Below are 72089 nucleotides of genomic sequence, written 5' to 3'. Positions count from 1 at the left end.
AGGCCGATCGAGCCAAAAGCACAAAATCCTCCCACGAGAAATCTTGATCATTCTATAAGTTGCAAATATTGTTCTGGTGCCCCGGGGCACGACACGGAGAAATGCTGGCAATTGAAAATATCTATTCAAGAGCTTATTGATACAAATCGGATTGAAGTCCAAGCACCGGAGGCGCCCAATATCAACCAGAACTCATTGTCGGCCCATCATGAGACAAATATGATCGAGATAGTGCATAAGGAAGGGGAGCCTAAGAATCCTTCGCAGACCGTCATAATGATTCGGCCCAGAGAAGCCAGGCTGGGTGAAAAGTCAACAAGTGAGAAATCAGTGATCAGGTTGAGCGGGTCAAACAGTGAACCATCTGCGGTAGTAAAGAAAGGGTCTTCAAGTGGTATTGCAGTGAAATAGGAAAAAGCAAAAGTGGTGGTGCCAGGGGTGGCGAACAAGCCTGTCATAATTGTGGAGGGTGCTCGCACAGATCCTGTAATTATCAAACCTGTCACCCAATTACCAATAGTCAACAGCAAGGTTGTCCCGTAGAATTATGAACGAGTGACAGTGACTTACAAAAGGAAAGAGGTTAAAGAAGAAGTTAGTGAGACCCATGGTTTGACTCGATCGGGGAGATACTTTGCCCCCGAAGAGTTGAGAAAAGCTAAGATCTCCAAAGATAACCCCGTGTTGGTGAAGAAAGTTGTGACCAAGGAAGCAGCAGAGGAATTTTTGAGAAAGATGAAAGTGCAGGACTATTCCATTGTAGAGCAGTTGATGAAGACACCTACTTAGATTTCACTATTGTCATTATTGATCCATTCAGACGAGCACCGTCAGGCTTTGATGAAAATCCTGAACGAGGCCCACATTCCTGACAAAATCTTAGTAAACCACTTGGAAAAGATAGCCAACAAGATTTTTGAGGTGAATAGAGTCACTTTTTCTGATGATGAATTGCCTGTGGAGGGTACTGAGCACAATAGAGCCCTCTATCTTACGGTGAAATGCGAAGATTTTGTGGTTACTCGGGTGCTGGTCGACAATGGTTCTAGTGCGAACATTTTCCCTATCTCCACTCTGAACAAGTTTAAAGTGGATGATGAAATAATTCACAATAACGGTATCTACGTTCGAGGATTCGACGGTGAAGGGAAAGATTCAGTCGGTGACATAGTGCTCGAGCTGACAATCGGACCAGTTAAATTTACCATGGAATTCCAAGTGCTACATGTGGCTATTTCTTACAATCTGCTGTTGGGTCGACCCTGGATTCATGCTGCCAAAGCAGTCCCATCTACACTACATTAGATGGTAAAGTTTGAATGGGATAGACAGGAAATCGTTATGCACGGCGAGAATAATTTGTGTGCTCCCGGTGATGCCATTATTCTGTTCATTGAGGTTGAAGACGATAAGGGTCCTTGGGTCTACCAGCTTTTTGACACAGTGTCGGTAGAGAAAATTCCAGAAGGGAAGTGCGTCCCAATTCCGAGGGTAGCTGCTGCATCAGTCATGGTAGCCGTTGAAATGTTGAAAAATGGTTTTGTACCGGGCAAGGGTTTGGGTGCATCTCTGCAAGGTATCGTACAGCCAATGTCTCTCCCCAAAAACTTGGATACATTTGGTTTGGGGTTCAATCCCATAGTTGTGGACATAAAAAGAGCCAGAAAGATGAAACAGAGGGCATGAGTCCTCCCAAAGCCCATCACACGTCTCTCTAGATTATTTGCCAAGCCTGGAACCAAGAAACGTCCACTAACAACAGTTCTCAGTTCTGTGGTTGGTCCTGATAAAGAGTTGATTGAATAGTTCAAGAAGTTATTCGATGATGAGAACATGGTGGAAGCTAGAGAGGGTTCTAGCAAGGCGGATGTGCAATTTGTTGGGCCCAGTGCAAAGATTAACAATTGGGAAGCTACTCCTCTCCCCACCAGGAAGGAGTTTTGGTAGTTTGCTTTGATTTTCTTTCAGTTTATCTGGATTATTCCAGGGTTGTAATTCAGATTCTATGTTCCGTCTGTTTGGATGTATAAACCTTGTTATCTTTAATTCCAATGAAATGCAATTTCTCTTTTTCTTAAAAGCCAATCTAGTTCTAAAATAATAATTCAAGAAATAGAATGCGACGATGAATCAGAATATGATGAGGATGAGGCCCTTGAAGAGATTAGTAAAGAATTAAGCCATTTTGAAGAAAAATCCAAGCCTAACTGAGGGATACAGAAGCAATCAATTTAAGGGACCCCGATAATATCAGATAAACTAATATAAGTGTCCATCTTGAACTACAACTCAGGGAAGAGATAATCAAAGCATTACTTGAGTACAAAGACATCTTTGCATGGTCATATGACAACATGCCGGGTTTAAGCACTGACTTGGTGGTTCACAAATTGCCCACTGACCCGGCATTCCCTCCCGTCAAGCAGAAGTTGAGGAAGTTTAAAACAAACATGAGTGTAAAGATTAAAGAAGAAGTCACAAAGCAGTTTGAGGCAAAGATCATTCAGATCACTCGGTATCCCACTTAGTTAGCCAATGTAGTACATGTGCCAAAGAAGGATGGCAAGACCAGGCTGTATGTTGATTACCGTGATCTCAACAAGGCGAGTCCCAAGGATAACTTCCCACTGCCAAATATCCACATTTTGATTGACAATTGCACCAAACATAAGATTGGGTCTTTTGTGGATTGCTATATGGTCTATCATCATATCTTAATGGATGAGGAAGATGCAGAAAAGATGGCATTGATTACACCATGGGGTACGTACTGCTATCGGGTCATGCCATTCGGTTTGAAAAATGTTGGGGAAACTTACATGAGGGCGATGACGACCATATTTCATGACATGATACACAGGGAGATCGAGGTTTATGTGGACGATATGATCATAAAGTCCAAAAAGCAGTCTGACCACGCCAGAGATCTGAGGAAGTTCTTCCAAAGGCTCTGCAGGTACAATCTTAAGCTCAATCCTGCAAAGTACGCATTCGGTGTTCCGTCTGGAAAGTTGTTGGGATTCATAGTCAGCCGTCGAGGTATTGAATTGGACCCGTCAAAGATAAAAGCCATCCAAGAATTGCCACCCCCAAGGAACAAGACTAAGGTAATGAGTTTATTAGGGAGGTTGAACTACATTAGCAAGTTTATTGCTCAGCTTACGACAACTTGTGAGCCTATCTTCAAACTGCTGAAGAAGGATGTTGCGGTCAAATGGACAGATGAGTGTCAAGAAGCATTTGATAAGATAAAGGGGTACTTGTCAAACCCACCTGTATTGGTGCCACCAGAACCGGGGAGACCTTTGATTCTGTATTTGACGGTCTTAGACAATTCATTTGGTTGTGTGTTGGGTTAGCATGACATCACCGGCAGAAAGGAGCAGGCCATCTATTTTCTCAGCAAATAGTTCACATCTTATGAAGTTAAGTACACTCACCTGGAAAGGACTTGTTGCGCCCTAACTTGGGTAGCACAGAAGTTGAAGCATTATTTGTCATCTTACACTACTTACCTTATCTCTCATTTGGATCCACTAAAGTACATCTTTCAGAAGCCTATACCCATAGGAAGGCTCGCAAAGTGGAAGATTTTGCATATAGAATTTGACATCGTCTATATGACCCGGACTGCGATGAAAGCCCAGGCATTGGCCGACCATTTGGCCGAGAATCTGATGGATGAAGAATATGAGCCATTGAAGACTTACTTCCCTGATGAAGAGGTAATGCACATTGATGAGTTGGAACCAGTTCGAGATCCAGGTTGCAAACTTTTCTTTGACGGAGCTGCTAACATGAAAGGCGTCGGGATAGGGGATGTACTTATTTCTGAAATAGGGCATCACTACCCTGTTGCGGCTCAGCTTCGTTTCTATTGCACTAACAACATGGCTGAGTACGAGGCATGCATTTTGGGTTTGAGGTTGGCTGCAAACATGGGTGTCCAGGAAGTCTTGGTCTTGGGAGACTCGGACCTTCTGGTGCACCAGATTCAGGGAGAATGGGAGACACGGGATTTAAAACTTTTACCATATAGGCAATGTTTACATGATCTTTGTCAACGATTTTGGGCAGTAGAGTTCAAGCATATTCCAAGGATCCATAATGAGGTTGCTGATGCTTTAACTACCTTGGTGTCAATGTTACACCATCCAGATAAGGCCTATGTTGACCCGTTGCATATTCAGGTCCACGATCAGCATGTTTACTGCAATGTGGTAGAAGAAGAACTTGATGGTGAGCCTTGGTTTCACGATATCAAGGAATATATCAGGATGGGGGTATATCCGGTACAAGCCACAAGTGATCAAAAGAGAACAATTCGGCATTTGGCAAGCAGATTTTTCTTCAGTGGAGGAGTGTTATACAAAAGAACCCCAGATTTGGGATTGTTAAGATGCATAGATTCTAGAAAGGCCACGGCTATCATGACTGAAGTACATTCTGGAATCTGTGGGCCGCATATGAGTGGGTACGTTCTGGCAAAGAAGATTCTCCGGGCAGGTTATTATTTGCTCACTATAGAGCGGGATTGTATCAGTTTTGTGCGCAAGTGTCAGCAATGCCAAATACAAGGAGACTTGATCCATTCTCTGCCATCTGAATCACATACAATGTCTGCACCATGGCCCTTTGTTTCTTGGGGTATGGATGTCATTGGACCAATTGAACCAGTAGCATGGGCACAGGTTCATTCTGGTGGCTATTGATTATTTCACCAAGTGGGTTGAAGCTAAAACTTTCAAGTCCGTGACCAAGAAAGCAGTGGTCGATTTTGTGCACTCAAATATCATTTGCCGGTTCGGGATCCCGAAAGTAATCATCACAGATAATGGTGCTAATCTCAACAGTCATTTGATGAAAGAGGTATGTCAACAGTTTAAGATTACGCATCACAATTCCACCCCATATCGCCCCAAGGCGAATGGAGAAGTCGAGGCAGCCAACAAGAATATAAAGAAGATACTTCGGAAAATGGTGAAGGGTTCTAGACAGTGGCATGAAAAGTTACCTTTTGCATTGCTGGGTTATCGCACTACTATTCGTACTTCAGTAGGGGCGACTCCTTATTCGCTGGTGTATGGCAATGAAGCAGTAATACCCACAGAAGTTGAAATCTCGTCCTTTCGGATTGTCGCTGAGGCCGGAATTGAGGATGATGAGTGGGTCAAAACCCGCCTGGAACAACTGAGCCTGATCGATGAGAAAAGATTGGCAGCAGTGTGTCATGGATAGTTGTATCAATAGAGAATGGCAAGAGCATATAATAAAAAGGTGCGTCCTCGGAAGTTTGAAGTGGGTCATCAAGTATTGAGATGTATCCTTCCACATCAGGCTGAGGCCAAAGGCAAGTTCGCCCCAAATTGGCAAGGGTCTTTCATCATGACTAGAGTGCTGTCAAATGGTGCTTTGTATTTAACAGATATAGAAGGCAAGTGTGTAGAGATGGCCATCAATTCCGATGCGGTCAAGAGATACTATGTATGATTTTCTTTGGTTAAATTGTATTTGTTTGCACTTGGCATATTTTGAAGATTGGAATGACAAAGGCATTTTGTTCTGCTATCTAAACATTTTATCCTTTGTTGCCCCCTTTAAGCCTTATTTATTTCATTTCATATACCTCTTTTGGAATCAGTAGGAGAAATCAGAAACACAAGCGTAAAAGATAAGTAAAGGAAAAAGAGAGAAAAGAAAAGAATGAAAAAAAAAACAACAAAACAACGAAAGGGAAAGGAAAAGAGAGAAAGAAAAGAAAGAGATAAGAGAAAATCACAATAACAAAGTAATTTATATGGCATGCACTATGTTCGACCTGATTCTTTTTAAGGATATGTAGGCAGCCTTACGGTTTGGTCCCATCAAATAAAAATTCACAAGTCCCCAAGCAAAGAAACTGGGGCAGAAGTTGTGGTTAGAGATCTGATTCCAAAAGATGTAATTTTGAGCCCTTTTAAGCTATTTTTGAGCCTTTATCCTTTCTTCTAACCCCATCCAAAAGCCCGCATTACGGTCCAAAGAAAGACCTTCCGATCAATCTTTGAGTAGTGCCAAGTCAAGCGAGTTAGAGGTATGACTTACATCAGGGGCAACACTCTGTTCTGCACAAGAAAAACAAAAATGAGAGAGTCTTATCGGTGAAAACCTTCACAGGCACCATAAGGCGATGGTGAGTTGAGAAAAAGAACAAAATGAGAGAGGCGTGATGGTGAAAATCCTTCAGGCACCACAAGTCGAATAAGGATCGTGAATCAGATTGGATAATCGGAGCATTGAAGCCCAGTTTCACGCTTCAGAGGTACAGCAAGAGTTTAACATCAGACTTGTTTGACAGATTAGGCCACTTAATCAACATGTGCATGTAATGGTCATTAGAGTTGGTATCTACATCTGATAGGTTTCTACTTTGTAGTTTTTTTGTTAGGAATCATCTCTTTCCATTGTCCTTTACTTTGTTCCTTTTGTATTGTTTACTTCCTCTTCCTGAGTCTGTTTGGTCAGAACAAGTGAGAAATGACTTCAAAATTTGCCACCAGCTTTCCAATTGCACAAAACGGGATCTGGCTAGCACATCAAAGTGTCATAAGTCAGGAAAGAACAACAAGCGCACCGAGTTGGTAACAATCGACATGCTTTGGGATCCATGTGAAATACAAAGGTTTGGTATATATCAATTCATGAACAATGCAACAGATGGAGGGTGTTAGGTGAATGGATCAAAGGTATTTTCTGTGATAAGATTGACAAAGAAAGTGGTTAACCAGGGACAAGCAAGGTTTTCCAAGCAGAAATCAAAGTTATCATGGCAAGTGAAGGAGAAATAGACCTCAAGGCCAAGGCCAGTGGTTTAAGTCAAGAAAGAACAGCATACGCACTGAGTAGGTGGCAATTGACGTTCTTTGGGATTTATGTGAGACACAAAGGTTTGGTAAATGTCAGTTCATAAGCAGAGGGTATTGGGTCTGAACGGAGAAGAGGTATTTTCTGTGATAAGGGTGACAAAGAAAGTGGTTAGTCAATAAACAAGCAAGGTCTTCGAGTGGAAATCAAAGTTATCATGGGAAGTGAATGAGCAATCGCCCTCAAAGTCAAGGCCACAAACCAACCACCATATTTTTAAACTGACAAGATTTTTCTTTGATTTGAAACAGGGGCAGAAAATTTTGATTGTTTCGGAGGAACCCTCCTTAAGGAAAGGCAAGCACCAAACAGGTTTGAAGTAAATTCTCAGGACCCTCCTGGAAAATGGGACCTAATTTAAAATTCAAAACAATCATAAGTAGCAAGATCTAGCGTAAGTATACCCTAAAGGAATATAAGTTGGTTTCAAAGTTTGCATGTTTAAGATAGGATTCAATTAGGAGTTTTCAGGACCCTCCTGAATAATGGGATCCAGCTTTAAGATTTGTATTAGATAACAAGATTTAGCGTAAGTTCTGTTGTATGGTAGTATAATTCAGCCATAAAAATTGGCACTTTTAAGATAAGACTTGATTTTGATTTTCAGGACCCTCCTGGATAATGGGATGTAGTTTTAAGACCTTCTTAGATAACAAGATTTAGCGGAAGTCACACCTTTAGAAGATATAATTTAGATTTTAAAACCATCATTTAACTAGGAGTTTTTAGGACCCTCCTGGATAATGGGATTTAGCTTTCAAATTCATAGAGATATTTGGTAAGTTGATTCAATTAACACTCACAGATGCGCTGAACACCAAACTGGGGCAGGAAAATTTCTTTTGTTTTGTTCGTTTTGTTGTAATCAGGTTCAAAGGCAGTAATTTCAGAGGAGCAGTTTAAGTTCTGGCAATCAAGCGCCCACCTGGAGAGCACGGGAATACATTTCAAGTTCAGCAATCAGGCGCCCACCTGGAGAGCACGGGAATACATTTCAAGTTCAGTAATCAGGCGCCCACCTAGAGAGCATGGGAATACAATTCAAGTTCAGCAGTCAGGCGCCCACCTGGAGAGCACGGGAATACAATTCAAGTTCAGCAGTCAGGCGCCCACCTAGAGAGCACGGGAATACAATTCAAGTTCAGCAATCAAGCGCCCACCTGGAAAGCACAGGAATATAATTCAAGTTCAGCAATTAGGCGCCCACCTGGAGAGCACGGGAATACAATTCAAGTTCAGCAGTCAGGCGCCCACCTGGAGAGCACGGGAATACATTTCCAGCTCAGCAGTCAGGAGCCCACCTAGAGAGTACGGGAATACAATTCGAGTTCAGCAGTCAGGAGCCCACCTGGAGAGCACGGGAATACAATTCGAGTTCAACAGTCAGGAGCCCACCTGGAGAGCACGGGAATACAATTCAAGTTCAGCAATTTGGAGTCCAGCTGGAGAAAGGGAAAGCATCTCAGAGTACAATTCGAGTTCAGCAATCAGGAGTCCACCTGGAGAAAAAGGAAAGCATCTTAGATTACAATTCAAATCGACAACAAAGGGACTTCATCGGGAGAATACAAGTCAACAAGGCAACAAGAACCACAAGAGCAAGTTTGAAGATATAGATAAGATTTTTTTTGTAATGCATAGATTATAGTTTAGTCTAGCTTCTTTTATTTTGTCATGGTGTAATAAGCAAGTCAGTAAGCAGTAGCACCTGCAGCTAGCAAGCGTCAAGGTTCGAGTCCAAAGTCTGCATGAAGAACCAACCAAGACTCAAGATCAAGCTTCAGAAGACATATAGATAGGAATCTTGTAACTCGTAGTTGATAGGCTTAGCTAGTCTTTTTCATCTTTTGATTTTTTGATGTAATAACAGGACCGCGGAACGGCACCTCAACTGGCTCTCCACCTCGACATACTCCATCATCTCACTCACCTCTGAACTACACGTGGCCTGATTCCTTTATAGCCAAGGATATGTAGGCAGCTTAGATAACAGGGCTCGGTCACATCCCCATTTTCTCTTAGTTTTAGTCTCTCCCAATAAGGGTCGGGTCAAAAATCCTGTCTAGTCGTTCTTTGTCTGAAGATACTTCGTATTTTCAGTCAAAGAGGGGCAGTTGTAGACATGTGATTTTTTACCCTTCCCAAGATTTTACATATTTTAGCATGTAAATATTTAATTTAGGCCTAATATAGCTATTTCAACTCATTTTTACTCTTTTACTTTTATTTTATTACAAGAAAACAAAAATTACAAAAAAATAGGTTTATTAATATTTTGTAGTCATTTTTAATCTTGAAAAAATACCAAAAAAATAGTTTTGTTTTAATGGTCAGTCTTATTTTAATAATTATTTTTACTTAAGTAGAGCTAATTAATATTTTTGACAATACTTTTAGTTAATTAAGTTAATTTTAAACATAGCTAGTTATAAAGGCCCAAGTTTCTAGCCCATTCCTTAAGCTCAATATCCAATACCCATTAAGCTAATCTTAGGGATCCTTCTAGTCTCTTCTTTAGCACAAAATAAATAAAAAGACCCTAAGGACTTAATACAAAAGACCCAGGGGACGACTAGAGAGAGAAAGTGGCGATTTCAATGTTTAAAGGCTTTAATCCTTCATCTGATTAGTTTCTAACCTCAAGCTTAATCCCAAAAGGTCGTTCTTCCAATTGCAATTAGTTTCCTTCTATTTCTACATCCAATCGTACAATTTCTTGGTTCAAATTTTAATTTTTACTATTCATCAGCATTGTACCATTGAACTACAGTTCATCGGAATTGTTCCATCTCTGAAGATCTGGTTCTACGTCCTTCCTTCTTCGAGGTTCTGTTACAATTGTAGCTTTGAGTTGCTGAACTCTTTGTATTAATTGGGCTCAATCTCTTCTCCATCTCTGTATTACGAGTTGAAGATTAGTAAGAGAATTTTGCATTGTGGGTTTTCGATGGCCTCGCCGGCAGGCGTCCAGCCACCCTCAACGGCTGGGCTGCCTCCCCAACCCCCCCTAACATAATCCAATCTTCTACAACACCAAATAATACCCAGCCGCCACTTGATTTTTCAAAAATTATGAAGCCTGCTGTGATGAACAGCGTCAGGCACGCGAAGCCTTCAACAGTAGAACCAATTACTTTTCGTCGACCAGCTATTATTAATGGATATCCAGTTGTGAAATTTACGAAAGCTGAAGTTGAGAGGATGAATTATTGAAGAGCTTCAATTTGCCATGGTTGCAAAATTTTCATACGGATGGCCAGATATTAATGGAATTCGTCGAATCGTGCCGCTACAATGTGGAATTAAAGGTGAATGTAAAATTGGAGTTTTGAGGGACAGAAACATTCTAATACGGATGAATCTATGGCAAGACTTCGTTGATTACGCGTCGAAGGGAGCTCAGTATGTTACAGATAGGTCTGGGCAAAAATTTCAGCTTTGTCCCCTAATATACGATGTCAAATTCAAGGCAGACGAGGAGACCCCAAAGGCTATGGCATGGATTTCTTTCCCAGGTCTGTTGCCAACTTACTTTATGAAAGAATGTCTTTTTTCACTTGCCGCAGCTGTTGGAAGGCCAATGCATCTTGATTCTGCCACAGCAAACAAAACGTGACCTAGTTGCGCGAGGGTCAAAGTTCTTGTTGATTTGTTAGCGGACCATCCAAAGAAGGTAAAAATGGATATCTTTAATGAATCTACTGGTGAAACAAGGGAAGAATGGGTTAATATCAAATACGAAATGCTACCTAAATACTGTAAGGAGTGCAAATTACAGGGCCACGACTTGTTTGAATGTTGGAGGTTACATCCAGAACTTTATTTTGAAAAGGAGGATGCCAATCAAGAATCAACATGCAAGGATAAAACTATTGCTAATGTGCAGCATGCAGTGTTGCCTTCTATTGGTAAGGATCTTGGCAAGTCAAATGGTAATCCAAAGTAACAATGGAAAGAAGTACGAGACAATCGAGTAAGGAAAAATGGGAATCAACATGTTACAAGCAAGGAAATAGTGCTAGTAAATCAAGCTAATGATCAATAGGTGCAAGGTAAAGGCTTTGGGCAACAGATGCAGGGGAATGGTGATAAGAAGGTTGTGGTACAAGAACAAACGGGCAAGGAAATTGTTCCTGTAGATACTAATATTGGGCAGCAGAGTCAAGGAAATCTTGGTTGTCAACAGACCCATAGTGCTGTAGGAAAAGAAATTGTTCCAGTGACGACCAATGATCAGCAATCACCTGGTAATGCAGTGGAAAAAGGAGATTATGAGGATGTGGTTCATAATCAGCAAATCCAAACAACTAACATGTTTGCAGCATTAGAAGATCAAGATGGTGAAGAGCAAGATAAAAACCAGATGGTCGAGGTGGATAACAGTGTTGTAAACAGCCCTGCAGGTGTTACAGTTAAGAGACTTAATCCTAAGGCAGTTGCTTTCTCTCCTAAAACTGGAGATGGAAGTACTTTAAAGAGAAGGAAGGATACTAGTGCAAAACAGAAGGAAAAAGGAAAGGAGGGTTTTCAAAAAGACTCAACAGCAAACTGGGTGAATAGAGCCTTTGAGGAGAAGTTTGGTGGACTTCCTGTGTCGCTAAATGAGATAAATGATTTTAGGCATTGCATAAACACCTGTAACTTGACTGATTTGGGTTTCAAAGGTAGTGTGTATACATGGTGGAATGGGAGAGGTGAAGATGACTGTATATTCAAAAGATTGGACAGATGTTTAGGCAATTTGGAGTTACAACAGAAATGGCCTAATATAGAGGTGACTCACTTGTCCAAAACAGGCTCGGATCATAGTCCAATGATTCTGAACTTTAATCCTGATGTGGCACCTATCAAAAAAGCTTTCAAATTTTTGAACTTTTGGTGCAAGCATATAACTTTCAAGGAGGTGGTTATACAAAACTGGATAGCAGACTTCATAGGTGATCCATTTTATATGTTCAATCATAAACTTAAAAAACTGAAAAAAGCACTATTAATATGGAGTAGGGCAATGTATGGAGACATATTCCAAAAGATTGCTAGTCTTGAAGAGGTGGTTCTTGTACATGAAGCACAGTTTGAAAGGTTTCCTACATATCAAAATAGAGAGAGGTTACAAAAGGTGCAAGCAGAGCTTATTTGATATCTGGCATTGGAGGAAGAATTTTGGAGGCAAAAGTCGGGAATGGCATGGTTCCAGGATGGTGATAGAAATACGAAGTTCTTTCATGCTCAGGTCAATGGCAGGAGAAGAAGATTATAGCTAAAACAAATACAAGATACTAATGGCAATTGGTTAGAGGGTAATAATGACATGGCAGATGACGCAGATAGGTTCTTCAAAGAACAGCTCCAGGAAGAAACAACTACTATGTCCTTTGATATTCTTGAACATGTACCAACACTGGAAGATTATGCCCAGAATGTTGAGCTAATTAAGCAGCCAACGAAGGAAGAGGTCATACATGCAGTTTTTGGATTAAATGGTGATAGTGCAGGGGGTCCGGATGGCTTTACTGGGTGCTTCTTTCATACCTGTTGGGACATAATTGCGGAAGATATGGTAAAAATGGTACATGCCTTTTTCAATGGACATGAGTTGCCCAGATATATAACTCATACAAATCTAGTGCTTCTGCCAAAAAAGAAAGAGGTGGTCACCTTTTCAGATATGCGACCTATTAGCCTTAGCAATTTTGTTAACAAGATATTTTCTAGAGTCGTTCATGAAAGGCTAGCAGTGTTACTTCCCAACATAGTCTCTGAGGAGCATGCTGGCTTTGTAAAGGGTAGGAGCATTGTTGAAAATGTTTTATTAACCCAGGAGATCATCACAGATATAAGGTTGAGGACAAAAGCTGGGCCAAACGTTGTGATCAAATTAGATATGGCCAAGGCATACGATCGTTTGTCATGGTTGTTTCTAACTAAGGTGTTTAGGAAAATGGGATTTGGGGAAAGATTTATTGGTTTGGTGTATGGAATTGTAGCAAACAACTGGTACTCTGTGTTGTTAAATGGGCAGCCTTATGGTTTCTTTAAGTCGACAAGAGGGGTGAAACAAGGGGATCCTATTTCACCAACTCTATTTATCTTGGCTGCAGAAGCTCTGTCAAGAGGGCTGAATGCACTTCACAAAAATTTACACTTCTGTGGCTTTGGCTTGCCCAAGTGGAGCCCAAAGATTAACCACCTTTCATACGCAGATGACATTATCATTTTTTCATCTTCTGATGCAATATCGCTGACACTGATTATGAAGGTTTTAGCAGGTTATGAGGCAGCTTCTGGGCAACTTATTAACAAGAGTAAAAGTGCAATCTATCTTCATCATTCAGCAGGAGAGGAAGTAGTGGATAAGGTGCAGAGAATAATAGGTTTTAACAAACAGGAGTTCCCTTTTACTTACCTTGGTTGTCCAATTTTCTATGCAAGAAGAAGAATGGATTATTACCAAGACCTCATGACTAAAGTGCTGGATAAACTACAAGATTGGAAAGGTAAGATGTTATCTATAGGAGGAAGGGTTGTATTGATTTCTCATGTGCTTCAGACCATGCCAATTCATCTATTGGCATCAGTGAATCCACCTCCTTACGTGATTAACAAATTACACAAAATATTTGCTCAATTCTTCTGGAGCAACACTATAGGGGTCTCAAACAGACATTGGGCATCGTGAAATAATTTATGCTTACCTTGTGAGGAAGGGGGTGTTGGTTTTAGATCCTTCCATGCAGTATCCAGTGCTTTGTTCTGCAAGTTATGGTAGAATTTTAGAACAAAGCCTAGCTTATGGAGTTCTTTTATGAGTCAAAAATATTGCAAGAAATTGAACCCTCTGATTGTTCCTTGGAGAGATGGTTCACATGTATGGAGGAAGATGTTAGAGTGTAGGGACCTCATTGAACATCAAATTTTGTGGAAGCCTAATATGGGATCTACACTCTTTTGGTTTGAAAACTGGACAGGAATCGGTGCATTATATTTTGTTACTACACCTGACTTTGTATGTGACGAATCCATTCAGAACATATATGATGTTGTAGTCAATGATCAATGGGATGAGGTCAAGATCAGGGAAATATTACCAGAACAATTGGCAAATCACATTCTGCTGCATATAAAGCCTCCAGTCGTACATGATGCTCTTGATAAACCACTGTGGATGTTGGAATCAAGAGGGGAATTTACTGTGAAATCATCTTGGGATTATGTGAGGATAAGAAATCAGCCAAGTAATGCATACAGATTCATTTGGGTGCAGGGGCTACCTTTCAAAATTTCCTTCTTTATGTGGAAGTTGTGGAAAAATAAACTACCTTTGGACAATTTTCTCAGAAAAATAGGGTACCTTATGGCTTCAAAATGTTGGTGTCGTTCTGAACCACATGAGGAGACAATGCAACATCTTTTCTACAGTTCATATGCAGCCACTAAGGTATGGAAATATTTTCTAGGTCATGCAGGAATAAATGTTGATGGAATCACACTTCATCAAGCTATAACCAAGTGTTGGACTGTAGAAGTGATTCCCAGATTGAAGCCTACACTACAAGCATTACCAGCTGTGATTGTTTGGGAATTATGGAAGCGAAGGAACAGTTATAAACATGGGGAACCTGTGACTATTAATAGAGTTATTAACCATATATCTACCTCTATGCAGTCATTAGTCAAATTCAGAAAGCCATCAATACAAAGAGTCCCACACAGATGGCCAGATTTGTTAAATAAAATGGAGTCCTATCTGCCCAAACTGAAGTATACTAAGGTGATGTGGGACTGTCCTAGCCCAGGTTGGATCAAGGTGAATACAGATGGAGCGTCTAGGGGAAATCCTGGTAGAAGTGAAATTGGCTATGTATTAAGGAATGAGGAGGGTGACATAACATATGGCTATGGGAGAGAAGTGCAGGAAGGGACAAATTCTGAAGCTGAAGCACAAGCAATCTTGGAAGCAATGAGGTTCTGTATTGATAATGACTACATACTTATAGAACTTCATACTGACTCCATGATGTTGAAGAATGTACTAAATGGAGAATGAAAAATACCTTGGAGTATATATACACAGGTGGAGGAGATAAGACAACTGATGGCAAAAGCTAATGTCACTGTGGTGCACACATTTAGAGAGGGGAATTGTTTGGCTGATCACTTAGCCAATTATGCACTGGATATGGGACCTATGGTGGCACATAGTTTCTGGGAATTGGACATACAAGGTAGAAGGATAGTGAATAATGATAAAGTACAATGTCCATATTTAAGAGTAAAAGTAGCAAGGAATTAGAAGGTGAGGAGGTTACAAGGTGGAATTGCAGTGTGCTAAGGATAGGTTGACATCCAGATATGAAGCAGGATGTTAGTATGATGGAATGCTCAATTGTTAAAGAACTGAGACTGATGGAAATATTCCAGGAAGGAACAGCAACAGTGAGCAGGCAGTATAATTTGATGCAGATGGGAATAAAGCGGAAGAAACAAGAGAGCATGGGTGGTTTTGACCAAAGCCGTATGGAGGAGATCAAAACAATCAGTTTTTACACTAATTTTTTTGCCTTTTTTGCAGGAAAACAGTCAGGATTAATGATATATCAAGAATTTAAATTTCAAAGGGTGGTATTAGTATTTTATACTCATTCCCTTGAAGGAGAAATCATGATATGTATTAGTAGACAACCTTGCAACAGAATTACAGTGCTAGCCAGTTCAATTAATGAAGAAAAGAAAGTGTTTGCAGGTCTACAAACTCTTTATGAATTCAAGGGATCACATTGTCTTGAAGAAGAAATGGTGGCTTGCAACAACATTGCAGCAGACTGCTGGACAATAATGTCTATGCATGCGAAAATCTGGTGTTGGCATCAAAACATTCATTTCTAGAGATCGCCACCAACAATGCAGTTATGCGAAAATCTGGTTTTGGACATACTAATTTACATATACAAAATTGTAACAGGGGAAGTATTCTGCAGGGCATGGCACTCTTCAAACTTTGGCATCAATATAATGAGGTACTGGGCAGTTGAAATGCTGGACAGTGGGATGGATAGAGCTTATTTCTTATCGAGCAAAACATACAAGAATGGGCGTGACAAAGAAGAAACAGTGCTCAATGTAACTGCTATGCAACTAATCATTCTGCACAGAAGGATATCGAGGAAAGATAAGATTTTGAAAGGAAATATGTACTGGTGCATACACATGGATCAATATGAAGTAGTAGCGGATAGATTTAATTGAAAGTATATTGGCAATTACACCGCAGAGGCAGTACCAACAATACATAAATTCATGGGTTATCATAAACTATTTACTATAATTAGTTTTCATATTGTGATATCATTGTTGAGCTATCAACTCAACTTTGATAATAGGTCATATGTAATTCTCAAATTTTATGCCTTTCATTTCATTAAACATCCGGACAAACTAATTGTATTGGTTTTATTGTTTTACTTATATATAAAAAAACAGTCCTAGGCGCTCAGTCTAGTGGATTTACCAAAAAAAGACTTAGGGACTAATTGGTAAAATACACAAAATGTAAACCTAGACTCTAGACCTATAAGACCCTGGAGCTAAAAAATACACAAAAAAAGAACACCTGGGGAAAGGCTGACAAGCAGCGCCGCAATAGAGGATCCCATACGACCCCCTATATTCTCGTCTTCTTCATCCCCTCCCCAAGTCAATCTTCATCTTCACGAAAGAACCTACAAAATACTCCAACTCCAAAGATTCAAAGCAGCAGCGGCGACGACCCCACCTCACTGGTCTTCTTCTTCGTCCCCACGTCCACCAACGACCACTCTCACGTCGGCCTGAACCAAACAGCCATCTCCACCTTTCTCCTTCAACCATAACACACCCAAAGCTCCAATAACGAACCCACATCTCTCCGAACCCCTATCTCTGACAATACTAGCAACTAGCTGCAAAAGGAAAGAAGAAAAGGAGTTCGAAAAAACAGTAATGAAAACAGGGGAGCAAGCAGAAACGTCTGAAGTTGTGTTGAGTGGAGGTTTCCGGTGCCGGTTCGAGTTCCATCCAGAGGTCATCGGTTGTTGTTCGAGATTTGAGTTTTCCAGCAGAATTTGAGGGTGTCGTCGTTAGGTTTGTTGATTTCACATTTCTATTTCAAATCTGCTTCTTGTAGCTTTTACAGTTTTTTGATTCTCTTTCGAATATTGCTCTGTAGTTTTTTTGGAATTGTTCTTTTTTGTGAATATTCTTGTTTGGATGAACATGTGAAATGTCCTCTAATATTCTGACTCCCTATGTGCCCTCGCAGAACAGGACGCTCATTTAGTTATAATCAATGTTATTTAGCGTAATGAGAGTCTACTTATTTGAAAAATGCTATTATACATTACCATTTTGAAATGCTAGTTTGTTTACATTCTTATTTTAATTTTACATTGTCCTTGTTTGGAAATTGGAAATAGAAGATACTGGAAAATAATTTGAACAAATGATCCAAATGTTAGTCGAAAAGGGCGTAAGAGGAAAGTTGGTCTTAGTAATTGTTCTTCCAATTCGACTATGTTGAAGTTGGATAATGCTAAGTTCTTGACTTATCTTCCGGAATTGTTTGAGCAGATTTTTTTCTGCTGGTATTTCTGCGTGTAGGTTTAACTGTCTTGTTAAAGATGAAAATGTTCCATTAAGGGGGTTATGATTCTAACTGGTTGTAACGCGTTTGAAAATGTTAGAATGCTTTAGTCTTGCTCTTAGCTAATCAATTCACCGTGATTGTGTACATGTTCACATGACATAATTACGATCCTTTAAGGATAAATTGAGATGTGCCATGACAAATAAAATCTCAAACTCATGGCCCTCATTTAATTATTTTTAATCCTTTAGAAATCGAGGTGTGACATTAGCGAAGTTTTCATGGCCCTTGCAAACTTGAAGTGCATAGGTGCTTTAGGCGCGTGATTTAAATTAATTTCCTAAACTCGGGTGCGCATTTATGTGATCCAAATCCAAATCTCAACGTTAGATAAAATGTGTTGCAGACTGCGGGTGCATTTATGTGACGTGGTTGGAGACATATTTTAAATGACGTTGCAATCTTCCTTTAAAAATGAATAGAAGTGGTTAAAAAGTTAAAATTGCACATAGGATTAAACATGTTTAAAATCAGATAATTAGGCCAATAATAACAATTGAGCGACCGTGCTAGAACCACGGAACTCGGGAATGCCTAACACCTTCTCCAGGGTTAACAGAATTCCTTACCTGGATTTCTGATTCACGGACTGTAATATAGAGTCAACCTTTTCCTCGACTCGGGATTTGAACCGGTGACTTGGGATACCATAAATTATCCCAAGTGGCGACTCTGAATCATTAATTAAATAAATCTCGTTTCGATTGTCACTTTAAGTTGGAAAAAACTCCCTTTATACCCCTTCGGGGGTATAGGTAAAAAGGAGGTGTGACACTCCCAGCCTGGGCCCTCGTACTTCTACAGGGAAGAAATAAAGAGTTACGTAGATGCGCAGAAGAGTCAGAAAGAGTCTCATGAGAAGATAGCAGCATCAGTGACTAGACTTGAGACAGCCTACGGCAACTTGGCCAAGGCGCATGCAAATCTCCAATCAGACTTCAAGAAGGAGAAGGAGAGGAACAATAAGAAGAGCAAGTTTATGATAAAAATGTGGAGAGGAATAAAGTTCATCTTCAAATGGGGAAACCCAAGAAAGAAAATACCAGTGGGGGACAAAAATGATAGCGAGGAGTATTCCTTCATGTCAGAAGCTGTTGGTGATGATGATGATGATGAGGCTACGAGTTCAGCACAACATTGATAAGCCGTCCTCCCACAGTCTGTTAGTCTGATGCAGACCTCAGGGAGACCCTCAAACTATTTATGCTTTATATTTGATATTGTGCAGTGAGGACACTACAATGTTTTTAGTTGGGGTGGCTGTAAGAGTATACTGTATTCATGTTATGATATTGTGTGCCCTTGCCGGGCTTATTTTGTTGATATGGATATTGTGTACCCTTGGCGGGCTTATTGTGTTGTTATGGATATTGTGTGCCCTTGTCGGGCCATTTTGTGTAGCAGGTGCTCTTGCTGAGCTTGTTGTGATTAGTCTATTTTTAGCTTTCTTTCGTTATTTATTTTCTTTAGTAGCTTGTTGTTATTTGTATTAGGCCCTTTTTATTTTAGTATCCTTTTTAGTAGTTTTGTTCTTTGAGTTTTTTTATTATTTTCTTGGGTTTTCTTAATGCTACGGTTCTTTCCCAAGGAATATTTTTTTGAAGTGAACCGGGTGGCTTTTCCCTATGATAGATGGCGTGACAACGTTATTAAGGGAATTAGTCTTGTTTTGATAGGAGGAGACTTTTGGATTATTTGGTACTAATAAAATTAGTCTCTTGTATGTGAAATGTGAATTAAGAATACCCCTCCGAATTTTGGTTTTGAACTAAAACAAGTAAGTTGCATGGTGAAGAAATTTTTGTGATAAATTTTTGGCTCTTTTAGTGACTCTTTGCCCACTAGTTTGAATAATATTGCTCTAGATGCTCTTATTAGAAAATTAAATTGATCCATCTTGATTAATTCATGTGCCATGTGTGTTAGTGTTTGTACAAATAAATCTTGTGTTTACTTCTATCATCTAGAATTTGCCCGGTTGGTCTTTCAACGCTAATGATAGTATGTTCGGTTGGAAGGATGATCTTAGGCATTCTTTGTGTTATTTGCAAAACCACTTTAGCCTTTCAAGCCTACCATTGCATAAATAATATCACTTGTACCCTATTTGAGCCTTTAACCTTTCTTTGGCCACCTCATTACAAACCTTTCTCCTTTTGTAAAATAATTCCCTATTTTGAACCCGTCCCTCCTTGAACATTGAGAATGAGGCTAAAAGCCTAAGTTGGGGGTGTGGTGTCAAAGTGAAAATTGGTAAGGTTGTACATTGAGTGTAGGAGCATATACCTCAAAGTGTTCACATTAAATTATTCAAGCTCCAAAAGAAAAATATGTATATAAAAAAAGAGAAATATATGTATGTATATAAATATGGAGCCTTGAAGAAAATTAGAGAGGTATTTAAGGTGGTTCTATGTTGGTACTAGATGCCAATGAGGCTATGTGGTTTGAAAAGAAACAAAGTGCAAAAGGAAAGACAAATGTGAGTAGTGTTCAAGGAGGGTAAAGTCACTTGTATCCAAATGCTTATCCGACCCTTCCCTAAACCTACATTACAAGCTTATGAAGTCCTTATGGGATCTCCAACCGAATGTTCTTGAATATGCGATGAATTAAAATAAGGGCAAGCTTATGGTATGAGATGTTGTAACACTTGAAATCTTTGTGAGAGTGAGTATCTTTGTAAATTGGTCCCTTATGTTGTATTGTAAATATAGTGATTTTGGGACTTTCTTTCTTGTGAGGGCACATGAATTAGGAAGCATTGGTGAAATTGAGTAAGTTGAGCATATGTAGTGGTCTAGTGCTTTTGAGTCACTTTTTTAGGCTTACTCATGTCACTTGATTATTTTGAAACTCCCTTGCACATTCTTGAAGTTGTTTTTAAATGAGGGAGTTATTCGGGTAAGATGCACATACTTGAGCCTAATTGTTAGTACCAACCAAATCCATAAGTATGGTGCTTAATTGGAGAATGTGATTTGTAAAAAAAATAGCAATACTACTTGTGTTTTAAATGGTAAAGCCTCATTGAAGTGTTGGTTTTGATATGCTTGAGGACAAGCAAAAGCTTTAAGTTGGGGGTGTTGATAAGTGGTGATTTTACCACTCATTCTAGTCTCTTTTCTTTAGCTTTTATGTCCTTTAACTATAATATGAGGTCTTTTATGGTGTGTATTATTAGATTTTTAGGTAAATGATGCCATAAAGTGATTTGAATTTAATTGGAGTAGAATTGAGCAAAAAAGGGTGAAAACCATGTAAAACTCCCCTGTGATTCCACATCTGCGTAAGGTTGGTCGCAGAAGCAACTCCGTTTCTGTGTGAGAAGTCCCACATCTGCGAAAATGGGTGACCTTGTAAGATACCGCATCTACGGTTGGATTACCGCTTTTGCGGTTGCGCATCTGTGCTAGGAAGACCGCATCTGCGATGGAAAAGATTATTTGACATTTCGCTTCTGCGATAGGCTCTCCACATCTGCGGAACCGCACTAGCGAGTATTCTTCCATAGGTGCGGTCAACGGGCATCAGACCTGGGCAAATTAGGAATTTCACATGTTCTCATTTCCAAACCCACAAATACTCGACCTAGCTAATTCTTTGGGAGATCTTTTGGCTTATTTTTAGTTCTTAGAACTAGAGAGAACAAGTTTTGGAAGCTAGGGTTTGCACACATACTTTGGTCTTGAAGATTTGAAGCTTGTGGTTAAGGATTTCTTACCCATTTATGTTTATTTCTTCATTTCCTTGTTTTGTATTGTATATCTAAGTATGTAGTATTTTATCCAACACTTAAATCTTGTTTATTGAAATATTTTTGTTGAAAGTGTGGATTAAATACCTTGTTGTGCTTATGTATTGAATGATTTTTATCTTTTTATGAAGTGAATTATTGTTTCTTTAATTATTCTTGTTCTTTAATGTTTCCAAAGGGATTAGCTAACCCTAGGACTCGCCCATTAACCCTGAATTAATTTTGGAAAAGATAATTTGGGGTTGGAAAAGATTTATTAAAAAGAACTTGAGGCGTTAACCCTCATTTTATAGATTCTACCTAGGGATAGGATTGAACTACTTGTAGCCATTCCGGGTGTGGTAATCTCTTGATTGTTTTAGGGATAATTCAATTAGGAAGTCTTGTTAGTCTTCCAAAGAACCTAATTAAGAATTATTATCCCTGCCTAATTAACATAAACTCGCTCATATTTGTAAAATCATGAAATACATTGGATCGTTACTTGAGTGTAATTCCCGATGCAACCATACTTGCAGCCATTGATCATTTTACTCGCTTTCTAGGTTAGTTTACATTTCCGCATTTAGATAAAACATTTTCTAAACCAACATCTAAGTGTTTGGCATTGTGCGATAAGTGATAATTCTCTTACATTCCTAATCGCCAACATATTGTTTTCTGTGGGATTCGACCCCGACTCATAGTTGGTAAATTATATTGCATGCGACCGTGTCTATTTACTTTTTAGTAGTGGATTTGGACGTCATCAATACCGCACCTAGACCGATTCCAGCGGATGCGGTTTTGCAAGATGTACAGCGGGTCGACAAAACCTCACGCACCAACGGAAGCATACAACATGGAGACCAATAGGAAGCCCAAAAGACCCCCGCCCGAGAAAAACAAGAAGTTAGTCTTCATATTATTTTTGAAATGTTGCAGGCACAACAGTTGGTCATCGCTCGGCTACAAAGCCATCCGAAGACTCCTAGAACAGCAGCGCCGGAAATAGATCTCCCCGCCAAGCAAGTACCCGAGAGATCAAGCAATAACGGATCGGTAGCTGACCTTGTATAGCAAAGATGCTTGGGGATCTATCCAAAAGGATCGAATCAGGTTCATGGAAGTTCGTGCAACGGCTGTTCCCCGAGGAAGCGGCCCCGGAACCTATTTTTAAAAAGTCCAGAATGCTAGAACTCCCTAAGTACAATGGGACCTCAGATCTCAACGAACACATCACCGCCTATACGTGCGCGGGAAAAGGCAATGATCCAAAAGATGATGAGATCGAGCCCGTCTTATTGAAGAGGTTTGGGGAAACACTCTCGAAAGGAACCATGATGTGGCGTTATAACCTAGCTCCTGACCCCATAAACCCGCTTACCATACCGGCAGGTTTCTCCATAAAGACACACACTGATGCCATCGAAGCAACGATGAGAGAGCCCGACACATCCAGGGCTGAACAAAGGGAGAATGAAACGCCAGGGGAATTCGCACCTCATTCCCTAATGGAACGAATGAGATTACCCCCGGTCTCAGATGACTGGGCAATACAGGCCTTCACTCAAAGCCTAAACAAACCAAGCCCGATGATTTCTGGGAAGTTCAAACAAAACTTGATCAGGTACCCAGCCGAGACCTGGTCGGATGCCCGTACCTAGAATCAGTCGCAAATCAGGGTCATGGATGACCATCCAGGAGACTCCTCGGGCTCAGCTTACCCAAACAGGCTCCTGGCAAAGAAACCAATGCCAAACAAAGGGAGGTACCGCCCGTGCGCTGCAAATAAGAGGAACGCCCCGAGATGCAATCTACCTCGCAACGATTGGAGAATAGCTCAAGGACAATATCCTCAAGGAATCATTAACAAAGCTAGATTCGACAAGGATGCATGGCCGGCAAGGGCACCTCACCCATCAGAGTACAATTTCCACATCGCTATATCAAACATTGTGTTCGCCGTAGGCGAAACCAGGGACATCAAATGGCTCGGACCAATTCGGTCAAATTCCACTCAAAGGAATCACAGCCTGGCGCAGGAACTACATAGCAAGTGCGGCCGCAGGGCTGAAGATAGCCACCAGCTCTGAAGGAAAAACGCCAAGCCGCTCGACAAAAATCACCGCCGAGAACTGACAAGCGACCGAATTCAAGTTCAGTCCCCAGTATGGAAGGCGGCCAGGAGGAATGAAGCAAATGGGCCGCAGCGCATTACCATGATAATGGAGGAGCGACGACCCTTTCCAAGAACTTGTAAAAGGGAGAGCAAATTTCTCGTCACCGGAGAAAGGCGGACCTGGGGATATACCCCCAAGGACACCCTTACATTCAGCAAAGAGGGTACCGAGACCTCGTCTCGACCTCATAATGACGCACTGGTAACCTTCTTCCTCACTCGATCCATTTTAAATAAAACATGTGCACATGAGTGTAGGTGGCTCTATTAGCACTGTCAGGCCAAGGATGATGGGGCGGCTCGGACTACCGGGTCAAAACACAACCACCTCTCGAATCTTTGACAGATTCCAAATGGTGATCGCTAGGACAAGGACAAAGACCATTCTCTTAGTACAGCATGACTGGCCCAGACCAGAACGCCGAGTTCCATTTGATCAAAGGAGGCGTAAGGCATGGATGCCTTATTCAGACAACTACGGGTGCATCGCCCGAAGACAGGGCCGCTCCCACTTCGCCAAAAGGATGAAATTCCACGCAAGGGACGGAATTAAAACCATCAGCAGGAAGCAATGCACGACAAGGGGAAATTCCGCATCACGTGACACATCACCGACACCAATATCTCCACTCTCGAAAGAGTCAAAGGGTAAGCAAACCACATCTTCGGCCAAGCCTGATTAAACACAACAGAGGGCTGTACTAAAGTCCACACCCCAAAACAGCAGGAACGTACCAAACCTTGGAATATCGCCTACACATCCCGCGGTAAAGAAAAACTATCTCCCTCCTTCGTTATTTTTCACTAACCTGTATGCAGACACCCAGCCAGGGCGTTCGAAAGTTCTAACTCTACCCGGAGACCCCAATGCCTTAACAGAACCCGTCGCGCTCTTTCCCATCGGTCGGACTTCCGCCCCGAAGAGGGTCTCGCCAGCAAGGTTCTTAGTGGAGCAACATACCCCCTAAGGAGGATCGGATAAGATCACAGGCCTTCTTCTGCAATCAAACGATGAAGGACACCCCCCTCCCCTTTGAACGCGCCATCCGCTCGGAAGGGTCGGGGAATGGAAGACTAAGTTTCAATAGGGAATCATGTACCAAACCAAACGGTCTAAGAAGCCATGCCTGCGCGGGCTGAGCTCACAACAATGAAACGATATGTATTTACGCCAAGCAACAAAAGAATGTCTTTCAGCATCTCATACTCCAAAAAAGGAAATTTTAGCATACTCTCGGCAGGGATCCCTCCACCAAATGCGTCCCAAAATACTCGAAGACTTAGCGTCAATAATTTGGCACCCGCACGACCCCAGGGTCACTCATAAAGCCCCAACAAGGTAACTCCGAGCTCACGAATAACGGCCTTCGAGACTAAGCAAACTCGATGACTCGGAGACTGTCGCCAATCGTCGTACACTAGAAAACCCGAGGCCGTAAGACCCCGTGCGGGCAGACTCGGTATAACTAGATCTATTCTATATAGCAACAAAAATAGTAAGACCTCAACAGGCATGACAAACTATAATACCTCAACAGGCATGACAAACTATAAGACCTCAACAGGCATGAAAATTTTGTAAGACCTGACTACAGGCATAAAACTCAATCCCAAAGTTTAGGCCATACATCGCATTTGTAAGAATCCCAAAAGGGCATACCCTCGGTGTAGACACCTAAACTATCACTCAGGATAAAACATGGCTCCGACCAAACACATATGACTATGGTAAAAACGGTTGCACTAGCCAAATTAACGCGACTCGGGGACGCCCGAATGTCGCTAACAAAATCGTAGGCCATTACTTCGAATATACTTCGAAAAGAAATGGTTAAAACAGGCTTCCCTCGAAAGGCAAACGAGCTTCGACCATGCCAGCTCCAAATCACAAGGCTTCGAGCTACTCAGCCTAAGAGCTAAAAACCTTCCGAGGTGCTCGAACGTTGCCGCTAACGACTTCAAATAGAGGTTCTTCCCTAACCAACGACGGCTCAGGCAAAATCATTTCAAAAAGACCTTAACGAGAGGAAAACAAAGCCTATAAAATGCCCATGGGAAAAAGCATAAGAGCCATTATTGCCAGCCAAACAAGCCTCCAGGCCGCACACTAAAAGGTCTCAACGACCAAAAAACGTAAAAACCATTATCGCCAGCTTGAAAATTGAAAACTTGTGGATTAAAATGAGCTCGAGTGGTAACCCAATTCGGAGACCGGATCCAAAATGGTTAACTACACATGCCTAAGGGCACAGTGTAAGTGCCATTGTCGCCAACCAAACAAGCCTCCCAGCCACACACTTAAAAGGTCGCTTCGACCCGAAGCGCAAGAGCCATTGTCATCCGTCCATGCAGGCACGAAAAACCTTGAGGGTCAATTAAAGCTCGAGTCACAACGCGACTCGGAGACTGAACCCAAAATTGTTGAAACACAAATGCCCAAGGGCAAGGAATAAGAACAATCATCATCTACCCATGCATGCACGGGAGATTGGAGGTCAGGTAAGCTCGAGTCAAAGCCTGACTCGGAGACTAGGCCTAAACAGCTGGGCAAAGAACAAAGGCCCTAACGCCTACTCACGTTAAAATTCGCACTTAAGAGCCTCCGGGTCTATTTAGTGAGCTCCGGATCCACAGGGCTCCTGCCAGACACCGAAACCAGCCCGCCTGGTCAAAAGCAATGCAGAAAGAGATACACAAAAGATAAAGCTTCAAGTTTTCTCTTATTTACATACACAAAAGGTGCACTCTCCATCTACAAACATGCTCTACAAAATTCAAATACAAAATGGCAAAATATACGCTTACGCTCCAGAAGGCTACAGTCTACCAGCCCCAAATTCGCTCTTCATGACATCAACGAGAAGTGATCGAGCATCGCGTTCGTCCACCCTTGCTCGAGCCAACTCCTTTGAGAGAACGAAGCCCCTAGCACCGATCTCTTCGAGTACCTCCCTTCGGGATCTGCAATGAACATATTCCTCAATCCTATTCTCACGATCGAGGGCCCGCTTCAACTCGGCTTGAGCATCAGTAGTGTCCTTCATATGAATCGCCATCTTCTGATCAGCCTTGGTCCGACTTAATGCTGCTTCAGCCCGGGCATCGATTATCTCAGCCCTGACCTTCGAGAGATCGGACTCGAGCTTCGTGATCATATCCGCTTGAATTGTAGCATTGTCACAAGCCAAGCAGAGTTGGGCCTCGAAGGCGGGAACCTTGTCCAAGGCGCCCCTTTCCTCTAAATCTTGAGCCTGCACCTGAGCCCTCAGTTCACCGCAAGCATTCCTGACTCGATCGGCTTCTCCCTTAAGGTACTACAAAGCCTCCGTCTATTTCTACAGCTAAGATAGGCAAAGGGATTAACCTTAAAGGTTATAAAGAGTGAAATGCATACTACGAAAGGTTACCTGCTCCATCAAATAGCTCTCGTAATTCGAGCTCCGATATGCCTCATATCGCCAGTGCATCAACTCAACCTCCTTCTCCTCGCTAAGGAGCCTAAGGGACTCACCCTCATCCAGAGCATTCCAAAGCCTAGACCCATGACGGAGCAGCTCAGACCTGAGCCTATCAAAGGCCTGTAAAAGCGAAACTCGATAAAGAAATAAAGATGCAAAATATAGAAGGACTGCGCCGAAACTCACCATGAAGTGAAGCCGGCAGACTTCCTAGAAGGCAGAGCACACTCCTGTTGGTCCTGCCCCTTCGGCCTTGGAAGAACTAACCTCGGGCAAAGCATATTCACTCGGAGGAACCACCGTTCTGGAATCGAACACTCTGGGAAATGCAGGCTCGGGCGACATCCTCTCCTCAAAGACACGGACCCGTTGAGCCCCATTAAAAGCTCCACCATATTGCGGTGCAAATCCTGTTTATTGCTACATCCCTCAGCTTGGAGGCGATGACTCATTCCCATCCCCAGAAGAGCACAGCCTCGCCCCAAGGAACCTCCCAACACCTACAACGACAAAGACGGTATAAAAGAAAGAGGAAAATGTCATCTCAAATATATGAAGACCAAGGTAGGAGTAGCGTACGTGCATACCCTGGTATTTTGCTTCCCATCTGTCACGGGACACAGCTCGCCACCTATGCTCATCGCAAGCCAAATGGGTCGCCAACTTCCGGACCCAACCGGGCAGATCGAGAACTTCCCCCGGCGTCCATGAAGTTGCTGCAAAAAGGGAGGAGACACAATTACCCTACTGGTTTTCACTATAAGCAAATCTAAGGAAGCACAAGACACTCCACTCACGCGCGTAATTCCATCCCTCGAGAAATGGCATGAACTCCACGGGGATAATGTCAGTCGTCCGGACCCAGACAAATCGACTGACCCACTCTTGATCCCCATCTTCTTCATCATCGACAAAAGGCGTGGATGAACGGCACCGCAAGGTTAACATGCCTCGATGATGAAAGGGCCGGTACAGCCTGATGAGGTGGTTGAGCATGAATTCAAGCCCAGCCTTCTCCGCAAAGAACTTCATCATCAGTACCACTCACCAGAACGACGGATATATCTGAGCCAAAGTAACCTGATACTTCAAGCAGAAATCAAGCACGGCCCTATCAAAGGGGCCAAATGTGAAAGGGTATAGGTATACGTTCAAGAATCCATCAGCAGAGTCCGTAATACTCTTATCCGGGGAAAGCACCTGCAGCGTTATCCCCTCGCTCCATTCGCAGTATCTCCTCACCATCTCTAGATGTTCCTCTCTTATCAAAGACACAGTATTTAGAGTGAACTCCCACGGATCCTGAACACTGGGAGTGGAACTCTCCCCTCCCTGTCGGGCCGGCCCCGAAGTAGCTGCCATGGCTAAAGTAGAATTGACACACTAAAGCAAGGACGTGTGCCAATACTCTTTGCGCCTGAAGAGATGAAGGACCTGATGCCAAGGCGAAGGGATAGCTATCCAAAATAATGAGATCTTCCAAAGAAGCAAAAGCCACCCCACATATATGTGGGAAACAACAATGATTCACCTATATAGAGTAAGCCCCAGGAGGCCAATGGCCTCGGTACAGATCCCGAGGTGGTACCCGACCCCAGAGGAATCCATCAACAAGAAGTTAGGACTCAAAGAGTCAACTGTATCATCTCCATCCTCGAGGTAGTGCCCGACCTCGAGGATCTTCGCCAAAAAAGAAGTCAGGCTTCGGGAAGCCTTCAACGCCATCATAGAACTCAAGGCGGTACCCGATCTCATGGTTTCCTTTTCTAAAAAGAAAAATAAGCACGTGAATCTCCAATCATGAAGGCTCTAGGAAGGCTCGAGGCATCGCCTAATTATAGGCAACCCTCAACGGAAGTCTATCCACTACGCTTTAAGAGGCTATCTGCATCAAGTTCAAAGCAGACCCCTAGGTACCCGAAGCTGACCTTCACTCAAGATACCACTCTCGAAAGCTCCAAAACTCAGCATACTATCTCCATACAACTCGAAGGGCCTGACAGCCCGAGTCTATCAGATCAATTCAGGCTTGGTCTGAGGTACGATGATGGACTCGGAAAAGAGCCATGTCAATCGGCAGAGGATCGGAAAGAACGCTCGCATCCAAGTTAGATGTCAGAGGTCAACAATAGAGAAAACATTCAAAGGCCTTGAAGTGCACGAGAACATACAGTAATAGGGTAAAAGTCGAAAACAGAAATCAAGGAAATATCTTTGTATTCATAAATATCCATGTACAATAGCCCTCGAAGGGTCCTTACATACAATTACAAAAGCCTACAGAGGATCTCTACATAAAAATGGACGAACGGAAGGATGTACATATGATAAAACCCGAGAGCCCGGTCCATTCTCAAAGTTCTATCTCCAGTATCAGCATCCTTGAGCGCCACCCCCTCGAGCTCACATCCTCGAGGACGATTCCTTCGACCGCCATCTCCTCTAGTTCCCAGCTCAATCCCGCGGAAGGTCACCGCTGAGGGAAAAGATAAAGAAGAGGAAAAGGAGGGGATGTAGAGAAGGCAGAGAAAAGAGACATGGCCCGCCAAAGCCAAAGGTTGAAGATTCAGCGGGCCCCAGCCTCAACGGCTGGTAGTGCCATTTTATCCCTTGGGAAAGGAAAACCCCCAGGGATGAAGTTCCACACCAGGCCTAGGTAGGAGAGTGAGCAGTGGTGCATAGTCTGAATGACTGTCTACAAAAGGGGAGAATCGATTCCCTATCTATCACTGTCTCGGGCCAACGACAACAGCAATAGCAGATGTAACAACAACCACAGTAGCGATGAGACAGCACGGTCGTGCTCGACAAAGGGAAGCTCCGGCAAAAGGCCACAACACAACCTACAGGAGCTCTGCCGAATGGGCTTGAGGCCGTGAGCCCCAAACATAATGTTCAAGGATAGAGGAAGATGATAAGAAGAAATGGGCAAATGAGCCAATGAAGGTACTTGGATAGAAAAAACAATGCCAAAGCACCCCCATTTATAGGGGGTGACGACACGGTCATCGAGGCTTTGGAAGATTGACCAGCGGACGCAATTACTGCGTTTGAAGAATCGAATTGACGACGAAGCATCCATCTTGGAGAATGGGAATCGACAATGCATTGAATGATGTCAAATATACAAGTCCATGGGACACCCCGGTTGCCGCAAAAGCTCGTGCCACAGGTTGCATCATTGGTATGACGTCACTGTAAGAAGCTCGTGGAGTCAAGTGTCAGAATCATTTCCCATCACTTCATTCTAGGAAACGCGGAGACTATCTGTACGCGGTGAAATCGGAGGACTTAATTTCTCGCTATAAAGCCACTTCGAAAGAATACCTCGAGGCCCCGAGGACGTGGAGTTGTGATCGAGTCCCCTCCCTCGAGGCTCATCGAAGCCCGACTCAAAGAAGACAAAGGTCGAGGCTAGAGCAGAAGGGGAAGTTCCCAAGGCACACGGCTAAGTCTGACAAAGCCGGCCTATCCAGAGTCTATGCTGAAGCGTCACATCCAGTCATCCCATCTCCATACTTTACAATTAATGCATGGTGTACTATAACCAGGTTCCCCTCCTATATAAAGGGAACCCAGACTACTTTGTAAAGGGCTGATGTTGCTCCAACTATTCTCCAACAAGATCAATAACATCTCTGTCTTTTTCTTCTCTCTAACTTGCTCGTTCCTACTAGCTCGAGGCCACCCTTAGCATTTATTTCTTTCATACTTGTTCTTCATTCATTGCCTGGTATTGGCCATAAAGAGCCTAGTTTGATCATATCTTAACTGTTATCCCATCCCCGATAGCTCGAGATCGAGTCGGATACAGGCCCCGAGGCTCATTCATCGACTAGTCCGAGGCTCGGGCGGCAAGCCCCTGGGTTTGATTACTTCCCCATTTTATCTTGGATCTCTTCATTAAACTTCCTACTCTTAGCATCAACTGCTCTAACAACTAGCATAAAAATAGATCACGTATTTTTAGAATCCCATTTACAAATTTAATTGTTGTTACCATTTTCACGGTAAACACTCGCTCTGGATCATTCCAACCGTCCCGAGCCTTAACCGCTCATCGTAGCCGCTTCCACATCTCGTGTCCGTTCTTACAATAATTACATCGGCATACTCCGTAGGCGAATCCAGAACTACACATGGCCTGATTTCTGTAAAACCAGTGATATGTAGGCAACTCAAAAACCGGAGCTCGGCCTCTATCTTTCAAAGCATCCCATCCGGTCAAAATTGGCCATCATTTCTTTACCCGAGAACTCTTTCATCCTTCCCGGGTAAAGAGGGGCAGCTGTTGATACCCAATTTTTTTCTATATATTTTAAATATGAATAAATACCTTCAAAATAGAATATATATATGCATATATAAGCATGCACAAGGTTTTTATAATTTTTTACATAATTTTAAGTGTTTAAATTGATTTATTTTCTCCCCTTTTATTCATAAAATTCCCAATAATTATTTCTAAAATTATTTTTATAATAATTTATTTATTTGATTTCTATACTTATGCCAAAATATGGCTAATATAATTTTATGCATTTTTGTAATTACATTTAGTATTTTTAAGCTAAATTGCATATAATTGCAATGTTAGCCCATTTTAAGGTATAATTATATTTTATATGCGTAAAATTGGTCCCTATATTTTTAAAATGATAATTATGTATTTTAAATCATTTTGTAACATTAAATTATTTTCCAAAAATTACATATTATTTATTATAAATTAAAGTAGGGAAAATTGGCTATTTAATTTATAGCCAGATTTGGCTTTCGATTTTAGCCAAATAGAACCCACTTCTTAGCCCAATTTCCTACCCAATTAACCCGACCCAGACCCTATAAACTCCTACCCAAACCCGGAACCCATTTACCCGGTTAAATCCTGACCATTGATCTCCTAGATCAATGGTCCAAATGACCCCTTTCCTTTTTAATTCCAAATGACCCCTTACCCTATCTCATTTCAGTTACTCCGCCTCCCTCAAACTCTCTCATCTCCTTTCTTCTCTCTCAACCCAACCCTAATCCCTTTCAATCGTCGCCTCATTCTCCGGTCATCTTCAGCGACTGCCTTTCAACCCCAAGCCTCCAATGGGTCCTCCACCGCCGTGCTCGTCATATCTGAGGCCTTCAAGGGTCATGACCCATGCTGATTTGGATCTATGATTTCTGTTTCTGTTGTTCATGGATTCTCTAGTGTGATTTTGGGCAAAATCACACCATATACGTTACGATCTGTGAAGTTTACAACAGGTTCTTTCGTTTCTATTTGGGTTTCCTTTGAAACCCTAACTCTCATTTGAATTTCTTAAATCTGTGCTATTTTTAACGCTTTAAGTCTGTTTCTTCCTATGTTTTGCACTATTCTCTAACTTCTTCTGAAAGATCCTCAACTTTAAACCGTTTTACTTTCTTTAAAATTAGGGTTTCTCGGAGTTTCTTCTACACTTGTTTAACCGATTTTTTCTTTATGTTTAAACCTCTTTCCTCGCATATCTTGACTAATTTCATGTTCTTAATTTTTTTCGACTTGACTCTGTTAAAAGCCCTAATTTCTTAGATCTTCTTTGCTTTGTTCTGTGTGTTAGCATAACTACTTAATTTTTTTAAAGTTTCTGTTGGTTACCATGCTTCGAATGGGTTTTCTACTGAGTCTTTAGCTTATTTGTATCACCTCCGTGTGATTGTTATTCATCTTGATTTGTTCATCTCTTGCTTCTTTCTGTCGATATGGCTGACCTTACATGTTTGCTACGTCTGTTTGTTCTTCTCTATTTATATATTGCAATATAGAATCATGACCCTCTCTTGATTTGATTCTGATTTCCTTATTTGGTGGTTCGATTGAAAGGTTTTCTTTTAAAACCCTAAAATTCTACTCGTCTGTTTAAATTGATTGATTTCATTGCCTTATCTGCTATGGTACTTTATTTTACTGAATCATTCCTTAATTGGGGTTTTTCTAAACCTAGTCCTGAATTGACGACCCTATGCTTACTGAACCTTGATTCTTTCCTTATTAGTCCTGTACTGGTTTTCTTTTTCTTGCCTTATATGCTATTGTTTCTTACCATTTGAATTAACTCCCTTAACTTAAGGGAATTCTTCCTTGATTTTCTAATTGATTGATTCTGAGTTTCTCAATTATTATTCTACTATGATTCTTACCTTATTTTACTCCCTATTTTTCAACTATAAATACTCTAAGTCTTTCATTAACACAGACACGAACACTTGGGTTCAAAAACTACCTCTCTTACTAACTCTCTCTTTCTTGTACTATTTGCTACTGTTAGCCGGCTGTAAGCCAAGGATAATCATTTGTGTTCTCTTGTTCTCTCATTCTGTTTACTTTTCTCTTTATGGGTATGTCCTAGTTTTAATTCAAAGTTCTAACAACAACATGTTTCTCTTATTGTTTCAGTTTTTCTTATTTCTAGTTTGCTTCTACTTGTGGTTCTGTTGTGAAACTTATAGTTAAGTTACATTATCAGCATATTATTGTCTTTCCCCTTCCTTTAGATTGGTACACTCCCCTTATGAGCATGCCTTACCATTTACATTTTACTTGTTGTGTACTTACCATTCTATATCCTATGAATCCCCAAATCCCTATCACCCCTCTATATGTTTGTGTTCTTCCTGACTGGTTTGTGACTATGCCAGTGTCAACTGTTTCTGAGCATGTCTAAACCAGTCTTAAGACCCTCGTTGGGTTATGTGTTTGCAGCGAAATGTCTATATGTCCCAAACCCCTTGACCCATGTATGACTACTGAATTCATTTGGATTCTGTAAACTAGCTGTGTGTGATTTTATCTTAAGGTGTTTGAGCTTTGTTTACTACTCCAACCTCTTTTTCAAACAATCTCTCTTGTTTTACTAATTACTTTCAAAACAAACTTTCTAATACAGTCTTTAACAAACTCTTTTCAACTTGTGTCCGGCACTTTCACTTTACTCTTAGTCAATAATTCTGCCCCCTCTAGTATGTGTACTGCCTTGGGATCCTCTTGAGAGCCCTCTGAACTCTGGCATACTGAGGCTGGCCTTTCCATACTGCACTACTTCAATTCTTGGTTTCTAAGTCTAGGTGTAAGCATTGCTGGGGGTTCTTGAGACCCTTAGGGAACTTTGATGCACCTAGACTCTGATTTGTCTATGGAATTGAGGCTTATAAGACCATTGAAGGCTTTGGGAAACTTGCGCCTAATTGCACGCTCCCTATAGAATAGCTTCTTGATTTTCTATTTTACTTATGTAATTCATTCATTGGCCTATAATAATTTGTGAACAGATATTTGGGGTATTTAGTAAAAAAGGGTGGGTAGATGCATACTTTAAAGGGTAATACGGGTAGAAATCCTTCTCTTAGGACCTTATTTTTAAAGTCTAATTGTTTGCCTAAATAGAAAATATGCTCATAGGTTTGCTCTTTTGAATCTGATTGCTTTGCCTAAATAGAAATCATGCCAATAGGGTTTCACTTTTAAGTTTGGTTGCATCAGGTAGAAATCATGTTCATAAGGTTCTGCATTTTGTCACGTTAGAAACCATGTTTATAGGTTCCAAACAATCATGTCTTAAATCAATTTAATAATAGATACCGTGCCTATAGGACTCAACTCCGATTCAGTTGTAATAAGTTTTTCTGTATGTTGCTTAAAATTAGTAATACACCTAGATATCATGCCTATAGGGATCTCTACTTGCAATTCTGTCTGATAATTTAATTTAGCCTAATAAATCAATTTCATTACACCTAGTTCATTTTTAAAACTGGTCTTATTAAGTGTTAAACATTTTCTGAAACAAGTTCTTTCAAAATTGCCTCAATCTCATTAGATATCATGCATATAGGTATTAAAGGTGTCTATTTCAAAAACCTGTTTGTTTTTGCATTAACATAGACACCAATATTCTGCATATAGGCAAGCCTTAGGGCATTTTCAAAAAACTACATTTCCCTGAAGTTGTCTCTGTCGCTTAACATTTCTGATTCTAACAGGCTTTTAAAAAAAAGAGTCCCTATGCGATTATAACTTCTGAGTATAAAAGGTTTTGTCTGTTTCTGCATATTCACTTAGATATCCCGCTTTAGGACATTGATTAATAAGACCTTAACTGTGTTTGAGTCGTGCTGCTTTGTATGTTTATTTGAGAAGGAACTTTGAGCCTCTTAATTGCTCCCATTATGTGTGAAAGTCCTAAATATTTTGACTGTCACCTTAAAGTTTTCGCCTTTCTAAACCTTAGGGGTACGTCTAGAACTACCTATAGGTAGAGGTCCTAACTCCCTCCGGGACCATTAAGAAGGGACGGGTAGCAGCACGCAATAGGAATCATTGACCAAACACTCGCTTTGCATGACCAATAAGGGGATGGGAAGGGTAGATATGGGATATGATGACTACGTGTAAATATCACGTGTAGCCCCTCATTGAGGAGTGTTTATCGGACATTGCGTGGGGTGATCCTATAGTATAAACAACCTAGGACCCCTTTTTACCAAAACCTCTCTCTTTATTTAAACTTGTTCAAACCTTTATCTTGTCACTCGAGTTATCTAACGTGCTTTACTTGAAACTTATTTGATTCAACTATTTATATGGACTAATTTGTAAATATAAGTTCGGTCGGGACCCACAATTGTGGACCAAGAGGGGTGCCTAACACCTTTCCCTCGAGGTTACCCCGAGCCCTTACCCTAATCTCTGGTAATGCAAACCAACCCAAGAGTTAATCACTCTAGGTGCCCTAACGCATCATAATCTGTTAGGGGGCGACTCTTCAAATACCCAATTCCCAAAAGGAAATGAGTTATTACACCCCGTGAATGTCGAAACTCGGACCTCTTCCCCCATCAAAAAGGGGAGGGAAAAAGGGGGCGTGACAGTTAGGCAGTACATCAACAATCTCACAGCTCATTAATGCTTAAAATAGTGCAACTAAGGAGATTCGAAGGTTGAAGACTAGGAATGCTATCCTGGAAGGTCAGCAGGCCCAAGAGGCTCTGGAGTCAAATGAGGAAGTGGCTCGTTTGACAAAAGAAAATGCTGATCTCAGGGCACAAGTGGAGAACCTAAAAGTAGAACTACTCAATGAGCAAAAGTCGGCCAATGCCCGAATAGACCTAGTTCTCCAAACTCTTGTTGCAGCTTCAAAGCCCTCTACTCCTAGTGCCCCTAAGTAACCCCTTCAGTGACCAGTTTCTGGATTATCTCTTTTAGTTTTTTATGACTTGGCAGATATTTTTTTGTTTCTTTTGTTTTGATGTGGTTGGGATGTATCAGTACTGCTCCCGTTTTCAACAATCCAATTCTGCCTTTGCTTTTTAACCAAAGGCATATGTTTTATATATAAAATCTATCCTATTTTATTATCTCATTGGTTGTATTCTCCGTTTCTCTTCGCTATCATATTGTGTGCACATATGTGGCATGTATAGCTAGGCTAGACTTTTTTATGTTGTTTGTCTGCTTGTGTATTTTTAATGATGCCAAAAGGGGGAAGTATAATTGAAACATGGATCTGATTAAGGGGGAAGCATAAAATCAGGGGGAACTTGTGAAGTTCCTGTTACTTCATCTGGTTATCTTTGCTCTAAATACATGTTATCAATGTCTAAGTTTATCATCAACAAAAAGGGGGAAATTGATGGATTTTCAATGTCTTTACCTTACATTTTGATGATCTAACAAACTTACATTCAAGAACAAGATAGGGAACCTGACACACTTGGTACACATTACAAATGAACGGGTTCCAGCCTAGACTTCAGCTAATGTGAACTGTTGAAAGTGTAGAAAATATAAAAACAAGACAAGGACCTGATCCCTTGTGTTTCCCTGACAGCAGTACGAAAGTTAACTGTGTATATCTAGAAAGTGACTGCCACAGAAACAGTGCACACAGTGCAGCAAATTTGCAGTCACTTACCTTTGACCTACCAAATGCTTACATCATTCAAGTGATGTCATCAAGGGTGTATTAACAAGAGCATTATAATAAAACATCACTTGAACACTTGAGAAATCACTTTAAGCATTCAAGTCTTCTGCAAACAGTGAACTTAATTCTCAACAACTTGAAGAATAAAGTTAAAACGCTATAAATATGTGATTTTTGACCCTCCCCAAGAATTTTTATATTTTAGCATGTAAATGTCTAGTTTAGGCTTAATATCGCTATTTCAATTAGCTTTGACTCTTTTACTTTATTTTATCAAAAAAATAAAAATTATAAAAATATTTCTTCTTTTTTTATTTGCTTTTAGTTTATTACTTTTCGTAAAACTAAAAAATACAAAAAATAATACCTTATTTTTATTTTAATATGATATTTGAAAATACCAAAAAAAATAGGTTTGTTTTAACGATTAGTCTTATTTAATAGTTATTTTACTTAAGTAGGATTAATTGGTAAATAAGGTCGTATTTTTAGTCTCGTTCGCGGAGAAAGAATAAAATTTGGGTCCAAACAACCCATTTTCAGCCTAGTTTTCGGACCTAGCCCATAATTCCCAAGCCCATAATTCCTAGGCACATACCCCCTAACCTAAAAAACCCTATAAAACAAACAAGACCCTAGACTCTAAGACCTAGACCCCTAGAGCTAACAGCCATTTTACACATGGACAGACCCCCCCCCCCATGACACCCATCGTCTTCCTCATGAAAAAAACCCTAGAGGACCCTTACAGGCACAAACCAGTCGTAGCAGCCTAAACCTAAGGACAGACCTCCCCCCCCCCCCCCGGCGATCGTCCTCTTCAACAACGAGAACACAAAACGACCCTCCGTTCTTCATCTTCTTTAGGGACACATAGAGACCTCAACTTCCATGGCTGCTCCTTAACCAAAACGAGACCCAAAACCTCAGAAGACCACCCTCCCAACGCTAACTCCTTCTTCTTCTAACAACCGGAATCAGCGACCATTTCTACCACAGCTAGAGCTTATTACATGAGACATCCTTGTACCCTTACTTGTTGTATTTCACCTCTGTATCGAAGAGGTATCAGATGCTGGCCGTTTTAGTTTAAAACTACCAAGTCTCTGCCAAAGCTGGTCGAATGGGTGAAGTCCGGCGAGAGATCTGGCGAGTTTCGAGGTCTGGTCGTAGTTCTGTTGAGGTTTCCGGTGAAGCTCTGGTCCTACAGTTCAAGGATGTCATCTGTCAGTGTTTTCAGGAATTGTGCGATTGTAAATGTTCGATCTTCTTTCAGATTATATGTAAGTTCTTGGATTCTTAATTCGTTGTTTTGGTCGGAATTGTTTACATGTTTTGATTAGTTATTTCATTACTACTTCTTTTTCGGTTTTGTTTAGCGAGTTCTTTCATGAGATACATGTTTTATGGTGCTATTTGGTTCATTTTAATCCGTTGGTATTTAGTTTGGTTCACTAATATGAATATCAGGTGATAGATTAATGAAATAAATTGCATATCTTTGGGTGAAGTTATTGGAGTCACTATTTGATCTACTAGTTGAGACTTTACTTCACACCAATTTAGTGATTTCGAAGGGATTTAGATGGGATAAAAAAGGTCATGGCTTTAGATGAAGGTAATTGGGTTGTATGGGTCCAAACAGACTTTAGTTTTATTCGGTTAGGCGCCGGGTTTTGTTGGCGAATTGAAATTAAAAGAATTGGGCTGAAAGAGAAATTGGCCATGCCCGATGATTTTAATATGTACTCTTCCTACAATTTATTTTCCATAATTTATGACCTTAAAAATAAATCTCAAATTAGCTTTAGGGTAATAATTCATAAACATCGTAGTTTGCTTTAAGCATGTTCAATATACAATTGTGATTGTGTACACGTTCGCGTGACATGATTACGATTCTAAAAACCAATTCGGAGTATGCGTTCGCACAACTTCGAACAAACTTTCTTAATAATAAAATTGGTTTTCATAGGCTACTAATAGTCTGGGGTATGCCATCCACGATTTAACCATACGTGGCCCTCGTATTAATTTCTTATGACTTAGATATAAAAATGACAAATGCTCGTAGTTTCTCTAGGCCCGTTTAAGATATCATTGTGATTGTGGACACGTTCGCGTGACATGATTACGATTTTAAAAATAAAACCGGAGTTTGCGTTCGTTCAACTTTGGAAAAACTTTTCTTAATAACAATAAAGCGTTGTTAATTGTGGACATGTTCGCGTGACATGATTTTTGATGTGCCAAACAAATGGGTACACCTATGCGTGACCCGTTTCAAGATAATTTCTTAATTAAAACAGGCAAATGCACATAGGTTCTAAAATCAGTAATAGACAATTTGATTAAGCCAAGTATGATCAAAGTGACCGTGCTAGAACCATGGAACTCGGGAATGCCTAACACCTTCTCCCAAGTTAACAAAACTCCTTACCCAGATTTCTGTGTTTGCAGACCGTAAATAAGAGTCAATTTCCTCGATTCGGGATTCTAAACTGGTGACTTGGGACACCATAAATTATCCCAAGTGGCGACTCTAATTTTAATATAAATAATCCCATCTCGATTGTCACTTAAATTGGAAAAAACTCCCTTATACCCTCTAGGGGGTAGTAAAAAGGAGGTGTGACAAACGCTACTATGGACCAGTTCCTAAATCTTGTATTTTATTATCCTTAGTTGAGTTGTAACTTTTGAGTTGTAACTTTGTGATTGTTCTTATTGTAATTCCTAAATTGCTTAGCTAGAAGCGTTGCTTATGAACCCCTTTGTAAAACCATAAACTTTCTGAATTTGTGTTGTGACTAGAGTTAGTCATAAATTAAAGTCTTTGTAACTAGTGAGTGACAAAGTGGCTTGTGGTAAGTGTATCACAAGTTAGTTGAGTTGAAGTCTTTGTAATAGAGTCATTACAAAGCTGCTTGTAATAGAGTGTTTACAAGTTAGTGAAGTTTAAAGACTACAAGTGTAGGTCGTGATTTTTGTCCGCTTGAGTGGGATTTTTCCACGTAAAAATCTCATGTCTCATTTACTTACTGTTTCATTAGTATTCTCAGTGGAAACTCATAGAGGACTAGGTACTTTATAGTTTGGTGGACTCATATAAACTAACAAGAACTAAAGATGTAGTTTCAGTATAAGTACTTTGGAGAAGCAGCAATGTGGAAAAAATGACTTGGATGGCCGAGGAGGACATGAAGTCTAGTTATCCCTATTTATTTCCTCCTCCAGAAAAGGGTCCGACTGAGACGTCATAACTTTAAAGTACGTATATGGACTCTGGTGTCAGTTATTGTCGTTGGTCGTGTGAGGCTATTGTCGTTATGGATGATTGTGGTCCTATGTGGCGTTGAATTATTAAGTTTCTACAGGAAGAGTTGGTAGTAGTATTGTTACAAAGGTGACTCTGCCAAGGTTATATAGATCCCGAAGAGTTAAACCTTCAAAGATGAATGTTTCTAAAGTGGGAAGGATGTTACATCTCGCATTTTCGTACGTTAAAGTTTTGTCTTCAGTTAATCAACGTAGACTCGGGGCTGAGATTATCTTGAGGTTAACGTATTTATGCTATTTATAACAAGCGAAAAGTAAGTGTTATGAAGGATAAAAGATACACGAATTAAAGAAAATGAGTTTCGTTGAAGGTGGCCGATTTGGGATAAAATACGGGTCAAGCGATAATGCTCGATATTTATGGACTAGTGTCACACAAGGTACCATATGACCACGATAGTATGACGTATAAAGCATATTAAAAATGAATAGTATTTTAAGTAGTTGAGATAATTTTTAAATATACGGGTAATTGATTAATTATCGGGTACCGAAACACTAGCTAATTAATTAATGAATTAAATAATAAGATCAACCCCCCCCCCAAAGTAACGTGGCAGCCATGCCACTTCCAAACAATGACTCTTAGTCATTTTTGGGTTAGGTTGCATAATGTCACATTTCACACTTTTTTTAAAGATCTTCCATATTCACTAAGACTAACCCATTAGAATGAACATCATTCTTACATAAAAGCTCCCTTTAACCATAATCCAAAACGTTAGCCATTGATTACAGAACATCTTCAACCAAGATTTTTAAATACAGAACTTTAGCAAGCTTCAACAAAACATTTTACAACCAACAATCCAACGAGAAATTATTGGAAGCTTAACAACGTGCAATCTTTTTCAAGAATATTATATGGATTTTTTTCCTACTCCAGGTATCTTAAGGCTATCCCTTCTTTATTTTTGGCATGATCCAAGTTATACAGAAGAAACGAGCAAATGCACAGTTTTCATAAATGACTCTATTCATAGAAATACTAGGGGTCTATGTTCTTGATTCCCCATGTGACATATTATTATATCTTCTGTTCATGGATCTCAGAATAATACGCAGTTAAAAAAGTTTATCCGAAAGAAATATTGAAATTTATTACATATTTTTCATGAATATTCTTCATTTATACATGTACATTGACCCATGACCAGATGGTGTTATATACGCGTATTTATATGTGTGTGTATATATATATATATATATATATATATGTGTGTGTGTGTGTGTGTGTATGTGTGTGTGGGGGGGGATATGGAAAAAGGTTACGGCGTTATATACGCACCACTACGTGATCAATTGGTATATGTTGATGATATTGCCCACAGTGGCCGAGATGATATAATGGGATGCCCTCAGCGGCTTGATGATGTTATGTACACATATACCCATGCATGACACGACATTTATATACACGTGCATAACATTATAAATGTTTTAGAATTTACAAAATTATTCAGATTTACAGATGGATTTCTTTATTCCATGTTTCATCTATGCCTTTTACGTACAGATTTTCATGCCTTACATACTCAGTATATTTTTCGTACTGACGCCCTATTTCACGGGCCAGGCGTTTCATGCCCGCAGGTATAGGTAGGCAAGCTGACGGTCCCCCTTCTTAGGATCCTTGATCAGCGAGAGTTGGCGTGCTCCACTTGATCTGGAGCTGCTTTTGATCTTGGTACGATATGTTTGTATATATATGTATGGGTATGATGTGGCTCAATTCCGTCTTTGTACAGTTATATTTCTATTAGAGGTTTACAGGCAGTACGTCTAGTTGGATAGCATGTGGCCTTGTCGGCTTCTAGTTTTGAGGTATATAGTTGTCTATAGCAGCCTTGTCGGCTCGCCCTACATATGTTGCACGTATATGTATGTATGCTTTTTTGGGCATGTTTTCTTCATGTATATTATTCTCGTAATTCAGCAAATATTATTCAGGTTTATATCTTAGACGCATGCTTAGGGATGTTTGACAGGTAGGACTCGAGCACTCATCGCGACTCATCGGTTTGGGTCGTGACAAGATTATCTCCTATGATATCGATTTCATACTAGACTAAATAGTCTTTTAATTATTTTTCTAATATTTAGAAATAGAAATTTAGGTATATTTTAGTATTCTATACTTTAAAATCTACTCAAGTTTGTGTATTAAATTCTTTCTTATTGGAACTATATAATATAAATATTTTTCAAATAAATAAAGAAAATAACACATGAAAATCACATTAAAAATTTCTCTCACGTTCAATTTCTTTTAGGTTTGGGAGTCTTTTATTTTCCTAAAATAATTAATAAATGCTAGGTGTTAGGTCAACTGGAATCCATTAAAAAATTATATGTTATCTTGCGTAGATCGAGAAAGCACGTCCATGGGTGATAATTTTGATGCCATTTTTCAAATATATAGATATAGAAAGGATGATAAATAAGTAAACATTGAATGGAGTTAATAAATTTATAAATGTACAATGAATTAATTCTTTAGAAGTTCAATTAGATATTTTTAAATATAAATTAATTAACAAACAACTTTCCATATTTATCTCTTTCTTACATCTATAATAACTATACTATTTTAAAAATATTGTGATGACCCAAAAGGTCATCACTTTTTTTAGAAATAAATTCTGAGTTTCGAGGCCTTAAAAATCTCTTTCTGTCTCATCTCGATTTGTGTGCGTAGTCTGGGCGCGTATCCGAAAAGCCATTATATGAAAATCTGTGAAAAATGGTAAACTTTGCTTTTAAAATGAATTTAAGTAGACTTCAGTCAACATTTTGGGTAAACGGACCCGGACCCGTGATTTGACGGTCCCGGAGGGTCTGTAGGAAAATATGGGACTTGGGCGTATGCCCGGAATCGAATTTCGAAGTCCAAACCCGAGAAATGAATTTTTAAAGAAAAATTATTTTCTGGAATATATATGAGTTTTTGGAAATGAAATATGTCTGAATTTGATGGTATCGGGCCCGTATTTTGGTTCCGGAGCCCGGTATAGGTCTTATATGTAATTTATGTTGAGCCCGTAAAATTTGGTAAGAAACGGAGGTCATATGAATTGATTCGAAACCTTAGTTGTAAAATTTGGAACTTTGAAAGTTCTTGAGATTTACTTTGATGCTAAATTCATAATTATTGATGTTATTTTGATGATTTGGTTGCACGAGCAAGTCCGTATGGTATTTGTGGGTTAATATGTATATTTGGTTTGGAGCCCCGGGGGCTCGGGTGAGTTTTGGATAGTCTACAGAATGAAATTTAGACTTAGGAATTGCTGGTATGTTGCAGGTCTGCAAGCTTCGCATTTGCAAAGCCTAGCTCGCAAATGCGAGGAAATATCGCAAATGCAAAAAATCGACCTGGGCTGCCTTGGTCGCAAATGCGACTTTTGTACCGCAAATACGATTTCGTATTTGCGACGGGACCCTCGCAAATGCGAAGGTGACCAGAACTGCATTGAGTCGCAAATGCGACAAAATCTTCGCATTTGCGAAGTTAGCAGGTTTCGAAGGGGTTCGCAATTGGAAACCCTGGTCGCAATTGCGACATTTGCAACCTGCAAATTCATAACTTAGCCGAAAATCTTTCATTTTTCAAACTCTTTAAAAACATAAACCCTCTTGGGCAATTTTCCAAAGAAAAGTTCTCCTCCAAATCGATTGTAAGTCATTTCTAGCTCGTTTTCTTCAGTCTTTAACATCTTTTCACATGATTTCAACTCAAAATCAAGGGTTTTCATGGGGGAAATTGGGTATTTTAGGTAGAACCTAGGTTTTTTCAAATTTTGGGGATTTGGACCTCGATTTGAGGTCCGATTTCAAAACAAATTATATATTTGGGTTCGTGGGAGAATGGGTAATCGGGTTTCGGTTCGAACCTCAGGTTTTGACCATGTGGGCCTGGGGTCGATTTTTGACTTTTTGGGAAAAACTTTAGAAAACTTATTTCCATGCATTAGAATTGATTCATTTAGCATTTATTGATATAATTAAGTAACTTGTGACTAGATACGAGCGAATTGGTGGTAGAATCAAGAGGTAAAGCGGTAGTTGAGACTTGAATTGTATTTGTGGCATCGAGGTAAGTGTTTGGTCTAACCTTAGTTTGAGAGATTAGGAGTCGTATCTTATTTGTTATGTGTTAATTGTTGAATACGACGTATAGGCATGGTGACGAGTATCTATACATTGGTGTTAAGTATGCCCATGGGTCTTATACTATGATCTATACATTGTATTGTTTATATTCCAGAAAAATTATTTTCTGGAATATATATGAGTTTTTGGAAATGAAATATGTCTGAATTTGATGGTATCGGGCCCGTATTTTGGTTCCGGAGCCCGGTATAGGTCTTATATGTAATTTATGTTGAGCCCGTAAAATTTGGTAAGAAATGGAGGTCATATGAATTGATTCGAAACCTTAGTTGTAAAATTTGGAACTTTGAAAGTTCTTGAGATTTACTTTGATGCTAAATTCATAATTATTGATGTTATTTTGATGATTTGGTTGCACGAGCAAGTCCGTATGGTATTTGTGGGTTAATATGTATATTTGGTTTGGAGCCCCGGGGGCTCGGGTGAGTTTTGGATAGTCTACAGAATGAAATTTAGACTTAAGAATTGCCGGTATGTTGCAGGTCTGCAAGCTTCGCATTTGCAAAGCCTAGCTCGCAAATGCGAGGAAATATCGCAAATGCAAAATTTCGACCTGGGCTGCCTTGGTCGCAAATGCGACTTTTGTACCGCAAATACGATTTCGCATTTGCGACGGGACCCTCGCAAATGCGAAGGTGGCCAGAACTGCATTGAGTCGCAAATGCAACAAAATCTTCGCATTTGCGAAGTTAGCAGGTTTCGAAGGGGTTCGCAATTGGAAACCCTGGTCGCAATTGCGACATTTGCAACCTACAAATTCATAACTTAGCCGAAAATCTTTCATTTTTCAAACTCTTTAAAAACATAAACCCTCTTGGGCGATTTTCCAAAGAAAAGTTCTCCTCCAAATCGATTGTAAGTCATTTCTAGCTCGTTTTCTTCAGTCTTTAACATCTTTTCACATGATTTCAACTCAAAATCAAGGGTTTTCATGGGGAAAATTGGGTATTTTGGGTAGCACCTAGGTTTTTTCAAATTTTGGGGATTTGGACCTTGATTTGAGGTCCGATTTCAAAACAAATTATATATTTGGGTTCGTGGGGGAATGGGTAATCGGGTTTCGGTTCGAACCTCAGGTTTTGACCATGTGGGCTTGGGGTCGATTTTTGACTTTTTGGGAAAAACTTTAGAAAACTTATTTCCATGCATTAGAATTGATTCATTTAGCATTTATTGATATAATTAAGTAACTTGTGACTAGATACGAGCGAATTGGTGGTGGAATCAAGAGATAAAGCGGTAGTTGAGACTTGAATTGTATTTGTGGCATCGAGGTAAGTGTTTGGTCTAACCTTAGATTGAGAGATTAGGAGTCGTGTCTTATTTGTTATGTGTTAATTGTTGAATACGACGTATAGGCATGGTGACGAGTATCTATATGTTGGTGGCAATTGAACCTTATAGAGCATTGGCTCAAATTATGAATAGAGTTGTGAAGTAAATGTGAAAAAGAAAAGAGGATTATGATATTGTCTTCCTTGCCGGATGTTGTTGTTTAATTTGTCTCCCTTGTCGGGATGTTATGGTTTGATATTATTTTCCTTGCCGTGATTTGATTGTTGTACTATTCTTCCCTTGCCGGAATTTAATTATGAATTTGTTGATTCCCTTGACCTTATTGCTTTGTGGTTGTTGTTTGGGTAAAGAAGAGTGTTAAAGCACTAAGGGTGATGTCGTGTATTATTTTGGTGAGAGAGTGTTAAAGCATGAAGGGTGATGGCGTGTATGATATTTATGAGAGAGTGTTAATGCACGAAGGGTGATGTCGTGCTGCACAATGTACCATTCCGTGCCTTTATATGAGTGATAATGCACGAAGGATCATTCCGTGTCATAATTATATGACGTAAAAGCACGAAGAGTGATGTCGTGCCATTTATATTGATTTTATGGGGAGGACGAGAGTAAAAGAACGAAGGGTGATGCCATGCACTTGTCTTTGATTTCCTGACTTTCACTGATAGTTGAGTTATGATGTTCTTTACATTTAACTGTTGTTTTCAGTTGTTACTGGTTATTTTCCCGCAGCATGATTTCCTCTTCCTATCTTTAATTGTACAGTTTTGCCGTTTGTTTTCCGTTGCATATGATTTAACTGCACAGGTTTATTTGGTAATCTGGTCCTAGCCTCGTCACTACTTCGCCGAGGTTAGGCTAGGCATGTACCAGTACATGGGGTCGGTTGTGTTGATACTATACTCTGCATTATGTGCAGATCCCGGTACTGGAGCATATGGACCGTAGTTTTGGATTGTTGCCTTTAGTCATTCAGAGATCCGAGGTAGTCCTGCAGGCGTCCGCAGGACTTGGCATCTTCTTTTATCCTTTCATTCTGTTTCTTTTATGTATTCCGGAGATAGTGTTGTAATAAACCTTTCAGACCTTTATCTGTAGTATTCATAGACAGTCTGTGGAATTGTGACACCAGTCTTTGGTAGTTTATGTATGGATTGGTATTGGCATCTTTATTAACTATTATATTTCAGTCTTCCGCTTATTAAATTCTGTTGTTTAGCATATGCTGGTTATTAATTGTTAAAGGATTAAAATAGGAAAAAGGTAAATAATTCAAATGGTTGGCTTGCCTAGCTTTCACTAATAGGCGCCATCACGACTCCCGAGGGTGGGAAATCCAGGTCGTGATAAGTTGGTATCAGAGCTCTAGGTTATATAGGTCTCACAATTCACGGACAAGCTTAGTAGAGTCTGAGGAATCGGTACGGAGATGTCTGTATTTATCCCCCAGAGGCTACAGAGTTAGGAAAAGCTCCATATCTATTCTTTCTTGTCGTGCGGTTTGGTTTCTCAATGCTAATTGAATTTCTACTCTGTTCTTTCGCAGATGGCGAGAATGCGCGCTTCCTCATCCACTGATTAGTAGCTCGAGCCCCCAGCAGCAGCTCCCACGATTGCTACCCCAGTACTCCAGGATGCTCTGGTCTGCCTAGTGGGCCTTATGGAGAGTGTCATCAGGGCAGGCTTGCTTCCTGTAGCACCAGCCATCTCTCAGGCTGGAGGAGGAGCTCAAACTCCTGCTACCCGCACTCTGGAGCAGATGGCTCCCCAATTTCAGACTCTAGTAGCTCAACTAGTTGGAGCAGTTCAGCCGGGTGTGGTAGCTCAGACCGGTGATGGAGCTGCTATGTCTGTTGATGCCTTGTGGAGATTGGACAGGTTCACCAAGCTCTTCATTACCACTTTTAGCGGTGCATATTCTGAGGATCCCCAGGATTATTTGGACAGTTGTCATGATGTTTTTAGGAACATGGGGATAGTGGAGACCAATGGGGTTGACTTTGCTACTTTTCGCTTGTCTGGATCCGCCAAGACTTGGTGGAGAGTTTATTGTTTGGCTAGACTAGTTGGGTCACCAACTTTGACTTGGGATCAGTTTTCTCAGCTGTTTCTGGAGAAATTTCTACCTGTCACTCAGAGAGAGATCTATCGGAGGCAGTTTGAGCGTCTCCATTAGGGTTCTATGACTGTTACTCAATATGAGACCAGGTTTATTGATTTGTCCCGTCATGCTCTTCTTATACTTCCCACTGAGAGAGAGAGTGAGGAGGTTCATTGAGGGACTCGTTCAGCCTATTCAACTTTAGATAGCCAAGGAGACGAGGAACGAGATTTCCTTTCAGGATGCGGCCAATGTAGCCAGGAGGGTTGAGATGGTTCTATCACAGGGAGGTGGTCAGGGGTCTGACAAGAGGCCTCGTCATTCAGGAAGATTCAGTGGTGCCTCGTCTGGAGGTTGGGATTCGTATGGTAGAGGCCATCCTCCTAGGCCTTTTCAGTCAGCACTTCAGGTTTCCCACTGTGCTTCAGGTGGTCGTGGTTCTCATATGTAGTATTCTGATCAGCAGTCCTACAGTGCACCACTAGCTCCTATCAGTGCACCACCGCTCCAAAATTTTCGGGGTGGTCATTCAGGTCGTCAAGGTCAGCAGTCTCAGCAGACGAGGGCTTGTTATACTTATAGCGATATGGGACATATTTCTAGATTTTGCCCTCGAGCATCGAGTAACTCTCAACATCAGGGTTCCCGTGCCATGGTTCAGGCACTGAGTGTTCCACAGCCTGTTTATCCAGCTAGAGGTGGAGGTAGAGGTGCTAAAGGTGGAGGTAGAGGTATTAGAGGTGAAGGTCAGACCGCTAGATGTAGAGGCCATCCAACAGCAGGTCGTCCTAGAGATGTAGTTCAGGGTGGTGGGGCCCAGCCCTGATGTTATGCTCTTCCAGCTAGGCCTGAGGCTGAGGCTTCCGATGCAGTTATCATAGGTACTATTCTGGTTTGTAGTAGAGATGCTTCATTTCTATTTGACCCAGGATCTACGTACTCTTATGTGCCATCTTATTTTGCACCGTATCTGGTCATGCATAGTGATTCCTTGAGTGCTCATATATATGTGTCTACACCAGTGGGTGATTCTGTTGTGGTAGATCGTGTCCATCGTTCATGTATAGTTGTGATTGGGGGTCTTGAGACTCGTGTAGATTTGTTACTTTTGGATATGGTTGATTTTGATGTCATATTGGGGATGGACTGTTTATCACCTTACCATGTTATCTTGGACTGTCATGCTAAGACTGTGACCTTAGCCTTACCGGGTTTACCTTGTTTAGAGTAAAGAGGGACTCATGGTCATTCTACCCGTAGTGTTATCTCACATATAAAGGCTCGGTGTATGGTCAAGAAGGGGTGTTTGGCCTATTTTGCATATGTTCGTGATTCTAGCGTTGAGGTTCCTTCTATGGATTCTGTGCCTATTGTTCGTGAGTTTCCTGAGGTATTTCCTTCAAACCTGCCAGGGATGCCACCCGACAGGGATTTGACTTCTGCATTGATTTGGCTCTGGGCACTTAGCCCATTTCTATTCCATCATATTGTATGGCCCCACTTGAGTTGAAAGAATTGAAGGAGTAGTTGCAAGACTTTCTTGATAAAGGCTTCATTAGACCTAGTGTCTTGCCTTGGGGTGCACTGGTGTTGTTTGTGAAGAAGAAGGACGGATCAATGAGGATGTGTATAGATTGCCGGCAGTTGAACAAGGTTACAATCAAGAATAAGTATCCATTGCCGAGGATTGATGATTTGTTTAATCAGCTTCAGGGTGCCAAGGTATTTTTGAAGATCGATTTTAGATCTGGCTACCATCAGTTGAGGATTAGGGCATCCAATGTCCCTAAGACAACCTTTCGCACTTGGTACGAGCATTATGAGTTCTTGGTGATGTCATTCGGGTTAACAAATGCCCCAACAGTTTATGGATTTGATGAACTGAGTGTTTAAGCCTTACTTAGATTCGTTCGTGATAGTCTTCATTGATGATATTTTGATCTATTCCCGCAGCCGGAAGGAGCATGAGCAACATCTAAGAGAGGTTCTTCAGACTTTGAGAGATAGTTAGTTATATGCTAAGTTTTCGAAGTGCGAGTTTTGGTTGGGGTCAATTGCTTTTTTAGGTCATGTTGTTTCAGTAGAGGGTATTCGGGTAGATCCAAAGAAGATAGAGGTAGTCAATGACTGGCCTAGACTCGCATCAGCTACAGAGATCTAGAGTTTCTTAGGTTTGGAAAGTTATTATCGTTAATTTGTGGAGAGGTTTTCATCCATTGCAACCCCAATGACTAGGTTGACCCATAAGGGTGCCCAGTTCAAGTGATCGGACGAGTGTGTAGCGAGCTTTCATAAGCTCAAGACAGCTTTGACTACGGTGTCGGCGTTGGTTTTGCCCACGGGTTCAGGTCCATATACAGTCTATTGTGATGCATCTCGTATTGGACTTGGTGTGATGCTGATGCAGGATAGCAAGGTCATTGTTTATGCTTCACGACAGTTGAAGATTCATAAGAAGAATTATCTAGTTCATGATTTGGAGTTGGCAGCCATTGTTCACGCGTTGAAGATTTGGAGGCATTATCTATATAGCATGTCATGTGAGGTGTTCATGGATTACAAGAGTCTGCAATACTTGTTCAAGAAGAAGGAGCTAAATTTGAGGCAGAGAAGGTGGTTGGAGATATTAAAGGACTATAATATCACCATCTTATATCATTCGGGGAAGGCTAATGTGGTGGCCGATTCTTTGAGTAGGAAGTCAGCCAATATGGGCAGTCTTGCGTATATTCAGGTCGGTGAGAGACCGATTGCTTTGGATGTTCAGACTTTGGCCAATCAGTTCGTGAGGTTGGATATTTTTTAGCCCAGCAGCGGATTAGCTTGCACAGTCGCTCATTCTTATTTATTGGAGCGTATCCGAGATCGGCAGTATGATGATCCTCATTTGTGTGTCCTTAGGGACACGGTGCAGCACGGAAGTGCCAAGCAGATTATTAGGAGATGATGGAGTTTTGAGGCTGTAGGGTCGAGTTTGTGTGCCTAATGTGGATGGGCTTCAAGAGTTGATTCTATAGGAGGCCCACAGTTCCCGGTAGTCTATTCATCCGAGCACCGCTAAGATGTATCAGGATTTGCAGCAGCATTATTGGTGGAGGAGAATGAATAAGGATATTGTTGCATATGTGGCTCGGTGTTTTAATTGTCAACATGTAAAGTACGAGCATCAAAGACCTGGTAGTCTGTTCCAAAAGATTGAGATTCCTGAGTGGAAGTGGGAGCGCATCACTATGGACTTCATTGTTGGACTCCTACGGACTCAGAGGATGTTCGACGCAGTGTAGGTTATTGTCGATAGGCTGACCAAGTCAGCACATTTCATTCTTGTGGAAGTCTCATATTCTTTCGAGAGGTTAGCTGAGATCTATATCTGGGAGATTGTTCGTCTTCATGGTGTGCCCGTGTCTATCATTTCGGACTGAGATACGTAGTTTACCTCACATTTCTGGAGAGCAATTCAGCGGGATTTGGGCACATGGGCCGAGTTGAGCACAGCATTTCATCCTCAGAAGGATGGTCAGTCCGGGCGTACTATTTAGATTTTGGAGGATATGCTCCGAGCTTGTATTATTGACTTTGGAGGCTCGTGGGATCAGTTTTTGTCTTTAGCAGAGTTTGCCTACAACAGCAACTACCAGTCGAGTATCCAAATGGCTCCTTATGAGGCCTTATATGGTAGGCAGTGTCGGTCGCCGGTTGGATGGTTTGAGCTGGGAGAGGCTTTGTTGTTGGGTATAGATCTAGTATAGGATGCCTTGGACAAGGTCAGGATTATTCAGGATAGGCTTCATATAGCTCAGTCCAGGCAAAAGAGTTATGCCGACCGTAATGTTCGAGATTTAGCATTCATGGTCGGTGAGTGGGTTTTGCTTCAGGTGTCGCCAATGAAGGGCGTGATGAGATTTGGAAAGAAGGTCAAGCTTAGCCCTAGGTTCATTGGCTCGTTTGAGATTCTTGATCGAGTGGGAGAGGTGGCTTACAGATTTGCGTTGCCGCCGAGCTTATCAGTCGTGCATCCCGTGTTTCATGTGTCCATGCTTCGGAAGTATCACGGTGATCCATCCCACGTGTTCGATTTCAGCACTGTCCAGTTGGACAAGGACTTGTCCTATGAGGAGGAGCCGGTAGCTATTCTAGACCGGTATGTTTGTCAGTTGAGATCGAAGAGTTTCCCTTCTGTTCGTGTTCAGTGGAGAGGTCAGCCTGTTGAGGCATCGACCTGGGAGTCTGAGTCCGATATGCGGAGCAGTTATCCCCATCGACCTGAGTTTTGAGGCCTTAAAAACCTTCTTTCTATCTCACCTCGATTTGCTTGCGCAGTCCGAACGCATATCCGAAAGTCATTATGTGAAAATCTCAGAAAAATGGTAAATTTTTCTTTTAAAATAAATTTAAGATGACTTCGATCAACATTTTAGGTAAACGGACCCAGACCCATGATTTGATGGTCCCGGAGGGTCCGTAGGAAAATATAGGACTTGGGCGTATGCCAGGAATCGAATTCCGAGGTCCCAAGCCCGAGAAATGAATTTTTAAAGAAAAATTATTTTCAAGAATATATATGAGTTTTTGGAAATGAAATATGTCTGAATTTGATGGTATCAGGCACGTATTTGGTTTCGGAGCTCGATACAGGTCTTATATGTGATTTAAGTTGAGCCCATAAATTTGGTAAGAAACGGAGGTCATATGACGTGATTCGGAACCTTAGTTGTAAATTTAAAACTTTGAAAGTTCTTGAGATTTTACTTTGATTTTGATGCTAAATTCATAGTTATTAATGTTATTTTGATGATTTGATTGCACGAGCAAGTTTATATAATATTTTTGGGTTAGTGTGCATGTTTGGTTTCGAGCCCCGGGGGCTCGGGTGAGTTTTGGATAGGCCATGGAGTGAAATTTGAACTTAGGAATTGCTGGTATGTTGCTGGTATTTGCGAAGTTTGGCTCGCAAATGCGAGGAAATATCGCAAATGTGAGAAATCGACATGGGCTGCCTTGGTCGCAAATGCGACTTTTGTACCACAAATGCGATATCGCAATTGCGAAGGGACCCTCGCAAATGCGAAAGTGACCAGAATTGCATTGCGTCGCAAATGCGACAAAATCTTCGCATTTGCGAAGTTAGCAGGTTTCTAAGGGGTTCACAATTGTGAACCCTGGTGGCAATTGCGACATCTACAACCTGCAAATTCATAACTTAGCCAAAAATCTTTCATTTTTCAAACTCTTTAAAAACATAAACCCTCTTGGGCGATTTTCCAAAGAAAAGTTCTCCTCCAAATCGATTGTAAGTCATTTCTAGCTCGTTTTCTTCAATCTTTAACATCTTTTCACATGGTTTCAACTCAAAATCAAGGGTTTTCATGGGGGAAATTGGGTATTTTGGGTAGAACCTAGATTTTTTCAAATTTTGGGGATTTGGACCTCGATTTGAGGTCCGATTTCAAAACAAATTATATATTTGGGTTCGTGGGAGAATGGGTAATCGGGTTTCGGTTCGAACCTCAGGTTTTGACCATGTGGGCCTAGGGTCGATTTTTGACTTTTTGGGAAAAACTTTAGAAAACTTATTATGCATTAGAATTGATTCATTTAGCATTTATTGATATAATTAAGTAACTTGTGACTAGATACGAGCGAATTGGTGGTAGAATCAAGAGGTAAAGTGGTAGTTGAGACTTGAATTATATTTGTGGCATCGAGGTAAGTGTTTGGTCTAACCTTAGCTTGAGAGATTAGGAGTCGTATCTTATTTGTTATGTGTTAATTGTTGAATACGACGTATAGGCATGGTGACGAGTATCTATACATTGGTGTTAAGTATGCCCATGGGTCTTATACTATGATTAATGTGACTCTGTTTGTATTGTTCATGCCTTATGTGAATATTTCTATTATTGAGCAAGGCTTGTGGAAGTAACATTGGTATTTGAACATTGAAGAGTGTTGGCTCAAGTTGTAAAATGATTTGTGGAAGTATAATTGGCAATTGAACCGTATAGAGCATTGGCTCAAATTATGAATAGAGTTGTGACCATGTTTTCCTTGTTGATATTTCTGGTGGCCGCTGCTAGTTTGGGCAACCATCCGCTTTAATATTCTACGTCCTGGGTATCTGGTCGAGACGTCATTCATCGAATTCTGGCAGTAGTTTGTGAATTTCTGACTGATACTTTTGTAGTCTCTATTCTTTGATTTGGAAAGTCCCAGTGACTTGGTTCACCACGAGTTGAGAATCGTAATGGAGGACGAGTCGCCGAGCGCCGTATTTGAGGGCTAATTTCATTCCTGCAATCACAGCTTCATACTCGGCCTCGTTGTTAGTCATCTCGGAGCATCGTATGGACTGGCGAGTTACTTCGCCCGTAGGAACCTCGAGGACGATTCCCGGTCCCGATCCTGATGCATTAGATGCGCCGTCGGTGTAGAGGACCTAGAGGTCAGAATGTGCGGAAGTCCGGAGCGCCTCATGCTCTACTTTAGGCAATACTTCCACGCTAAAATCAGGGATGAAATCGGCGAGCACCTGCGACTTTATAGCAGTTCGCGGTTGGTATGTTATATCGTGCTCGCTCAATTCTATGGCCTATTTGGCCAATCTACCCGATAGCTCGGGTTTGTGTAGGATGCCTCTAAAGGGGAAGGTTGTCACCACTTTTATGGGGTGACATTGAAAATATGGTCTGAGCTTTTGTGAAGCTACGACTAATGCCAAAGCTAATTTCTCAAGGTGGGGGTACCTTGTTTCGGTATCAACTAAGGTTTTGCTGATATAATAAATTGGAGATTGCGTACCTTTGTTTTCGCGTACTAGAATTGCACTTACCGCGACTTTGGAGACTGCTAGGTACACCAGGAGGCACTCGCCCGAGTCTGCCTTGACGAGTAGTAGTGGCGAGGACAGATACGCTTTCAGTTTTCTCAAGGCGTTAACATATTCTGAATTCCATTGTAGCCCGTGATCCTTCCTTAGTACATTAAAAAACTTATGGCATCTGTCGGATGGCCGCAAGATGAACCTTGACAGGGCGACTATTCGCCCTGTCAATTTCTGTACCTGCTTTTTGCTGGTCAACGTCTCCGGTATTCCTTCGATGGCCTTGATCTGATCTGGGTTGACCTCGATACCCTTTTGCGACACCAAAAAGCCAAGGAATTTTCTTGAGGTTATGCCAAAGGCGCATTTTTTGGGATTCAGTTTCATCCCGTATCGCCTCAATATTTCGAAGGCTTCCTTCAGATGATTAATGTGATCCTCTTTCCTTTTTGACTTCACCAGCATGTCGTCGATGTATACCATCATAGTCTTTCCAAGTTGTTATTTGAACATTCTGGTGACTAACTTTTGATACGTCACCCCTGCGTTCTTGAGTCCGAACGGCATAACTCTGTAGCAGTATGTTCCTTGGTGAGTGATGAAGGTGGTCTTTTATTGGCCTTCTTCTGCCATTAGAATCTGGTTGTAACCAGAATAGGCGTCCAAGAAGCTCAATAGTTCGTGCCCCGCTGTTCCGTCGATGAGTTGGTCGATATGTGGTAACGGAAAGGAATCCTTTGGGCACGCTTTGTTCCGGTCGGTGAAGTCAACACGCATCTGCCACTTTCCGTTCTTCTTTTTTACTATGACCACATTGGCGACCCACTGAGGATACTTTGATTCTTTGACGGAGCCGTTAGCGAGCAACTTATCGACTTCTTCGCTGATTGTATCGTTGATTGCGGTGTTGAGCTTTCTCCTCATCTGCCGCACAGACGGGTAGAGAGAGTCGACATTCAGCCTGTGTGTGGTGATATCCTTTGGGATTCTCAAAATATTTGAGTAGGAAAAGGAAAATAAATCTGCATTGTTAGTTAAGAACTTATGAAACTTACCTGGTTTTGAGAGGTTGTGTCCGATATAAGCTTTTTCCGCGTTGTCAGTACTATATAACTGAACGGGGTCGAGGTTTTCTACGGTTGCCTTGCAAGCCTCTACGACATATGGGTCTTTGATGGCCTCTATTTGTGTATCGGGTTTAGTTCCCGATATGGCTGATTGTTATGATTCCGCACTTTCCCCCTTTAGTTATTGGGTGTGTGTGTAGTCTTGGGCGATTCGATATCATTCTTGGGCGGTGCGTTGCTCGCCCCGGATGCTGAATATCCCCCATAAGGTAGGAAATTTGATTACTTGGTAGAAACTTGACAGGACAGCTCGCATGGCGTATATCCATGGACGCCCTGTGATAGCTTTGTAGGTTGTTTCTTGGTTCATAACGTGGAATATTGTTTCCAGGGTGAATCCTCCTTCCAGAACGGGCAGCATTATCTCTCCAGAGGTTCGTTCTACTGCATTATTAAAACTCGTTAGTGTTATCCAACGTGATACTATCTTATCCTCGAGCCTCATTTGTATGAGGACTCATAGGTGAATAATACACGCGCCGCTTCCGTCATCCACCATTATTCTTTTTACATCGGTATCCGCAATACATAAAGTTATAACCAAAGCATCATAGTGAAGGAAAGACAAATCGTTGGTATCCGACTTATCGAAGATGATACTATCTTCGAGGTCAGCATATCGTTCATGGGCGACTGTCCGCTTGAATTTATGTGTGGTGGTGAACTTCACATGGTTGATTACCGTATCGTCGCCGCCGCCAATGATCATTTGTATGGTACGAGCTGGTGACAGTGGTTTTGGGGGTCCTTGAGATTGATCGCATCCACGAGCGAAGTTGACTCGTCCTCGATCACTCAGCAGTTCTTTCAGGTGTCCCTGGTTTAACATTCTTACCACTTCCTATCGTAGACCTATGCAGTCTTCGGTCTTGTGTCCTCTTTCCTGGCGGAATTCACACAGAACGTTCGATCTCCGAGTGCTCGGATCTGACTTCATCTTTTGCGGCCACTGTACCTTTGTGTCGAGCTTTTCCAGTGCATACACTATTTCTAAAGGAGAAACGCAAAAGTTATGAGCAGATAACAGTGGGGGCATACCTCTTTTGTTTTGGTGTGGCATGATATATCGGTGCGTGACGTCTGTTTGTCGTGGAGGAGGCGGGATGGATGCCCGGATAAAGGGCTGATGCCTTTCCCGATTGAAACGGGATAATTGATCCCTTCGACCATCGTTGCGGCGATCTCTCCTTGTTTCGGTCTGGACCGATGTTAGTCGTTGGAGCGGACCATTTAAGCCGTCCTCATCTGCTCTTACTTCGGCATAATATGCATTATGGATTTCTTCCCACGTGGTGGGGGATACTCCATGAGTCTACTTAGTAGTTTCTTGGTTGCTTTTGACCCATTTCTATTTAACCCATTTTGGAAGGCTACTACCGCCATCCCTTCTGATACATTTGGTAGGCTCATTCTTACCCTGTTGAATCGGGCTAGGAAATCCTGAAGCCCTTCGCCTATCGTCTTCTTGACGGCAAAAATGTCATTTACCCTGGCCTACACCTTTTCTGCTCCCGTGTGAGCGGTGACAAATTTATCTTCCATTTCTTCGAACGTTGATATTGACCGTGCGGGCAATTGGGAATACCATGTCAGCGCTCCCTCTGTCAGAGTTTTGCTGAACTTTTTCAACAACACCGATGGCACCTGTTCTTTCGACAAATTATTGCCTTTTACCGCAGTGACGTAGTGGATTATGTGATCTTCCGGATCCGTGGTGCCATCATATATTTTCAAGTATGGCGGCATTTTGAAGGTTTTAGAAATAGAGTGGGGAGTCACCCCTTCACTGTATAGTTGTTCGACAAATCAGCCTACATCACGTTTTGGTAGCAGCTTCGAAGAGCCTGGTATTTTATCGACCCTTTCCTGATGCTCCTTCATCTGATCGCGGAGTTTTTTGCTCTTTCTCCATCTCTTCCATTTTCTTTAAAATGGCCGCAAGTGCATCGTTACCTGCATCAATGACAATATGAGTGTTACCTGTTCGTGGAGTTTCTGGCTCATCGGTGACAGTTGCGGTTTCTGCGGGTATTGTGCCTCTGATATCCCTTTGAACGGGTTTGTCGAGTATGTTGCTCAAGGTGTTTGTCAACCACTCTTCTAATAGCCTTTTCACAGCCGGTGGTGCTTCTCCTACTGCGGATGTTGAGGTTTCCCTCTCGCGCGAGACAGTCACGCCCTCGTGCGGGTGGGGGGTGAGATCTCTCCCTCAGGTGTAGCACTTGGCATTGCGTTTTCATTGTCTTCCCTACCGGCTTCATTGAGGGAATTCAGAATGTTGTTCGTGACACCTACTATTGCCTTTAATCTTGTTTCTCCCTTTCCTGCCATTGTTGGCCTTTGCGAGGCTAAGAAGAGGTGATTATTTCTTTCAAGGATCTAGTCGAAACTAAGATCTCAGCTATAGAAATCCCTACAGACAGCGCCAAATTGTTTGACTCAAAAGATATTAGAACCTTTTTGAATAAATCAATCAAAGAAAATGAAGGGGTAAAGCTTAGCTAAGTATAATAATCTCTAGAACAAAAGATATACAAGGTGAATATAGGGGATAAGATTTCTTTATCTTGTCAAGATGAACTATCAAACAATAATGACATCAATTGTTTATGTAAGTGTTATAGCGAGTGTTCTTAGTTGGGAAAAATGCTGAGAGAGCCTTACAAGGTTGTTTTACGCTCTATATATAAGGGACAAAAACCTTCTAAGCCCTAAAAGACAAATCATAAAGAATATTCAAAAGAATATTCCTAATATTCTCTAATGGGCCTACACTACTGCAGAAGTCATACAGTCTCTTGTTCGCTTGTAGGTCGTCTCCTGCAGGATGTCGAGCTACAAAGATCTCGTCGCTTGTCGTACTCATCAACGGTCGTGGTTGTCCAAATTTGGACTCATTACAAATATAGCACAAAATTACCTCATAAAGGGTATAGGCGTAGAATTTTTATAGTGTAGGAACTATAAATATTAATTTTAAATTATAGGGGTGTATTCAAAATTATATTATAGGGATATTTAGTATAATTGACCCACAAATATATTACTCCGAAGATACAACAACAATAACTCAGTATAATAGCTCTCCTCCTTGTTTTTGGGATGACTCGAACTCACAACCTCTTGGTTGGAAATGAAGGGTGCTTACCATACGAGCATCCGAAGATAAAGGAAGAAAAAAGAAAGAAAAAATAATCCCTTATATTCGAGTGTAGGTTTATGAGGATCAACAACGGCCACTAGTAACCCACAAGTGGGGAGGCCTTTAAATATATTCTGAACAATTTTAGTCGTTTAAGTTTACCAAAAGTTAACAATTTTGGTCTCCGTCTATTTTTAAAAGTTAATAAATTTAACAGTACAGCATGTGATACTCACGTGAGGCAACCAAAACATAATAATCGGCGTCATTATTTGTGCCAGCGGTGAAATCCCATATGTCCCTATAAATACACAAATCTATATCCCAAAGAATTAAGTATTATTTGTGTGAGGTTATTTTGAAAAAAAAAAAGGTTTTGTTGGGCTATATAAATTTGGGAAGCTACAAAAATGGAGGTGATACGGTACTGGCTTGTGTTTATCTTAACACTAAGTTTTGAGGTTTTGTTGGGCTATATAATTGAAAAGAAGACGATGAAATACACTGTCTCCCAATATGTACGAAAGCTACGAGATTCTTCTTTTTATTTTTGGTAAGGCCAAACATCCAATTCAGTGTTCTATCCACTAACTGCTAAGTTGTTGAGCATTCAACTTTCATAATCTGCCATGTGAGAGATGAGACTCGATAACGTGAAGGTGATGTGTGGGAGATTCCGTTAAATTTAACTTAAAAAGTGGACAGAGACTAAAATTGTCAAGTTTTGGTAAACTTAAAGGACTATAACTGTTAAATGCATATTTAAAGGACCATCATAAACCTATACTCAAACATAAGGTATTATTTTTGTCATTTTCTCAGAAACCCAGGTTTTCTTTATACACTCCATTCTCCGAATCTCTACTCTCCTCTCGCCGGCGACTCCAATCTTCTTTTAATCAGGTACACTTTTATGTATTCTTCTCCACCTTACTCTTTCATTTCACTGATTCTTTCTTCTCATTTGGGTTGGGAAAGTGTAGAAGCAGCTTATGTTAACTTGGTTCCTTTTCCTTTCTTTTTCCCTTTTTCTTTTTGGGTCTGTTTAACTGTCTCAATTAAATTTTTATTGATGATTCTTAGGTGTAGCTCGCAATTGTCCATGAAAAATGCAATCTTTGTTGTTCTTGACTGAATTCCTGCTTCTAATTTATAACTTTAAAAAATTAAATTTTTGTTCCCATCTAATTTGATTGATAATCTTACCCCTTTCCTAAATTTCTAGTGAAGAAATGAATGTAGAAGTAAACCAACTATTGGGGTTCACAAATTGTTTTATTTAACTCCAAATAAAAACCATAGTTAAAGGGCGACGTGCAAAATTTTCAACCAGTAAAAGATAACATATGAGAGTAAATTCCAAGACTTATAGGATCTTGGAACCTCAACTTTTCTGTTCTAGCAACACATTAGGATTTCTTATATTTTTGGTAACCGAGAAATACCAAGGGTCATTGGTGCAAGGGTCAAAACTCGGTGGATGATGGGCCCCACCCTTTCAACCAAAGATAACATATGAGAGTAAATTCCAAGACTTATAGGATCTTGGATCCTCAACTTTTCTGTTCTAGCAAAACATTAGCATTTCTTATATTTTTGGTAACTGAGAAATCCCGAGGGTCATTGGTGCAAGGGTCGAAACCTGGTGGATGATGGGCCCCACACTCTACTCTTATCCACTTAAATGTCAGACTTTTGTCTGCAACGGGGTTCAAACCTGTGACTTGCACCTAAACCACATATCACATGCTACACTCCTACCACTAGAACAAAGTCCTAGGGGCAAAAAACATTACCAGTTCTGTTGCTCTCATAATTGCTAGGTTTGGGCTCCCGTTATCTACGACCTGACCTATATCAGTGTAGAAAAGTACCAAACTGTACATAAATTTTGCCCACTGAAGTTGGATTGACATATTTAACACTCCTTAGTTGTCATTATTTTTTTTCTTTTATGCCTGTGGGTCTGTGTCTGCTTGAGCGCACCTCGATTAATCACTGGCTAGCCTCTGCAGCCTACAAGCTCAGGTGACGACTGAACTTGCCCATAAAAGTTAGAGCATATGGGCTCATACTAAGTGTTGTAGATGTAATTCACACCTAGCATTTTCAGGTTGTTACTCCCTAGTTTCCATTATATTTACTACTCCCTATTTGATTTACTACAGGTTCGCAACGTGTACTGAGGTTTCATTGGTCATATGTGCAGTCTATTTGGGACATGATTATATGAATGTACATGTTCTATCTCTAGGTTTTGTTTGTGGCATAAGATGAGATGTTGATGTTTCAGATTTTCAGTGTTATTGCAGATAAACCATGATACGCTCTTTGTCAAGTCGCATATCAAAGAGAATACTCTCTTCTGTTATTCCTTGCTATGGAAATGCTTCTTGTTTCTCTATGGTCTTAAGACAACCATACAGAAGTTCAACTCTATGGCAAATATTTTATAAGTCACAACGAAATACTATTCCTTGTGATTTCTTGAAATGGGGTTCGCTTGGTTCCATTAGGACATCAAAATTTGCCTCTGGCTTCAGCCCGTTGAAGCCAAAGCCCTTGGACTCTATTATTGACATGGAGAGGGCGAAAAACAAATCAGCTGAAGAGCTTGCTGACGTTTGGGATGATGTAATCTTTCAACCTTTCTTTTTTGTTATTTTGATAGTTTTCAAATGCATTGTTGGCTTTCTTGAAATAGTTTTCAGCCTTGAGTTCTGATTGTGGACTGTTGTAAGTTACATTAGTCATTCAATATGATGAACAATTCACAACTAGACCAAGCTTTTGTCATAGAAATGAGTAGGTTAGCCAGTTTCTCTTACTACACTAGAAATTTGAAGTCATCGAGGTTTATCTGATCATTATGATAAACTTGTAAAAGTGATTCAGGTAGCCAAAAATATATGTTGTCTGGTTTTCTAGTCTTACCTGTCCATGCTTGTTTTATGATTGCATTTCTTCTTTAGATGACGGCTATTAATAGCATTTTATGCCGCAAATGGGAGGAGGATTTGCAGGAGGGATTAGAGACCCAATTCTTTTGATCTTTGGTCTAAATGTACCCCTCCGACAGATTTTCTTGTGAAACTTAGTGTTTTTAAGCCAATCGATCTATGATGTAATGCTTCAAAGATGCTTGGATTGTGGATTGCCTTCTCATGTTTCCCTTGGGAAGCTGCTCTTCCACCAGATTTCTGCCATTGAAGTAATTTTAGCTATGAACATCCATGTACCTTTACATGTCTTTATTTTATTAAGTTGGATATACATTTTGATCATAGTCTGCAGTCTATGACACAACTTGCTGTTTGATTCAGTAACTTTTGCTTTCCTAACGTGTTAGTGATTGCTGGAATGATCCTTTTCTTTCTCCCTTTTTTCCCTTTTGTTGCATGATTATGTCATCTCAGTATCACTTGGGAAGAGGTCATATTGCAGCATCAATGAAAGCTAAGTTATATAAGCTCTTCGAGCAAAGATCTTCAAGTTGGTAAATGTGCTGCTTCTTCTTATTCATTTGTTTTTTTTTTTGATAAGGTCTTCTTATTCATTTGTTTTGTCGGACTCTGATAAGTTGCTATGTTTAATGCCACTTCCTTCCTTATCTTTGACATTTTACTTCTGTTTTCTTGTGTAGCCGATATTTTGTGATTCCACTGTGGAGGGGAAGTGGTTACACAACCATGTTTGTGCAAGGTCAGAGTCATCTTGCTCCTTTTACGATTTAACAATCTCTGTTGATATGCATTGTAAAACCTATTATCATGTTGTAGACACTATCCCTAAGAGAGTATCAAAAAACTATTCTAAGAGTTCCTCTTTCTCTAGTTCTTATGCTATCACTGACAGGAGCTCAGCTTATTCTCAGAAAAGCGAAACGCCTTCCATCTTTTCAAGGTTCATTTTACAATGAACTTGTTATTTAGATATAATATTACGATTCGCAGTCAGATATATAGAGTTTCCTCAAATGGTCACTCAACTTAATAGAATTACCTAAGCAAGGTCGTTTATCTTTTTTTGTCCCAATAAAGCCACTCAAGCTCATGCACATATCTTACAAAGTGACAATGGCTGGAACACCACTTTAAAAGTCACTTGAAAAGGTTTTTAATATAAAACCACTTACCATCCATACCATAAATAATATTTAACAACAAAGCAGGGGCCCCGCATATTAAACAAATATGTGGAATCTTTACAATTTCAACCCAATAGAACACCAACCCATAAACTCGAATACAACATCAAAATATGTGAAGTTAATATAGTTTAAAGTCTACTGAATGTAACTTAAACAAATCTGTAGAATCTTCTTCTCTCTTTAGTCGATTTAATATAGTAGGTGCTACACTACTTGTTTTATATTGTATCTACTTTGAGCAGTAACCATATGCATTGCGAATATCTGCTTATTGCCTGATTGTATAATACTTATTTGTGTCTTTCTTGTAATAATTTTCAAGTATAAAAGAAAATAATGGTTAATTAGACCAAGTTCTATGTAAAAGAAACCATCAAAGGCAAAGAGCAAGGCAATGCTGATGAACCTGAGAGGAGTTGAGTTTCAAGGTTACCTTGGTCTAAACTGCTGCAGTATTTGATACTTTGCATTTCAATCTAGTGACTAGTGCTTAAAAATTAGCCTGTGACAATGAGTTCCTCGTTTCCAGATAAATTTTTCCAGGCACAGTTTAGTACTGATGTCTGCAGGGGAACCAAAAGTGACGCGTTGATTCTTGTCTTCTCATAAAATTCATCCTCAATTTAAGCTTGAAACAAATTTTTGAATCATGATCATATCCACTCGCAAATGGTACACCCAGCCTCAAACGAGGAAAGTGGGACAAGAACAACTAGTGGTCCATTGGACTGCTAATCCTATGCCAGAAATATTCAGTACTTGAGGAGAAATATTCGAGTAAAGATATAAGAAGTAATAAACTTACTCCATGGAAGAAGCAATACTTATCTTTTAGGGGCAGGCTGACTCTAATGAATAGTGTCTTGGATGGGATACCCACATACACCATGTCCTTAATCAGTATGCCTAAAGCAGTAGAAAAGAAATTAGAACTTTTTGTGCGATGGAAGCTCAGACTAGAAGAGGACACATCTGGTTAAATAGCAAATGGTTATTGAAGATAAAAAGAGAGGTGGACTAGGAGTGAGGAATCTGAAATTGCACAATAAAAGCTTACTATTTAAATGGCTATGGAGATATAGTAGAGAGGGTGAGGAAGTTTGGCAGAAATTAATAGATGCCATTTATGGTGCAAAGATTTGGTGGAAACAAATTCCTTCTCAACTGAGAAGCTGTGGCAGGATTTGGAAAACGATTGGTGGCTGGTGGGATGAATTTTTACAGCATACTAGTTTGGAGGTGGGAAATGGTGCTAGGATTAAATTTTGGCTGGATATTTGGTGTGGTAATGAGAGCTTCAAAAGCAGATTTCCAGATCTATTTAACTGTGCATTGAATAAAGAGGGTTGTATTACAGGTTTTAAAGCAGAATCAGGATGGAATGTTATTTTCAGAAGAAATCTGAACGACTGGGAAGTGGACAGTTTCTGTGAACTGCTTCAACTTCTGAATTCATGTTCAATAGATCAACACAAAACAGATAGGCTAATTTGGATCTGAAGCAGGGATAATATATTCACAGTGAATAATTGTTACAAAATGTTGCAACAACAAACTAGTCTGGGAACTCTAAACTGGCCTTGGAAGATGATTTGGAGAACTAAAGCACCTATGAAAGCAGCTCTTTTTGGTTGGCTAGCAGCTAGGGATGCCTGCCAAACTCAGCATAAGTTACAGAGGAGAGGGTTTTCTCTGTGCAGTAGATGTTATTTTTGCAATGCAGAGGAGGAAACAGTTGAGCATCTCTTCTTGCATTGCAAATTTTCAAGACAATGCTGGGATTTTTTCTTGAACATAATGGGCATATCTTTGGTGCTACCTCAGAAGATTAGTAGCTTGCTGGAAATGTGGCAATCCCAGAGAGTAAAAGGAGCTTAAAGCTAATATGGAAAACTATTCCCAACTGCATAATGTGGACATTATGGCTGGAGCGAAATAAAGCATGCTTTTAGGGAAAGAGACTGCAGATTGCCAGAGTCAAAAACAAAACATCTCCGCTTGAGTTTTATATCTTACTATTTTGATCTGTTTTTTATTCCTTGCCTGGTTTACCCACGTATGGAATCCTTAGTCGTTTCTGAGGCTTCTTTTAAAGGTAAAATACCCTGTGCTTTTTGAAGACTGCAGTTAATGATATGTTTGTTATTTTCTCAACTTTAAGGCATAAACCAGAACATTCAATAACAATCAAATACCTTAATTCAGAAAATTAAAGTGTACCAATCCTATAAGAAACCCTCAAGTTTAAGTGATCAACTTGAAAACCCGCTTGCAAGGTCTGTAGCAACAATTGGATACCATCCAAACATTCTCAAAGTTGTCTACCATCAAAATATGCTAAACCCTACCATTCTAGGAAAGATAGTATTTATATTAGGTCTAATTATTACACAGAAATGATTTAATAGTCCCTAATTTGGCCTAAAAAGGAAATGGACTGAAATTGGAAAATCAGCCTGGTAGGCCTTCATTTCAATCCCAGTCTGGGACCCTGCGATTGCGTCTTCAGTGAATCAGCCTCCCATGCATCGCAGTCTGGGACACCGCGATAGCGGACTTATCAGGATTGACCCTTCTCGCGATCGCGACAAGGAACCTCATGATCGCAGTCTGGGACCCCGTGATCGCGGACTTTTCCAGGATCACTCTTCTCGCGATTGCAGCCTGGAACCTCGTGATCACGCTTGCTTCATCTTCGGCCATCTTTGTGCAATTACGGCTGTCTGTGTTCTGCATAGAAACTGCAGCCTACAACTTCAGTTTTTGGCCTCTTTGGGTGTTTTCTCCCTTTGATACTTGAACTTCGTCATCTCCTATGAGTTGTATGAAGTTGTTTAACTTTGTAGGTTTCCACCAAACCCCCCCCCCCCCCTCCATGGTGGCTATCCTCATTGTAAGAGTTTGTAAGTCACTTAACTTCTTGGCTTATGATCTTGTGAAGGGTCTTGAGACTTGTAACCTTGGCTGCCATCATACATTCCATCCAATTTTGGGTCCAAGATATGTGGCAAATTTCTACTAAATATAAATTACCTATAAAAGTTTCAAGTAATCAAAAGTAAACAATATCGTTTCTCGCATAAATATACTTTAGAAAGGAAAAAGAAAAAGATGTAGTATCGTAGTGCTTGGACTGCACCTAGTTTCTAACCTTTATACCAGTTGAACATAAATGGTTCTGGTTGTACATGTAGTTAGCCAGCTATTCCTTTGGGCATCTGTACTGTGAATATTCTATCTGTTCCTTCTTCAATTTTAAGCTGCACTTGTAGATCAACCCCTCCCCATCCCAAAACCGAAGCAAAAAGTAGTTGCGAGGAAAAGATGAATTTCGCAGAATATCTGTTCTCTCCAACTGAACCTGTACTTTTCTGGTTAATCTGTATAAATGAAAATATTGTTTATGCTTAAAATTTGTTGGCCAATGTCCTGTGTGACATCAGCTTTAGCGCTGTGTATTAAATGCAACATCAAGAAAGTTGGGTTATAGGTTCCTTTAATTACATGAAAATGCCCTATATCACTTGCAGTCATTCATTACCATTTATTGAATCTTCATGCAGTGCAGGCGCCACACATGCTTATCACAGGCCTTGAAGATTACAAGGCAAGAGGAACTCAAGCTTCTCCATACTTCACAGTTTCTTACTACACCGAATTTGCTGAAAGCAAGGATCTGGTTCTTGTTCGAGGGGACATTGTCTTTACTAGCAAGCTCACTGACTCGGAGGCAAAATGGCTTTTGGACACTGCACAATCTTTTTACTTGAATGATGTCAGGTACAAACTAGTGGAGTGTTTCAATAGAGAAACAAGGGAGTTCGAGTTCAAAGATGTTTTACAAACTTTGGAGATGCCTATATTGTGATTGAAACATCTGAAATCAATCTTCTCGCATAAGAGAAATCCAAAGTTATGGAGTTTGGTCAAAATGGATCATTCAGAAATCAGCATCAAGAGAATTGTTGTTCTCCTGCCATTCTGACAGGCAATTGTGTCTGTCAAGCATAATGAATGTATTGCATTAGCAAACAATCTTTTCTAGTTTTGATTATTTCATTGAGACAAAGTCAAGTATCTTCATGGTGATGTTTTTCTTTCTTTCTTTTCAATAATAGCAATTATCTTTTTGGAAAAAAAAGAAGAGAAAAGGGCTGATGGTAGCTGTGTTGTATTTCTTAAAGAAAGCTTCCTAATTGCATAGATCTGCAATAAATGTGATTTTAGGTCTGTCTTTCAACTTCTTATAACACCTTGAATTACCATGGCTTCTCACCTGTAAACTTGTGCATTTGGAGATATACATAAACAATGCCAAACAGTCTCAGGCGAAGTTCTCTTTCCCCCCCCCCCCCCCTATGTGTGATGTTGTACTTTCTGTTAGATGTGATTATTTGTAATCTTATATGATTACAAGTCTATTTCTAATGTTGGAGATGCAGGTTTTGTGAAATTACTTAAATTGATTATATCATAAGAGCAATCGGAAGAGACGGAATTTTGATGAGGAAGGAATAAGGATCGTACAGCAATCAGCAACAATGGAATTGGCAGTTGTTTTCGTCATTCCAAGGGAAAAACTGTGTTTATCTAGTAGAATGATTGAATGGTATGTTAGTAACAATCTTTTCTTGTTCTGATTCTTTTTTTTTTAAAACAAAAATCCGTGTTACATTCTAGTAAGCTTGATGGCAGCTTTCTTGAAGATTGACAAGAAACTTTTTAGTGTCGAGAGATTTTGTTGAGCTATTATAGAGAGAGCTTTGGTGCAATGGTAAAAGTTGTTGCCGTGTGTACGTAAGATCCAATATGGTCCGTACCTCGCACATAATTAGGATTTAGTGCACCAGGCTATTCTTTTATTATAGAGATCTATAAGTGTAGACTCGATGAATGAAGAAATAAGTTCATGATAAGGACTAACTTGGAAGTGAAGAACTACTGAATTGTGGTAATAGACGTTTCCTTAAATCAGTTGTATCCCTCTTTTCTTTTGTCACACAAAACAAGGGAAAGCCTTTATCATTTTCCTTTCCTTCCCCAGTTTTCACACAACATAAATAGCATTTGAATATATGAATTAAAACCCATTTAATGATAAATGCAGGGGAAAACCTCTCCCACGGCAACTATGTATTTGGGATCTTTATACAAATAGCATGTTGGATTCATTATTTACTTTTCCTGATCGGTATATATTGATTATACACTGATTATAGATAATTATATAGAATTATACATGAATTAATTATATATTATGTATCCGTCAAATAATTTCTTTAAATGGCCGGGTAGGGTTATTTTGTTTTTTTTTTAGAAAGAAAGATATAACGTAACAATGAATTAATCAATATTAATGAATAATTAAAAAAAATGTTAGTTAAGAACTTAAAAACTATTGACCGTAAACCATTGCGATTATATTCATTCAATGAAGATGTTCGCCTTTGTTGGAATGAAGATGAATGAACAAGCACTAGAGCAATGAAATTTGGAGAAAATATGAAAGAGGTCACTATACTGGGGTGGGGTGAGGTGAGGAGACATGACAATGACTTGAGAAAATGTACCCTCGAAAGACAAAGGAAACAAGGGTTAGATTACCTCATTCTAGGCACAATCTTCCTAGAGATGGAGAGCTCCTTGCTTCACCTTTTTGCACCTATCCTTCTTGCTTGTGTACCTCTAGGCCTCTTGTCTTAATAACTCTTTGTTCTTCTTTTTTCTTGTAACTACCCGACCAACGTTTTGAGCATTTGCACTTCGCTTGGTTGTTTGAGGGAATGAGTAGCTCCGTATGATTTATTATGACTTATGTGAATCGTTAGTTTTGGTTTTCAGATTATTTGAAATTGATTTGGAAGAGTGATTCTCAGCTAGAAGCTTTAAATCTGAAAGGTTTGACCAAGTTATGACTTTTTAGTAGTTGACCTCGAATTGGATTTCTGATGGTTCTGTTAGCTCCGTTGGGTGATTTTGGACTTAGGAGCACGTCCGGATTGTAGTTTGGAGGTTCGTGGTAGAATTTGGCTTGAAATGGCGAAAGTTGAAATTTTGGAACGTTTGACTGGGACTGAACTTTTTGATATCGGATCGAATTCTGATTCCGGAAGTTGGAGCAGGTCCGTTGTCGCACCTCCTTTTTACCGCGCCCGCGGGGCGCGTGGGGAGTTTTCTCCAATCGAAGGACAGTCGAAACGGGATTTATTTAATTATTTAAGAGTCGCCACCTGGGAATTTTAAGGCGTCCCAAGTCACCAATTTCAATCCCTGAATCGAGGAGAATATGACTCTGTTTATTATTCTGCGAACCAGAAATCCTGAGTAAGGAATTCTGTTAATCCGGAAGAAGGTGTTAGGCATTTCTGAATTCCGTGGTTCTAGCACGGTCGCTTAACTGTTTTTATTATTGGCTTAATTATCTTGATTTTATTAAATATATTGATGTTATCTGATTTTACTACCGCTTATACTTATTGTGATTGAGAACCCTTCTTTGAATCGAATTACGCGTACGTATATTCGTGTTATAAATTAAAAAGATGCGGAATTGTGTCACGCGTACGTGTACACAATAACTTTTGATAATATATTTATTAAACAATCATTTTTTTTTTTAAAATGTGCCGGATCAAGAATATTTTTTTTTTCTTAAATAGTGAACCATACACCTCGGGTTTTTATGAAATTGATTTAACGCTTTTGGAAAAATCCTTTTATTAAATATTCGCTCGAAATTGCGCGTACGCATAATCCGAATTTTGCTTTTAAAAATATAATCAGGGTACGCGAACGTATCCCTAATTGCGCGAAATATTTGCAATGATATTAGGGAATTTTCCATAAATTGTTTATTATATTATGATAAATCTTCATTTAAGATATCCTTTAATTCTTGAAAAAGAATTCACAATTTATTGAATGTTGCCCGTTGATTATAATTTCCGCATATAACATGTTCATCCAAGACTATTCAAATTTTAGGAGTAAAATAAACGAAGTATGAATAAAAATACCACTTTCTCGTAAATATGATATATATATATATGTATATACCCAAAAATGAATTACATGTGCAACTACACCAAAAAAAATGTTTTATAAAGGGAAGGGATATTTTTAAAGAATTTTTCATTATTTATTTAATGAAAATTCTATTTCTACTTACCCTTGATATAAAATGTTGCGATTCATGCTTATACATCTCATCTCATTCTCATACACTTGTTTTAATCTAATAGGCGAAATTAGATTAATTTATTTACAATGGTAAATAGGTATCAAATTGATAAGAAAGGGAATTATAAATCGATTAATAATATTGCCTTACATGCAACATAGTTGTATGTCTGAAACATTCCTAGCATTTTAACATCATAATGAGATACATCAACTCATCATCCATTAATGATTCTATATATACCTGTTGTCATGCCATATATGAACGTACAACTCACATCATTCAATCCATAACTAAATTAGGTATTAGAATAAACTAGCAATATGGTTTTTGACATTTTTATACTACTCTTTATTCAACTAACAATATCTAACCTTAATCCATAACCAAACAATCGAAATACATTAACCATGCATTTTTTTTATATTTTAGAATACTCTATACCTGACTAACAACGTCATAGGATTTAACTAATAGCCAACGTTATGCCATGTTCCCTATCTTAACAATTCAATCTTAACTATAATGAAATTCTAGAATAGGTAATATTATTACAACACTTATATGAATTTCAAAAGAGAATGATCAACTGATAATTAACATGTCAAGCATACTTCTATATGAAACAACATGAAACAAAACTGAAATTTATAATAACAAACTTAGATAAATGGAAAAATAGAACTGCAATTCAAGCTTCATTGATTTATCATGCTGAATCTCTTTCCAACATAAAATTTAAGAGATAAGTACCTGAAAATGAAGGTAGAAGGAGTAAATTTCAGCAGTTGCAGCAGTAACAAAATTAGCAGAATATACCAATAACACAGCAAGTCTGAACAAGACCCGTTGACCCAGATGAACAGTGACAGAGACTTAAGAAAAATTTCAGATTTGGACTGAACAATATTCACAGGCAAACAACGGGATTCCAGAAAGAATACATTTCAGATTTCAGTTTCTTCCTGTTTCGGATTCCTTATTTCTGATTTTTCTGTTCCTGTTTTATTTTCTTTCTTCTTCCTTTTCAAATTTCTGTTTCTACTTGACTTCCCTCTCTCAAATTTATCTTTTTCCTTCTGTATATCTCTCTATGTTTATATCTGAGTATATTCCCTAATGCCTTGAAAACCAGATTTTTTCTCTCTCAATTTCCTCTTTTAATCTCCTAAAAATCTGCCCTTTTTCTGAAACTCCCTCTAGGTGTATTTCTTCTTAGAATCTCTCTCAAAATCTCATCTAATTATCTGATTTTTCCTCTTTTTAAATCTCTCAAACTCTCTTCTTCTGAAACTCTGATCCTCTTTTTAAACTGTCTGTCCAGCTCCTGTATTTATACAGGGCTGGTTGCACCCTTTTAATGCTGGATGGACCCTTTATCCCTTTAAAAATTAGAAAGTTTTTCCATTAGAACTACTTTTGAATATTTTAAAACTAAGTGCTATTTATCCTGTTTTTCAGCAGCCCCATTATCCCTTGTTCCTCTTTATTACTTAAATTATAGCCATTACATTCCACTTTCAGCCCACTACTATTATCACATTACCCTACTGTTTCTATCCCAGAAATACCCTTGAAAATCCTATTGTAATTATAGTTTTTAAACTAAAATTCAGAATCTGATACAAAACAGATTAAAAATCTGTTCAAACCTAACTATCAATCTGAATTAAAACAGCTAATACCAATTCTCTTAAGTTCTGGACTGAATATTAACTGAGAATGGACTTTTTCTAACACAATGGTATCTAATCAATACTTGTGAAATTGAGTTTAAACCTAACATCACAACAACATTACACTGAATTCAGTACAATAATTCAAACTGAACTTCAACTTTTGAAC

The 72089-nt window shown here is 40.1% G+C and overlaps 2 protein-coding genes across 5 annotated transcripts; both read left to right on the top strand.

The window, feature by feature from the left end:
• The first annotated feature begins 12214 nt into the window (after positions 1-12214).
• On the top strand, positions 12215-14950 carry LOC138885957 (uncharacterized). The gene is made up of 2 exons (XM_070166971.1): positions 12215-13400; positions 13872-14950. Exons 1-2 carry the CDS (start codon positions 12215-12217, stop codon positions 14948-14950), a joined length of 2265 nt encoding a protein of 754 aa, XP_070023072.1.
• A 44356-nt stretch (positions 14951-59306) lies between these two features.
• LOC104224353 (uncharacterized) lies at positions 59307-67782 on the top strand. 4 transcript variants are annotated; one of them, XM_070168332.1, is made up of 6 exons: positions 59307-59467; positions 59737-59817; positions 61083-61548; positions 62331-62410; positions 62558-62616; positions 66628-67397. In XM_070168332.1, exons 3-6 carry the CDS (start codon positions 61234-61236, stop codon positions 66930-66932), a joined length of 759 nt encoding a protein of 252 aa, XP_070024433.1. In that variant the 5' UTR covers positions 59307-59467; positions 59737-59817; positions 61083-61233; the 3' UTR covers positions 66933-67397. The 4 variants fall into 4 exon arrangements, with proteins under 4 accessions (XP_070024433.1, XP_009774285.1, XP_009774287.1 ...); XM_009775983.2 differs by having other exon boundaries at positions 59308-59467; positions 61216-61548; XM_009775985.2 differs by lacking the exon at positions 59307-59467 and adding an exon at positions 67507-67782 and having other exon boundaries at positions 59690-59817; positions 61216-61548; positions 66628-66844.
• Positions 67783-72089: the final 4307 nt, after the last annotated feature.

Source organism: Nicotiana sylvestris, chromosome 2, assembly GCF_000393655.2.
Source record: "Nicotiana sylvestris chromosome 2, ASM39365v2, whole genome shotgun sequence".
NCBI lineage: Eukaryota > Viridiplantae > Streptophyta > Magnoliopsida > Solanales > Solanaceae > Nicotiana > Nicotiana sylvestris.
Note: the sequence above shows the minus strand (reverse complement) of the source record. Positions and strands in the feature narration are given on the sequence as shown.

Bases quoted from the DNA above. Each gene is read 5' to 3' on its own strand.
- LOC138885957 (XM_070166971.1), top strand. From the start codon at position 12,215: ATGGCAGATGACGCAGATAGGTTCTTCAAAGAACAGCTCCAGGAAGAA. The intron at 13,401-13,871 runs GTAAGATGTTAT...AAAACTGGACAG, and splicing joins TAAACTACAAGATTGGAAAG to GAATCGGTGCATTATATTTT.
- LOC104224353 (XM_070168332.1), top strand. From the start codon at position 61,234: ATGATACGCTCTTTGTCAAGTCGCATATCAAAGAGAATACTCTCTTCT. The intron at 61,549-62,330 runs GTAATCTTTCAA...ATGTCATCTCAG, and splicing joins TTGCTGACGTTTGGGATGAT to TATCACTTGGGAAGAGGTCA. The intron at 62,411-62,557 runs GTAAATGTGCTG...TTTCTTGTGTAG, and splicing joins GAGCAAAGATCTTCAAGTTG to CCGATATTTTGTGATTCCAC.